The 71,372-nt window shown below is 40.6% G+C and overlaps 2 protein-coding genes across 8 annotated transcripts; one reads left to right on the forward strand and one right to left on the reverse strand.

Moving 5' to 3' along the window:
* Positions 1 to 1,068: 1,068 nt before the first annotated feature.
* On the reverse strand, positions 1,069 to 3,644 carry TBCC (tubulin folding cofactor C). Its single transcript, XM_059469421.1, has one exon. It carries the CDS (start codon positions 3,642 to 3,644, stop codon positions 2,610 to 2,612), a length of 1,035 nt encoding a protein of 344 aa, XP_059325404.1. The 3' UTR covers positions 1,069 to 2,609.
* Positions 3,645 to 3,808: 164 nt separating this feature from the next.
* On the forward strand, positions 3,809 to 49,662 carry BICRAL (BICRA like chromatin remodeling complex associated protein). Of its 7 annotated transcripts, XM_059469445.1 has the most exons (14): positions 13,481 to 13,551; positions 21,014 to 21,109; positions 28,629 to 28,677; positions 31,488 to 31,536; positions 31,618 to 31,686; positions 35,694 to 37,397; positions 39,162 to 39,261; positions 40,501 to 40,598; positions 42,418 to 42,479; positions 42,589 to 42,734; positions 42,887 to 42,981; positions 44,177 to 44,279; positions 45,076 to 45,533; positions 49,406 to 49,662. In XM_059469445.1, exons 3-14 carry the CDS (start codon positions 28,634 to 28,636, stop codon positions 49,415 to 49,417), a joined length of 2,940 nt encoding a protein of 979 aa, XP_059325428.1. In that variant the 5' UTR covers positions 13,481 to 13,551; positions 21,014 to 21,109; positions 28,629 to 28,633; the 3' UTR covers positions 49,418 to 49,662. The 7 variants fall into 7 exon arrangements, with proteins under 7 accessions (XP_059325426.1, XP_059325427.1, XP_059325424.1 ...); XM_059469440.1 differs by lacking the exon at positions 49,406 to 49,662 and having other exon boundaries at positions 45,076 to 46,856; XM_059469443.1 differs by lacking the exons at positions 13,481 to 13,551; positions 21,014 to 21,109; positions 49,406 to 49,662 and adding an exon at positions 3,809 to 3,822 and having other exon boundaries at positions 45,076 to 46,856.
* The last annotated feature ends 21,710 nt before the right edge of the window (positions 49,663 to 71,372 follow it).

Raw genomic sequence — 71,372 nt, forward strand, 5'->3', positions numbered from 1 at the left:
CAGCTGATTAGAAATACTTAGGAGTTTGCCTTCTCTTCCTTAGAGACCCAAAAAAGTTGCAATTTCTATACTGAATAGCCCACGAGCATGCTAGTAAACCTTTACTAGTGCTTAAATTCTCATACAGCATTAACAGACTGTTGTTTCAAAACAGTCTTGAATTTCTGTTATGATTCTACATCAGGGAAGTACAATTCAAAAAAAGTGTTTGGAAACATGTGCAACTCTGTGTGTGTGTGTGTGTGTGTGTGTGTGTATTTGTGTATATATATATGAGATTGTATGTTTAGAACTATAAATCACATTTAGGTAATTGCCTGACCAAATTTTTCTGGACTTACTGTTGTCAGATTGGATCTTGTTTCACACCATGCCTGAGCAAGAGCCAGTTATGTGTTTTGTATTACAAAGGTAATGCCAAATCTTTAGGGTAATTGTCTGGCACCAAGTTCCTCGAAACTATTACCTGCCAACTGTGGTTTGACCAAAGTCAAGTGTTTGGAGGAAGGAAAACAGTAGGAGCTAGGATGTCAATAACTGGTTTGTGAAAAACATCCCCAAGGAAGTAATTTCAGAGAGAAACTGAAGTTCAAGCTTCCATGTTTTGACTCCTGTTGTTTATTCAGGCAGAACTGCATGCCATGGGCCAGGAGCTGGAACAGGACATGGCACTTCCATGGGAGGAAGGCTGGGAAGCCTCAGTGCACCCCTGGTACTGCCTGGGGTCTCTTTCCCTGGATCTGCCAGGATCCATCACCACAGGAAGGAGGTGTCAATGTTCAGAGCTCAGGGCAAGCAGAACAAAGGCATTACTGTAATTCTTGCAGGCTGAACATTTTGCAATCTCAAGGCTAGAGGATGCTAACAGGATTGATCTGGAGAACAATTAACTACAAAATCAGATTCTGTACCAAGAGGGATATGTTAAAATAACTTGACAGCCACAACTGATCACATCCCTCTAACAAAGGATATAAATGATTACATTGAAGTAAGACTGAGGGTGTATTCTTTAAATCATGTTATGATGCTGTCAGTGCAAAGAAGGCTCACTAGTAAAGGAACAACTAAAATAATTCAAAACAAGTATATTTGAAATGCAAAATCCAATTCAGTCAAAAAATATACATTAACAGAAGTAAACAAAACTGAAAATTGTCAGGAATATAAAAAAAAATCCCTTTTGCCCTCCCCCTTTAAATTAAATATGCTGAAAACAACTTATAGAAAAACATTTTCTGCTCAAGACCAGACAAGCACCTAAGTGCAGTTTCAGGTACTTCTCCTGTGAGTGATGCAGTTTTTGATAGTTCAGCTAGGATTTAGTGTCTGTCAGAGGCACATAGATGATGGCTGCACAGCATAAAGAATTTTAAGTTTTACAATAAAGCTTTATGCTAAGGCAAGATAAACAATTATTTATTGAAAAATGTCACAAGTTAAGGAGGGGTTTCAGAAACCTAAAACTGCTATGTATACTTATATATGGACAGTGGTCACTTCAGCACCACTAACAGGGCACTGTAAAGACATTGCATTCCAGTGCTGCTACTTTATTACTATGTAGCAGGAGTGAAGAGACTTAAATTATTCTGCACTTTATGCAACATGCAAATCTGGAATTGGAATATAGCACCTCTTCTTTCTGTTTTGCTGACTCTCTCTGCCAGCACTGCACACATGCAGCAGCAGAGTGCTGCAAATCAGGATCACAGCACACAAAGCCTGTTGTCTGGAAAATTAATGGGACATCCCTGGACATCTCTGCCCTGAAGCTTCAGCTTGCAGAGGAACAGTTAACCCAGCTTCTGTGATGTTCATCAGCACTTGCTGGATGCCTCCAGCTGCTTACAGAAGCAGCATCCTTTCACATGGCATTTACAGATCGTGAACCTTTAGTATTTATACAGACTCCATAGGTTTCTGAATTTTAAGTAATCAGTATATTAGGAGAGCATTAGATATTTATTGGAACACCTTTTTCCTTTAGACTTCTCTCACTTGAAAAGCCTAAAGCCAACTAAGAGATTTAAACCAGTTCAACAGAAGCTGGCTCATCGTTGTACCATAGCCTAGGATGCATCTCAGTCTGCTGCACTGTGCAGTTACAAACTCTCCCTTTAAATGAACCTTTTTCACCCCATTACCTCACAGCAGTAGTGACCTGCACTCCCCCAAGAGACACTGTGCTGCCATCAGAACATGAGAGCCACACAACATGGGAAATTTGGTATTTGATCTTTTCATTCTAGTACAGTTTGCACTACTTGCAGCTATTTCAGAGTCTGCATAGGTGAATGAAAGCAGCACAACAGCTCTAACAGAGCCTCATTGTGGTTTGTGTATCAGTGGCCTTTGTCACACCTTAATAAGTTTTAACTCACAATGAGGTACCTCAGAAATTGGCAAATCCCACAGTGATACATACAGATTACAGCAGCAACTTGTGCAAGAACAGTAAACTCTATTTGACTGGTATGCTTCAACTAAGAAATCCAGCCATACATTGTAATTCGAAATTTGAATACAGAATGGGATAATTTAATGGCATATCGGGGATTAAGTCCCACAGTTTGTGGATCAGTGCGTTTACACGAGGATCTCCGCAGTCAGTCCCAGCTAGTGATTCTCTCCTGCTCGGGGATCAGGCTCCAGTTGGGCGAGGGCCTGTCAGTCGCCAGCCAGTCAAAGTCATCCACCAGGTTCCAGTTGTTACTGTTTCTGTCCAGCCCAGACGACTCGAAATCTCGCTCGATCCCGGGGTAGCTCCAGGAGTAGGGGGCGAAGGAGACCTCGGAGCAGGCCTCGATCACGGCGCGGCTGGTCACCTGCACGTAGACGCGGCAGTCGCGTGTGCGGTGGGTGCGGAGCTGCTGGCAGGCCAGCGCCAGCAGGCAGTCGCTGCAGCCGTCCACCAGCACGGAGGTGGACACGGGCCCGCAGAGCACGGTGCAGCCGCTGCAGTCGCGCACCCGCAGCGTGTTGGGGTTGCCGCGGAGCCGCACCCGGCAGCCGCGCAGCTCCGCCAGCAGCACGTCCCGCTGCAGCAGCTCCGCGGGGCCGAGCTCCAGCTCCGCGTCCTGGGCGCCGCTGAACCCGCACAGCGGCGGCCCGCCCGACTCGCCCTCGGCGATGCCGGGGCCGAGCTCGGGCGCGGCGGGGTCCGGCGGGGCGGGCTCGGCGGGGCGCGGGGCGCTGCCCGGGGCCGCTTCCTTCTTGAGGGCGCGGAAGGCGAATTTCTTCTTGGGCTGCAGCTGCTGCCGCCGCGCCGCCAAGTCCCCTTGCAGCCGCGCCACGGTCTCCTGCCCCTGCCGCACCTCGTAGGGCGCCAGGAACCGCACGCTGCCCGTCAGCAGCTTCTGCAGCGCCTGCAGGCGGGCGGCCGCCTCCTCCAGCGTCCCCGCCGCCAGCAGCGCCTCCACGGCCTCCCGCTCCCGGGCGAAGGCGGCCAGGAAGAACTCGCTCTGCTCCTCCTTCACTACCTGCGCCTCCTTCTTTTGCCGCTGCCGCTCCACGCCCTGCTGCCGCTCCGCTTCCCGCCGCTGCAGCCGCTCCGGCAGCACCACGGCGGAGGCGGCCGAGCCCGCGGCCACCTCGGGCTGCGAGGGAGCCGCCACGGCCGCTGCCTCTGCCGGCGCCGCCATCTTGCCGCTCGCCTCCCCTGCGGTCACCAAGCGGCGCGCGGATTGGCTGCCCACAGCCCTGGCTGCGTCGCCGCCGCCGATTGGCGGCCCGGGAGGCGCGCGGCGGGGGAGGGCGGGAGGGCCGGAGGGAGGGGTCCCCCGCGGTCTTAAAGGGGCCGCCGCCTCTCCGCGAGATGGGGTGAGTGCTGGCGGCAGGTGCCGCGCGGGGCGGGTTATCCCGCTTCCCAAATTAGCTCGGGATATAAATGAGCCCCCGCCCCGCTCCCCCGCTGTGCCCGCGCGGAGCTGCCCGCTTCTCCCCGCTGCTGTGCTTACACCCACACCTCCCCTCCCGGGCCGCGCCCGTCGCCGCCGGCCCTGGGCACGGGGGCTCCCGCGAGCGGCGGGGCCGGGCGGGCTCGGGAAGGGGCGGCTCGGCTCGGCTGGGCTCGGTGCGGGCTCGGGCGGGAGGCGGAGGGGCCGCAGCCCAGAGCTCCACCTGCCCTCCCGGGCGGGCTCGGGGCCGCCCCGAGGCGCCCCGCGCTGCCCCGTGCTCTCCGGAGGCGCCGGGCGGTCGCGGCCCCGTGCCCGGGTGGGGGCCCCCGGCTGCCTCACACGGCCGGCGCTTCCGGGAGGCTCCGTGCTCTAGTAAACCTTCCCTGCTGCCTCCCTCTCCCCAGTGAAGTGGCCGAGGAAAAGGCTGCTGAGCCTTGCAGGTAACTGCAAAGGTGCTGCCAGGTGGATCGAGTTCTTCCTCGCTGCTAATTTGGTTTCTGGAGTGTTTTGTTCCAGAAGAGAGCTCGGTTCTTGAGGGAAAAGTGGGAGCAGTGCCAGTGGATTACTGTGCCCCTGAGGGAGGGCTGTATGAGCAATCCACAGAGGCCTATATGGAAACATGGGAAGGAAGGCTTTTATAATTAGGAGATGTGTATTAAAGTAAATTTGCAGCAGGAACCAGAAATTAAGTACACTATCTGTAAAGTAAAAAAGTGACCATTGTTTTGCTGTATTCGTTTGAGCTTTTTTGGATTTTAATTTGTGCAAAGAAAGTTAACACTAAGCACTCTTTTAGTAATATGGAAAAAACTCTAACTCCTGTCTATTTCTACAAATACCATCTTCTTCCCCTTGTCATTCTGAAGTCACTTGTAACAAATTGACAGGACCTAAGACTGTCCATTGAAACAAAAAGGTGGTAAACCCAAAGCAGATAATCTGACTTTTCTGTCTTCTGTTTGGCAATAGCATGAGTTTTTTACCTTATGTTCCTGTTTGGAAGTATAGATTGTTATGTCCCTTAAGGTTAGCATTTAAAAGTACCCTTTAGCTTCAAAGTAGCTGTTGTTTTCTGAGAATGTGGTTTAATTTCTGTGTTAGATATGATATAATGTTGTTAGAATGTATGGAGTACCTGAACCTTACATGCAATAATGTCAGTCCAGTTTGGATGACAGAGGAAAGGCAGTGAAATGCCTTTAGTCCTTGCAAAAGACTCACACTAAAATAGAGAATGTTCTTTCCCTAACAGCGTTAGCATATAAACTGAGGGGATTGTCCGGGACCCTTACGTAACAGTAGCACTTTGGAGCAGGCTGGATGGGCAGTGGGATAGGTGAAGTGTTGGATGCATTACAGCTCTTAATGCAGCATTACGTCTGTTGCACTACTGCAGTGTTCAGAATTTTAGTTTTGAAGAATTAGATTGAGTCTTAAAAAGTAAAACCTCTTATGCTGTAGAATAGCACTGTGCTCAGACATGAAAAAGGAAGGGTTTTGAAATATTCTCACTTGATATTTTTTCCTAGCAATGTGTTTAAATGATACATTTAGTAGTATCATTAGGTATTTTTTTTCCTAATAAATAGTAAATCCACTCCTTTAGTTATTCCAGCAATGTTCCATTAGGCAGGAATATGCTGCAATTAATTTTCCATAAGAAAAAAATAATCCTTATTTCCATGTTGTTGAAAGATGTGAATGTTTCATTTTAGCTAGGAGGCTCTGTTTGCCTTATGCTCCCTTGAGTCTAGCTAATACAGGTGGTAACAGTGATGGAAGTGCTTATCCTGTACGTGAGGGTATTGACAGAAAAAGGTTTTTGCTGTTTTTCATATGCACAAATATTCGTTAATGCAGATGTGAGCCTGTGGATGAACTGCACTGGGTAAAAGAACTTCATGTTGGAATGATTGCAAGCAAACCTTAGCGTGCACAGCACAGAATAAATGTTAAGTATTTTATGCTGTACTAATTACTCCTTATTGAATCTGGGCACTTAGGATGCTAGGTATTCTGAATTGTTTTTTCTATAGGCGATTGGAGGTTTAAATTAATGAGGACCAAATACCCTTGTGAATATGAGTGTCTGGGAGAGACTGGAAACTTTTCACCTTGCTAACGTGCACAATTGCTATTTTGGTCAAAAAGCAAAAGTATACCCAGAGACAAGAAGGTAAAATGTATGACCATAATGAAAAATTCTTCCAACTGTTTGATGTTCCAAAATTACTTTCCACATTTTCCACACTTACAATTTGAGGTTTTGTATAATTTATATTGGCATGTGCTTTCTTTTTTTTTTTTTTTTTTTTTTTTTTTTTTTTTTTTTTTTGGTGGTCATACAACGACTGACAATTTTCCTCCTGACTTTGCTGGCAGCAACTTCTATGTTTTGAGGCTGCTGTGTGTGCCAGACAGTAACCACCTGAATAAAATGTAAGCTTTCTAGCTCAGGCTTGCAGTCACTTGGGTAAGCTGTAACAAGTAGTTTGGCTGTTTGAGGATATGAGAAAAACTAAGGTACATAATTCTCTGTGTTATATTTTTTCCTATTTTTTCCCTCTTGCCTGTGCTTTTGTTCCTTTCTGGTTTGAAGGTAGATAGTAGTCATTTCAGTAAGGCCTTGTGCCATTGTTTGAACTCTACAGTTTCCATTATTTTATGTGGAGGTGCAGGTTGCACTTGTTTACTTTGATCTAGTGCTGTGAAAGTCTGGAAATACGAGCTCCGTGTGTGCTTCCAGGTTTAAATCTGTGTCCCATGGTTATCAGTCATGAATGCTATCTGCCTGAAATATTTCCTACTGATTTGTTATAGCTCAACAGCATTACCTCATAGCCTTTTAAGTGAGATGTATTGTGTAGTTCAGCTGAAGGTTCAAGATCCTGTCTCGTTCCATCATTATTTTAAGAAGAGTGGGGAATAAAGGGGAGATCCACAGAGGCAACTGTGTGCTCAGCCTCATAATAATGGATTCTTACACCTGAGGTTCCTGTGCTTGTAAAAGTCAGGGACCTCATAGATGTGGCGTGATCTCAAGGTGTAGATTTGCAGTCTCTCAAGCAGAGGAAGGAAGGAAGGAAGTAGAGTTATTCCTTCTCATCAGTATGTATTCCCAACACTGACAATTTTTATTCCAAAGGGTGTTATGCATGTGTGTTGCACCATCACACAAAAATGCTGTGCGTGTTTTCAAGAAAAGCAGCAGCCTCTGTGCCTTGCATGGAGCCCTTATCTGCTAGATGTGATCTGTGTCTGCTAGATTGAGTTTCTGCAGCAGAGATTAGCAGAGCAGCGTAATTACTTCTGGCTACAAAGTAGGTACTTCAGTGCCTTGTGCAACCAGCGTTTCCACTGATGGTTTTAGTAAGGGCTCTTTGAACTCCTCTGGCTCTGTGATCAGGCATTAAAGATGTAAGCCATATTATGATTCATTTAAGATACTGTAGGCTGCACATTTGTCACGGTGCAATGGGGCTTCATTAAAAGTGAATGTTGAGTTACTGTATCTCGGTTCATTTGGAAAAAAGAAATTCTTTGAACGTTACGTTTGGCATACTGATTGATTTTTTTTTTTTTTTTTTAAAGCTTTTGTTTGCACTAAAATGTTGTGCTTTATATATATCTGGCCATATGGAAAGCCAGGACAATGTAAAATACATGTGTTTTTAAATCACTTATTGAGTGTTAAAGCTAAAACTATGAGACTTACTTGGTGCAACTTAATTGCTGTGAGTAATGCCAAAGCTTTGAATGTAATCCTTGGGAATGCTTAAGATACTAATTATATTCCAACCAGTCAAGGTGCACTTGTTTTGAAACTAGTCTGAGCTGGTCCCTTCTGAGAACATGGTGTTTCCAATGCCAAAGGTGGAGAAACAGATTTCAACAAAAATGAGTTATCCTTCAAAACCAGGGACAGGCTTCAAAGCATAGCACTTTATGACAAAAGGTACTTTCAGATTAACAAAGCAAGGCCCAAATATGCTAAACACAAGACCTCAAGAGCAGGAAGTGACTTAGGTTTGGTCCAGGTCTAGCTGCTGACTGCTATATAGAATCCTAGCTTGCTAATTGACTGTAGGTAAATTCTGGAGACTGGGTATGTAAGCTACAGTTACTGCTTTATGGACTCTCCCTTTGAGGCAATTATTCTATTAGTTATGGAGTTTCTGAGAGTTTTTTCATTGCCTTGCTTTACATTTCAGATACTTTTACAGTTATTTTTTAAAATGGATTTCAGAAAACTGTGGTTATTGGACTAGCCAGTTCAATGGATCACCTAGGTTCAATAGCATATCAAAGTTTTCTATTTTAGAATTGTGAATCTTACTTGGAAACATATTCCATTTATCTTTGAGTGATTTAAATAGAATTAACTCCAAGTCATATCCAAGTTTTCCTATTAGCTCTCCTGCAGTATATTCCCTAGTGGATAAAACTATACTTGTATTCTTTTTGCCATTTATTCATCTTAGGAAAAAGTCTGTCAGCTATAATTTTGAATGAGGGCTTCCTCCTCCTATTATTAGCATTTGTTCTCCAGTCTAAATCTGAGAATAAATTCCATTCGTACTGATACCCATTCTAGTCATAATATAAAGATTTCTTTTACAGCAATCTTCATTCATATCCAATTCTTACCCAGTTGATTTCATAGCAGGAACTCAAAAATGTCCAAGTAAAACTATTCTGTCTCAAAAGTTCTGACTTAGGTTATTCATAATGTCCCTTCTGTTTGTCCATTTTGTCTTGTCCTTATACAAGTGTGGCTTAGCAGGTCTGTGTTTCTTTCAAGAACACAAACGGCTTTGGTATAATTTACTATTCCACTGTGTTTCTGTATCCCTATTTCATGTTTTAGGCCTCCTTTTTTTTTGCTTAAATTCCTCCCATTTTTGTTTGGTTTTATTTTTTTTAAAACAACCTCCACAATACCACAATTGTATTAGGAATGCTTCTCTTGTTAGTTTCATTAACAGGCTGCTGTTTATAATTGGTACTATGTTTAAAAAAAAAACCAAACCTACACCCAAATCCTTGTGTCCAACTATTCATTAATATACTCATCTGTATTTCTGTATCCTTACTTCGTTGATTTTTTTCCATTAATTTGTGCTAGCCACATTAACTATGAATGTGATAGAAGGTTGTCCCAATTTCTGCTATCATTTTTAGTTTAAATTCTTCCATCAGTTTTGGCAGTGTTAGTTGGGCAAGATTACTTCTCCATTATTTCTGTAATAAAGCTCTGTCTCCAGAGGTGAGGGTATTTTTATTTTTTTCTGATACATTTCAGTGGCTGAATATCTTAAGATTATTCTAACTTGGAAGTGAGAGCTATTAATCTTTCGAACTTAATTCTCCATTTTAGGGTACTTTAGGCTGAAGAATATGAGACTATATTTAAATAACCTAGAGAATGATATAGTAATTCTTGATCTGTTCCAGTAATAATTTTGAATTGCAATTTGTTTAAATGGAACCTCCAGTCACCATGTTTTCTTTGGCTTTACTTAATTGTTGCTGTGTGTCAGATCCCCATCTCAGAGAAGCACAGTTCTCCAAAATCTGCTTTTTAGATTCATCATAGACCAGCCCTGTTGGCCTTCACACACTCTCCAGTCACAGAAACCTGTCTGTCTTCTGGTATTGGTGGAAATCTCTTGTTCTGAGGTTCACTCTTCATTACCCCCTCTCACTGCCTATGTCCTTACCAGTCACCCCTTAAGATACCTTTGGTTAAGTAGTCCTGCCTTTGGTGTGATGATTGATACTGGAGTCATGCAGCTTTACAAATTACATCATGCAATTATGACCCAGGTTTTGCAAGTACTGTTTTGGATAAGGAAGGCATGGTATCAAGCTGAACATTGTAATGTCTAGGTAACTTTTATGGGTGAGTCATCAAAATAGTGGTGGTAATTGTTCAGAATTTGGTGGATATTGAACTGAATTTTTTGTGTGGTATGTTAGGTTTATGTTCCAAGTTAAAGTCCTTGTCTGTTTTCATGCTGCTGTATTTGGGTGCCCTACTTTTCAAGTGACCTCTACCTCTCTATTGCCTGTGCCCTTTAATGATGACCTATTTGTTTCTGTGCCTTCAAGCTTAGCTATTTTTTAAAATTTAAATAATTAATTAAGCCATGTGTAGATAAGTAAAAGGTGTGACTGGTGATGAGCTGACGTAAGAAACACATTAATGAATGGAAAGAAAAAGCATGGGAGGAAGAAGTGTCATCAATAGAGCTGAAGGATTCAGGCTGAGGAAGCAAGGCTGCAGTGAAGCAAATGGCATTCTTTTCCTTGCAATATATCTCTGAAAGGATGCAGTGAGTTGAGGTTACAACCATCTATTAATGCAAAAACCTTGAAATGCCTGTGGAATTAATTCCTTTAATGCACTAGTTTAGTCCTTACATTCTTCATTATGAATCTATTGCTGCCTTACCTTCTTTTGGGGTACTAATTTATGATTGAAGAAGAATTGGAGTGCATGTGATGCAGACCTGAAAAAATGGTCTGAATATTAGCAAAGTGACTTGATGTAGGAGAAACCTGGAGACAGAAAGAATAAGGATGTTTTGTACCCCCTTATTTTCTCCCTCTCAATATCTAGGCATAGTTTTCAGTTCTTCACAGTCTGTCATTTCAGGGCAATGTATTGGATCACTCCAAATGTCATTTGGTGTCTTTGCACACCTATGAGAGTGGTGTTTGTTAAACAGCATGGTCACAGTTTGACAGCTGGTGTCAAAATACAGCCAAGTAGTTTGTTGTGTGATGAGTGCACGTGACGTTCCCAGTCGCTGTTTTTACACCAACGTCTCTCAGTCTTCCAAAGATTTCTCTTCTTCCTTTTGACACTGGTCTTTCCTCTCTTGTGCTTATTTCCCCTTGCTCCTTATAAAGCTGCTACAGGAAAGAAAATGTATTAATGTGATGGTGGAAGCTAAAGAAGGGCAGCAACTGATTGTGCATTGTACATAGGACTCTGGTTGAAGATGACAGCTCTGAGCAGGTGACCTTGAGGTCGAAGAATGTTGACATACAAGGGTCTTTTGTATTCAGGCAGTAAGGCAGTGAGAAGAGGGGCAACCTCTCAGGGCAGTGACACCCAGTTCTGAAACACCACGTGATGCTCTTAAAACAGCATGAGTACCTGCCAGGAAAAAGCAGTAGTTCTTTACAAACATGGTCTGAGAAATTCTGTAGTACACCTGAAAGTGGTAACATTACAGCTTCAGACCTCTGCATTCAGACCTCTTAGTACTGAAGGTAACATTAAGTGTGTACTTCAGTATGACCTATAAAGTTACATCCAACCCTTGATTTTTTTTTGGTAACCATTTCTACCTGTGAACAAATATAGCAAATGTGTGTAGATATGGAGAAATCTAGTTACTGCAGGGTGCTTCATTGTATAGATGATGCTAGTTCTCCTTCCCTTTTTGTACTGTACCTGCTTAGTAATGCTCTTGTCAATGCTGCCTTGAAACATCCTTTAGGGAAAGTAAGTTATAGTACCATCATGGAAAACTTATGTAGGATTCCTTGTGTTTCTTATGGTAACAGAATCCATTCAAAATCACTTGCCTTCCTTTCTCCAGTTCCTTCTTTGTATCGTATTGCCTGCTTCCTATTTGTGGTTTCTGTAGGACTGGGAGAGTAATAATAATAACAACATACTGATCAGATGCTCGGCCTTGTAACCTCTGAAACAAAGTTCCTTCCTGTTAACCAAATAAGAATGCTAGTGGTGTTCCTCCATACAAGTTCTCACTTGGGCAATATTCTCTAAAGCCAGTGAAGCTGAGCAGGTTTGAATTCAGGGCAGTTTGGCCTTGAAGCATTTACTCAAGTTAGGAACCTTGAAATGTTGGCCTTTTGGATTTTCTAATGCTGGTGTCAGGAGTATGGGCTTACAGCTCCTGCAGAGCTCTCTGGCACGTGGTGTTTGTGTCCGTGCAGTGGCTGTTGGGGTCCTTGCTGCAGTCATGAAAGTGCAGTTGATAATCTGGCCGATGGCCAAGGCACAGCCACGGGCAGGTTCGGTCTGGGCTGCACAAAGGATCTGCTGGACTCCTGCTGAGGTTTCTTTGCTTGGGCCCGACCCTTCCACTTTGGGAGTGATCTGAAACTTCACCTCACTTTTCTACTGGGGGTGTGCATGTAAACAAGGATTGTAGGCGAGTCTTGGCTTTGGCAAAAGTTTGGAATTGGCTGAATAATTAAAAAAATAATATAACCAGATTCTAATTGGAAAACAATGCTGAGGTGCTGAGATTTTTTTTTAAGATAAGCAGTCTGGCCAAGTTCTTTAAAAAGGTTCACTTAGTACACTGCCCTTAACCATTTTGATATAGTTGCTCAAAAAACCTAAAGCATTGTGAGAGGGTTTTTTTGAGCTGTGTGAAGCTAATAAAGAAGGATGTGTTACTAAATAAAGTCTTCAAATCCTTGTCTCTAAGGAGTTTTAACAAAGTTACTTAGGAATAAAATAGTAAAGTCCTTGGGAATTACCATAACTAGCAGAAAAAGGGTCTTAAAGATATTTTTTGTTGTTGTTTTTAAAAGCATTACCGTACATATATCTGCATGCTAAAAATCTCCTTTCAATCAAAATGGTTTTTTTAATAAACCAGGCTTCTCTGAATTATCTGCAAAATTAATTAAATTTTTAGAATTAAATTGTTCTCAATCAGTGAATGAAGTGAATGGTGGAAATTGGAAGTTTTCTATAACAAAAAAGCTTTGAACAAAGTTATTAATGCTTTTAGCTGAAGTAAACTGTAGAACAGCATTAATAAACTCTCAGTGCTATAACCTTTGACTTCAAATTAACAATTTTAGGTTACCCAAAACTTTTTAAAGTAGTTGAAGTTCTTGAATTTTGTTTCCAGCAAGGCTGATAAGAACATATCTAAAAATACTTAAAGTAGTATAGCTTGCCAGGGGATCAAATCTTGTATTTTTCAAGGTGACCCTGCATTTATTTTTCCGGGGAGCCCCCTGCACTTGCATTTATTTTTCTGGGGACCCCCTCCCACCCACCAAACTTATAGTGATTTACAGCTTTAATATGAAGGAAATCAGCCAAATTGTTAACATTAAGGTTAATTTTAATAGGATAAAAACTTTGTTTTACTTCCCTGTAACCCCAAACAAACCCCAACTTTTAACCTAAAGCCAGCAGCCTAGGCTAGGTCTCCAGACCTACGGGTTTCTGAAAAACACAACCCCCCAAAAAAAGGAGCCGAAGTTTTTAAAGGGCCTGGCTTTAAACGCGGAGCGAGGATCGCGCCGGGGCTGGGGACTCATCATGCCAGGGCGGCGGTGCGTGTGCCCGGGCGCCGGTCTGCGGCGTTGTGTCCCGGCGGAGCTGCGCGGCCGTGCCGTGCCGTGCCGTGCCGGGCCCGGCGGTGCGGTGCCGGTGGCGGCGGCGGTGCGGGCGCGGAGCGGAGCCGAGCGGAGCCGCGCTCTCCTCCCGCTTGCTTTCTCTTTCCCCCTCTCTCGCTCGCTCCCTCTCCCGCTCGCTCTCCCCCCTCCCTCCCTCGCTCTCTCGCTCTCCCTCTCTCTCTCCTACACTGCCAGCCCCTGATGTGATGGCGAAGAAACCCCGTTGACAAGGCACTGCTTTTTCATGACGGTGAGTTTCCCTTTGAGTGTATTATAATTTTGTGATAAAAATTTCAAGGAAAAAAAAAACACACAACCTCCTTCCTCCCTTCCTTCGGGGAGGGAAAAGAGAGGGGGGAAATCTATCTCCAGACAGACAGAAAAGAAAGAGGAGCAAATTAACAACCAGGAGTTGCCAAAACCAGGATATTAGGTTTCAGCCCAGAGAGCTATTGGCTCTGGGGCTATGTATATAAATATATATCTAGAGAGAGAGCGAGCGAGAGGGGAGACGAGGAGGAAGAAGAGAGATATTTTGTGGGTGGCTGTTGTTTGGGCAGATGTGGATTCACATGGAAATGAACTATATATATTAATTTTTTTTTTTTCCGCGAGGATGGTGGTGGTGGCTGCTGAGGGCACTTAAAAAAAAAAGTTGTTTCTTAAAATAAAGGCGCGGGGGGGGGGGGTTGAAGGGAGAGATAAGGTTTCAGGTCCAGGCTGATAGCTGCAGAGAGGGGAGAGGTTTGGGGTGGGTTTTTTTTTTTTTTTTTCCTTGCTGATGCCATGCAAATTCAGGAGAGGAGGGAAGAAAAATCTCTTTTAATGACTCATTGATTGAGCCGGTTTAAAATTAGTTGTTGTTGTTGTCTTTTTTTTTTTCCGCCCCCTTGATGGCCATCAAGAGAGGGATGGAAAGAGGAGAGGAGGGAGAGAGAGTGTGTGTGTATGTGTGAGTGTGAGAGAGTGAGAGGGAGAGAGGGGGATAGAGAGAGTGTGTGAGGGAGAAAGAAAAATAATCTTTTCAAATCTCCTCCCTCTTTTTTTTCCCCCCTCGTTTCTTTGCTTTTCTCTAAAGCTCTGTGGTCTGTGAAACAGTCTTTTCTTCCTCCTCGTCGGGAAAATGGAGACACTTCGTCTCTCTCCTGGCTGTGCAGCTGGGAAGGATTTTTCTTTTCTTTTTTCCTTTTTCGCTCATGGCTTGATTTTTTTCTTTCCCCCTTCCACTCGCCACCACCCTAATCTTGTCTTTTCTTTGAGCTTGTGTCTCAGAGTTGTACCTGCTGGGGATTTATTTTTCACTAATTTCCTCGTTTTCGGTGTCGCCACTAGATTTGATTTGATTTGTTTGGTTTTTTATTTGCAATTTCCTCCGAATCGCTCCGTGCCTCCTGCTTTTAACCGAGGAATGGAAACGGTGCCGCTTTTTGTGGGTGCGCGAAATGCTCGGGCGGTAGGTTTGGGCTAATGCGATTTTTTTTTTTCGCCTTTTCGGGATCGAGTTTTTCGATGTGCCTTTTATTTTATTTATTTAATTTTTTATTTTTCTTTCGGAGACAGAAAATATTTAATTGTAACGCCTCTTTAAAACACAATAAAGCGTCTCTTTCTGGAGTGACCCCCTTTGGCTTCGCTGTAGAGTGGATGTAAACCCGATCCTTTGTGCTGCTGGGATTATTTTGCGCAAAATAAGCAATATTTTGTAAATAGATTTTTTTACTTGTGGCTTAGAGAGAGTAGTAGGTTGTGAAGGGGGTTTTCTAAAATGGTCACTGTTCACATTTATTGAGTCATGGGCGGTATTCAAGTTTGTAAATTATATTTTGTTTTTTGGTATTTATTACAAAATTCAGTTATAGATGATGGCAGAAAATAGGTATAGAGACGTTAAAAGCCGGGCAAAATCGAACGACGCGTAGAGGGCACGCATGTATTTCCTTAGAGCTGTTGCTAATCACTGTGGAGGCCTCTGCCTTTCGCCATTCCGTGCTCGCCGCTCCTCTCCTTCCCCGGGCTCGGCAGCACGGGGTGGCCGAGGACTGCCGGGCAGAGAGGAGAGCGGCTCCGGCGGCGGCCCCGGCCGTGCCCGGGCTCGGCGGGCAGGCAGCCCCGGCTGCGCGGGGGAGCGGGAAGATGGCGCTGCCTGGCTCCCTGCCAGCGTTTGTTGCGCAGTTTCACCCGCTCTCCTCCCCCACGGGCGCCATTTTAAGGTCCTTTCTGCTGTCGCCGCGCCGTGTGGGGCGGTGCCGTCGCGCCCAGCTCGGGCCATATTTCTGTGTCTTGTCTGGGAAGCATTTCTGCTTTGGGCTTTGGGAGCCGAGATCTCCCCGAAATCCTCAAAGCTTTGCTTCCCTCCCGCACCCCCTCACTCCTTTCCTAATCCTTGGTCACCGTCTTGAGGAGCGGTTTAACAGCCTTGGCTCGCCCGGGCCCGTGCGCGCAGCTTCGATCCCGCCAAGAGTCCTTACAAGCTTGTTTTCTTTACCTCTGAAATACGCGTTTCTTGTCATTCAACGTATAGGAATTAATAAAAGATTTGAAAGAACATTTTTTTCTGAACGATGGCCGAAAAATAGAACATGACATTAAAAAGGAAATCCACCTTTAAAAAATGGTCCGGTGTAGTCCATAGGGCGAGGTATTCCTCATTGAAGAGGTTTCGGTAGTGCTTGTAAAAAAAAAAAAAAAAAGGTAATTTTTTTGGTGGGTAGGTTGCTTGTTTTGTTGCTGTTACAACTGTTATTGTTGCTGTTACGTAGTAGTATCTTGATGTAGGGAGGGGACTACGATATTTTCAAGTTTTTATTGCTCCTTTATGTCTAAGGGGAAGCTGCTTTTTCAAAATTACTTAATTTGACAGCTCCACCTTAATATATTTTTAAAGTTTTGTTTTGGTGCTGTTTTCAGGACGAGCACTTCAAATACCTTTTTTTTTCAAAATCACCTTTTTTTAAACATTTCTGTATGATTGCTCAGATCTCATGAGACTTCAGCTTAATACCAACATCACCTGTAGCTGGGAAGAGGAAGGTGTGCTGCCAAGCCAGCTTATGCTGTGCCTGCTAAGGAGTGTGGAATGCTTGTGTAATTCTTGGATTTCTGTTTTTTCTCACATCAGAGGTCAGCTTCCCCATTCTCATTGCTCATTCCTGATAGAAGTGGGAGATTTTTTAAAATTCAGAAATAATCTTAAGATGTTTTTAATTATTTAAATGTTTAAATTTTTTTGCCTGTTGAAGGGTTTTAAACAACATTTCTGTGAAATGCATTTACTGCTTGGAATATACAAAAAAATTGTCTGGATATAAACTGTCTTTTTAAAAGACTTTCCTGGGGACTTGTTGGCATTTTAGCTTTGAATAAAACACCAACTATGAAACTTATTTACAGAGATTTTGAATGTAGAATACAGTATTTGTTCACATATTTCAGAACTCTTATATCATTAAATTGACTGCTTCTTGGCGTGATTATTTTCATTAACAGGAATCTTGGGATCAAGGTGGTGAATTATTTTTTTAATGGTGGCATATCTATAAATAATAAAATTTCTCTCTTATGCCTTGAATGTCTGGGAGACTGTGTGTGATTTTCTTCATTAATTTGTGAAAATAGTGAAGAAATGGCAGAAGCAGGATAAAAATGACCACTTTATATTCTCTCAGGGCCTAGTACTTGCCAAATGACTATATGTAATCTGCACAGCTGCCTGCTTGCATTAAAGCACACCATATTCTCATCTTGCATAGAGATCTTGGTTGGTTACTACTTAAATATTCCAGATCTGTTATTTTTAGATGTGTTTTTGTCTCTCTGAGCTTAAAAGTTTGTGGCTGTTGTTGCAAGCAGCACTTTGCTTTGGGTGTCACTTGTTTGCACTGCTGGAGGAATGCAGAGCTCGCTCACCATGTTGATACAGTAGCCTGGTAGTGCTTCCGTTGATACCCCTTGGCTTACTCACTGGTGTGTGCTCACCTGGGTCTTCAGGTGTGTGCTTGTTTTGGGCATACTTGGAGTGCTTGCTTTGTGTGCAATACCTGTATCCTGGGGTTGAGAATGCTCTCACTAAATGTGTGGGCTCAGCTACAGAGATGGTTGTACTGTAGCTAAGTATTTACATCACTTTATGAATGTGCATCTTTCCTGCCCCAGCTCCCTCACATGTCCTTTCCCAGTACAGTTGATGTATTTATTTTAGTTCTACTGAGAGGAAAGGCCCAAAGTTGTGCTAGTATGAGCTGCATATCCAGTTTGCTCCAAGGTCCCTTTCTGTGTGCATGGAGTTTTCCAGCAGAGGGAAGCCCATGGCTGGAGCTGAAGAGCTCTAGGGTGCCTGGCTGTGGTGCCGGCTGCCTTTGCAGAGTTTTGCTGGTACACTTCACATGGTTTCCAGAGAAGTTGTAGCTGTATAGCTGCAGTTGGGTTTCACACTGAGGCTCTAATGGTCAATGATCGTGCCTCCTCATGCTGTATTAGGCTCGTGGTAAATCTAATGGCTGCTGCTTTTTAGGGGAGATGTAGCAGCCAGCGTCAGTGTGTCATTGCTGGCTGAGTACTGGCTGCAGAGCAGGCATAAGAGCCTCTTTGATAATGTAGTCACTGTTCAGAGAGTTGGCAGAATTCCTTGCAGTGCTTCTGCTGGAATAAGCTGCATCTGTACTTGAAAGGTTTTTTTTATTGCCATATAGACATGGGGATTGTCTACAAAAACAAGTGTGTTTTCCTTTCTTATGGTAGAGGAAAAGCAGTGACAATAATAAACTGTTCTAACATTCATTGTGACCTGCCACTGTTTTAATGTGAAAGAGTGAGCACTTTTGGGAGGGCCCTTGTTAACGCCACCATGAATGCATAAGCACGAATCTGAACTGAAGTTTTTTTCAGGTCATCACATAGTTAAATGAATATGTGTATTTTTTTCAAGTGTTAATTTGTTCCTGATTTCATAGTTGGAAAAAAACCCCAACTACTCTGTAATCTTTTGCTTTATTTGAGGTTTTAGACAAAATAAAGATTACCATCATTAACTAGCACAGAGACTATCAAGTTTTTTTTATTATTATTATTCTTTTATTTTCTTGCACTAGTTGAAAAATGTTCTAGGGCTAAGGGAATCCTTACCAAAAGAAATAGAAAGAAAGCAGGCAAAATCAGTGTAAAAACCTAACACAGTAACCTTACTCTCATTGAAGGTATTGAGAAGGGGTGGTGAAATGGAAAGGGAAGGTCTGGAGAGGAGGATTTAACTTCATTGCAAGAGACTGATTGATTATTTTTGTAAAGTCTGATCTTATGCCTTGTCTCAGGTGGAACTTGTTTTACTGTGAACTTGATCCAAGCGTGGAATTTCAAGACCTGGTGTTGGAGCTAGAATTTATTGAGATAAGTCAACTACAGAAGTTCTCTTGGCCCCACGGAAATAGGTGGCGAAATTTCTGTTGGCAGTTGGCAGTCAGCGAGGCATTGGCTTCAAGAAGGACAGCGTGGAGGATTTTCAGCTTGGATTTGGGGCGTTGATAAGGACTGCACTGCTGAAGTAGTTACACATCTGTCAATTAATCCTATTCACTTCTCAGTAGTTTCCCCAAACATAATAACTGAAAGGAGTATAAATGGCTGTTCAGCTAATTATTGGCAGTTGGTAGCAGATACTAACTAGCTCATCTGAACCATACTTGTGCAAAGTTTGGTTTTTAAACTAATATGGACTAGAGTGGCAATGAAAAGGTATATTAATTGGGCATTGGTTTATAAATGAACTGAGAAATATTCATTCATAAAGAAGTTACGGGCCTGCAGGATATTTTTTCAACATCTCTGGAAACTATCTCTCACAATAAGAAGTATGAAACTTGAGTATTCTCAAGTAGAAACAAGGTAAAAACCATCTGAGGGACTGACTGAACATTTCTTGGAGTATTGTTTTGCACAAAGAACATATGCTAGCAGTCTGCACTATAGCCTACAGTAGTTTGTAGAAATGCTTAAGGGCACCTCATATCTTCTGGGCAGGTGAATGTTTCCTTCCTAAGGAACTGCTGAGATCCTGCCTCCTGTGTGTCTTGTAGGATAAAACTGGGACCTTTCAGAATGTTTTATGAATATTGAAATTCCTGAGGAATCGTGTATGTGGTGGAGCAGCTTGGAGGACAGAGCCCAAAACAGGCCATAGGGTAGTGATGAGCATAGTCACTGCTGGAGGAAAGTCTGAGCCCAGCCTTTAGCCTGGGAGATCCCATGGGATAAGGCAGCAGCCTGACCTTCAGGCTGAGGTTACTCTGGATTTTCTCTATGTGATTTAAAAATAAATCTTATTTCCTGATAAAAGTCTTGTTAAGGTTTTGATATTGCCAAGAGCAGCTGTGGATGCAGTAGAAAAAAAATTGTATTGAATAAATCAGAAATGGTGTGCTGAACATGTGTATCTCAGGGAAATGACTGGAGACAGCCACACAGGGTGTTCACTTGTGTACCTGGAGTGTTGCCTGTAGCTGGATTAGCCATTACTATCATACATACTGTTAATTGAAATGCACATTTCCTTTCTTTCCCCTAACATACTAAAATGTCACTGTAGTTCTTGGAAGTTTGCTAAGTTACCACATTTGGCAAACTCAAGTCAGTATTTTTTAATGGTGTACTAAAGGGGAATGTAGGAGTTGGATGAACAGCCTATTGTAGGTTGTCTGTGGCTTTTATTTACCCTTCTGTGTGTGGAGCTGGATGTGTAAGCACCTCTGCCAGATCTTAAAAACCATGAAGAGGCATAATGTTGTGCCTAGCAATTTCTGAGAGGAAGCACTTTTGTGTTTCTTTTCTTGTTGCTGTTTTTCTGATTCCTGAATTGTTTCTATTTTTTAGAGTAGTTTTTCTTAGAAAGGTTTTTCATCATTCTTTTGAATATTTAAAATTACCAACTTCTTCTCATACTTTGTTGCATACAGATGTCTGAAATGCTGATGATTAAATCAGTTCTACAGCTAATTTCAAGCGTTGCAAATTTATCTTAGAAGTACTATTCAGATTTAGATTCTTGGAATGAAAACTTATTTTTTAATATTAAGAAGGTAATGCTTGCATAATACACTGTATTACTGGATTAGAATTCCAGATTTCTTAGTTTTTTAGCTGTATTTTAGAGCACAGTTCCTGGTAGATTTTGCAACAGTGTAGTAACTTTTGATTACTTTGGAAAATAAATGTTTATAAGGATTAATTCCATATTGTAGGATATAAGTACAGCATACTTAGTTTATGAGTGAATAGTAAATCTTTGTGTTTCACAAAGTGCATTTTAAAAGGAATATTTTTCCTTAGTCCTGTTGTCTTGAAATGACCATGTTTGGATAATTATGAGGTTTTAATTTGCAATTTATTTTTCGATATTTACTTCTTTTCCATTGATTACTTTTCATTGTTCTGCAGCACATAATTTTTTTACAGTAATGGGAGGGGGAAGTGGAAATACCTCTTAATACCAATTTTTGTATTCCGTCCATGTAAAAGTCAATTTCTTGAAAACAGAGGGCTTGACATGGTAAGCAGCTCTTAAGTTGATTATAAGATGGAGTTTTGGTTACTTACAAGAATCTGAAATTTGCTTTGCAAGATACTAGATTGCTCAAAAGTAGTATTGATGTGAAATTTAAGAATAAACGATATGATGATAAGGATTTGAGTTTATACTTTTTTCTTACACTTCTGTGTTGCAGAGAATGCAAATGAGGTCTGGTTGTTCCTGTCTAGGAGTTTCCTTCACTGAATCCGAGGCTGCCTGTTGGATAGGAACCTGAGGGAGAACTGACAGGGTAAGGCAGGCAGTGGTAACAGCACCTTGGCAATCTGAAGTGATACATTACCCAGGGGATGATGAAACAGCTTGGGGTTTTTCCCTGTAGTTCAGAAGCACACAGAGCAAAATATTAGCACTGTGGAAATTAATGAGAGTTTTGCTGGAAATTTGTGTGAGGGAAGGACTTCGTTTCTGGGTGTTTGGTCTCTGCAGTCAGTGTGGAGTCGCTTAATGCTGCTGCAATCCTTTTATGTAATTTAGCAAGAGATGGATTGGGTTAAATAGAGTTATCTTACTCCGTGCTCAGAAAGGTTGTGAGGGATGAAAACGCCACGAATTTGATGTAGCACACTCAATTCACAGCAGTACCATTCTCTGCAGTGACTGTTGCAGTAACTGATTTGTTCTGGTTTTGTTCTTGTGCTGATTGTTTTTCCAGTGGCAATGCATTTCTTCAGGTATTCAATACTTGTGTTGGGATTGTACATTAAAATTCTGAATGGAGAATGATATAGAGCAACAGAACAATTTAAAAGATCTTTTAGGACAGGTTCATTATAAAGCACAAGAGAGATCTTGTCAGAATTCCTGCTGACAGGATGTGTACAAAGGCATACTGAAGTTGTGAGGATCAGTGGGTGTATGTCATAACTCCAGCAGTAATTGCTTCAGGTGCTGGGGATGTTCCTGTGTGCAGTTTGATTATCTCCCATTATAAAGGTTTAGCTACAGCAGTCATTGCCTTGCTCTAAAGCATCGATTTCCAAAGGTCACTGTTCACTCCAAGGAGTCATGCTGCCAATCAGGAATTGATCTCATGTATTTGCACAAAACTCTTGAGTCTAGATTTTTCCAACAGTTCTGCAGATAGATTTATTTATGTGTGCCTTATCAAGGTTTGATGTGGATTGTATCACACTTTTTGAAAATTATTGTTCTAGATGTTGCTCTTCTAAGCTATCCATTAGCTTGGGCTTTTTACAGCAAGTGAGAATAAGTTTATTGCTTTGTATCTGAAACAATCTGTTAAGGCTGTATGAAATGATAAGTGACTTTGAGAAAGAAGAATAATTCTATTGTTGCAAGCTGGAATATAACTTGAGTAAATTTAAAATCCAGTATTTGCAGCTCTTAGAATATGGCTAGTATCTGAAGAGTGTGTGAATAGTTGGACTGCTTCTGGGCAAATCTGGTTTTAATGGCACTGCAGGTTGTAGTCCCTGCATGTGTTATATGATACTGTGGATTGTGTAGCATGTTGGTTAAAAATTTAAGATAGTTACCTGGGGGTTACCTGGCCCTGCCCCCTGCTGTAAGCAGAAGAAGCTTCACAGTTAGAACAGGTTGGTCAGGGCCATTTGTGTTTTGAAAATTTCCAAAGAGGATGATTCCAACCCCTTGCTTGAACATTCTTGCTTGTGAATGTTTTTCCTTGCATCTGGTTGGGGTTGTGTTCCATGTTTTGGCTCTTGCTTTGTGCCTTGCTGTGTGCTGATGAGAGGCAACCTGCTTGGCTCATCTTAGTTTCCCTTTTAGCAGGCTGCAGGTAGCACCTGGGTTTGCCTTCTGTTGTCCAGGCCTAAGAAAAGCAGTTCCTTCATGTGAGCACATGATTTTACTTGCACTCTGTTGGACTCCTTCACATTGTTTTGTATTCTTAAGAGCAGTGTCTGTGTGTGAAAGCCCAGCAGATTTCAGCTGGGAGCTCAGAGTGCTGCTGGAAAGGGAATAATCGCTCCCCTGGCCCACTGCTTGCGCTGCGGTGATGTGTGTATTCAGTGTGTGCTCCAGCCCCACATGTGCTTTAAGCTGACTGAAGCACTGCTGCCTTCCCCTGCGTTTAACTCTCCACCTGCCTCATTCCCTCCTGTGCTGGCACTAGTGCTGCTGTAGCCCTGTGGCAAGCCAGAACCAATCAAGGAGCTCATCCTAAGTTGAAACAGATCAATGTATTTTATCAGATCAGTTTTTCTTCCAGCTGACTCTTCAAAGCCTTGAGCTGACCCAGGGAAGGTGGATGAGAGGAGGGCAGGACTGCTCTATTCATCTTCTATTGCTCTTTGCTCTGTAGTAGGTCAGAGTGTTGAAATGAAGGCAGAGGCTTTAAGGCCAAGTACTAAGAGTCTCCCAGAGGACTGGCTTGCATAGCTGGGATTTCCTTGTCAGTTTTATTACTTTCAACTTCTCTTATGTTCCGTTCAGGAACGTGTGATAAAGGGCACTGCGGTTATTTCCCAGAAGGGATAGGCAGGGCTTCTTGCACAAGTACATGTTATCCAAGTTGAAATATATCTTGTATTCACCAGTGTGGTAGAAGTATGAAATAAAATGGTAGGGGCTTTGCTAATAAGCTACAGGGAATATCTGTGCTGGGTTGTGACTAATTAGTGAGGATTGCCCTTTGTAAATTAGTTGGATGCACCCGCAGGGCTGAATTTGGCCTACTTCTTATAAGCAGATTTTTTTTTGTGCCTTTTTTTAGGACACTGTAGTATTGATAATTAGATATTTCCTAGGCTGCATTGTAACAGTGCTCCAGCAGTTTGTGTGACTCTTCCCAAAGTGTATTTTCCACAGCTTTCTCTAGTGTGGGCTCTTGGCAGGGCCCTGGATGCATTGATGGGTCCCAGTGGCCCAGCCAAGCCTCACCGAGAGCCTCCACTGGCTGAAGTCTCCAGAGACTGATTCGAATATAGAAGTGAATCAATGTTTAAGGGTCTAGGGCAATGGTCTCCAGATGTTTGTGATTGCACACTCCTATTGGCAAGATTTTTGAGCATGTGTCCCCAATATATTTATATTAATTTGCATACACAAGTATGTTTGTGTATATTACAACTTCATATACCAGTGAAGTTTTAATAATTTCTTCTTGCACCCCACTGGATTTTCTTGCACACATCCTGCTTTGAAGACCACTGGTTCAGGCTTCATAACTCTTTAATTTCACTCATTGTAGAAAATTTTATTTTCAAATTCTCATGGCTTAATATGGTTTGTACCCACTTCATACATCACTCATTGCTGTGGCCCACTGTATGTTAACAAACAGTGAGGAGGACACAAAACTAGAAAAGATAGTTGGCAAAAAAAGTGACAAACTTTTCTGTCATTTGTGCCATAGGAAAGGTTTTAGGAAAATTCCTCAGGACAGCCTTGCTTTTGTTAACACACTTCTAAATGATCATCTGTGTCAAGGTCACATGGTGCTCAAATTCCACTTTTCAAAGTAGACTCAATGACTACTTTTGGGTGAATTTGTTTTTGGGCATGCAAGTACTCTGTCTGATTGTTTGCTGCTGCCTCTGTTGCTCTCCTGCAATTAACAGGGCACTAATCGTTTGGTAATCCTTGTTGAAAATAGGCATTAGTTAAAAAGATTTAAACCTGCAGTGTCCTGGTTTTGGCTGGAGCAAAGTTATTTTCTTCCTAGTGGCTGGAACAGTGCTGTGTTTTGGCTTTAGGTTGAGAATAACACACTGATGTTTTAGTTGTTGCAAAGCAGTGCTTGCACTAAGCCAAGGCCTTTTCAGCTTCTCATGCTGCCCTGCCTGTGTGGGGGCTGATTTGTGTTTGTAATAATAAATCCTGTGACCAGGACTGGAGGGGCCCTGCCTCCACCTGGGTGAAGGAAGGGGACTACCAGGTTTGACTACCAGGTTTATTGGACTGGATTTGGCACATGGAAGCCACAGGACATACAGGACTCATTTTCACAGCAAACTCATGGACTCCTAGGCATAAAAGTTGGATATATCTTCTTCCCTATCATGCATCAGCCTCTGGGAAAATCCAACAACACAATGGACTGTTCAAGGCCACTCTGAGAGCAAGGGGTACGGGGACATACAGACATTGGGATAGGGGATCTGCTAAAAGGGCTGGCCCTGCCCAATCAAAACTTTAACATCCTGTAGAAGTAGATAAAGTTCCTATAGTGCACACAGAAAATGGTGTTGTGCAAGGCAGTCTGGGTTTTTCCTGTCTCAGGTAAAGGTAGACCCATCCATGGGATTGGATTTGCTCAAGCACCTGGGTGCACTTAGTGGGTAATGCAGAGGGATGAAGTCTGGTGTGTACTCAAGGGGATTTGATTTTGGGGTAGAACAACCAATGAGGATGTTAAGTGCTGTATAATGCTGTATTTCATCACTGGTTGCCTTATGCCATGGCAATGGTATTGCTGTAAGATTCATGAAGAATGAGTGCTGATGAAACTGAGCAAAGTGCAGCAGCAATGATGGAACCAGACAAGCACAGCAGTGATGAACCAGATTTCAGCATGTAATCATCCCAACAGCATTTACCATCTCTGTCACTTTGAAGGAATGATATGACAGATGGAGCCCAAAGTCCTGGACTAAATGAACTCAGTGGACATCTTAGAGGGGTGGCCCATAGATTATGGGCCTGTATGCCTGCATATATGGCAAAAGGCAGGAAAGGTGGTTGTGATTTTGTGGGATGCATTGGAAAGTGTGGGACCGGGACATGATGACCTTGGAATAGAATAAGGGGTGGATATTGTCTTGGTTTTGACTGGGGTAGAGTTACTTTTCTTTCTAGTAGCTGTGTTTTGGATTTAGGATGAGAATAAAGTTGATAACACACTGATGTTTTAGTTGTTGCTGAGCAGTGTTTGCACCAAGTCAGGGACTTCTCAGCTTCTCACAGCACCCCACCAGTGAGGAGATTGGAGGTGTGAAAGAAGCTGGGAGGAAAATAGTCAGCAGATCAGACCCCAGCTGACCAAAGGGATGTCCCACACCATATGGCATCATGTGGAACAATAAAACTTTATTATCTGGGATAAACTTGTAGGAGTTTGCAGTATGTTGGGTAGATTTTTCTTGTATCACATTTAGCTAGTAAAGCCAAGTGTATGTTCAGTAGTGGGTGTAATAGTGAAGATTATGTATTGCTGTTAGGATTTTCTGACACCAGTGTGTACATGCATTTTATTTTCCTTCTGATCATTCTATGCAAATTTTGAAGAATTCAGTGAATTTAACAAGTTTATCTTAATTTGTGTCAGTTGTTTTAATACCTCCAGAGTATTAATTGAAGAAAGCTCTGTGGTATCACTTCAGCTAATAGTGAACCCTTATTATGATAAAATCATGGATAATATTTGGTTATGTAAAGGAAAGACATTTTATGATGTTTAAATAATGCTGTCAGTATTTCCACAGACACATGGGTTGGGATATACAAAAGTAGGTTTGCAGTGTGAAAACAAGGGTAATTTTGTATAAATTTTTGCTTTTGGTTAGCTAGGAGACTTTGGAACCTTGTTCTTGAGACATGGGTATGCTTTCAGCAGTTAAAGGAAATAACAGCTTTCTGTAAGTAGTACTATCACTACAGTTAAAACAGAATGCTAATTGCTTATTAATTTATTCTTAGTAGTACACATTTATATTTAAATTTCCTGACATCATACTATGTCATGCCATTTGCTTAGCATTGAATTGCAATATCAGTGCTCAAGCTGGTGGCTCTATGCAAGAGTAAGCAGCTGGGTTGCTGAATCATGGGAGAAATTGCTTTTCTTAATAGTCACCTCCTGAATGCTGATTTTTGTCAACATTGAGGTAGTTCTCTTTAATATACTTTGTTTTTCTGTCCTCCCTGAGAGATGATACTGAATAATCCTCACACTGACATGCACTCCATTTCTGCTTCACCATCACTGTAAGCTAAAGCACAGAGACAGACAAAATCCAGGCTCTGCAGTATAGAGGACACAGTACCTCTGCTAGTGTGCAATATAAGCTATTTTCAGAACCAGTAGAGTATAGAAAACCTTCAGGAAAGAGGTTACAGAATCACAGGACAGCCAAGGTGGGAATGAATATGTGGAGATCACGTTATCCCCTGTCCTGCTCAGAGCAGACTCAACCAGAGCAGGCTGCTCAGGGTCAGAGCACGCAGGTCAAGGCTGTGGTCCAGCTGTGCCCTGGGTATCTCCAAGGATGGAGACTCCATTACCTTGCTGAAAAACTTGTGCCAGTATTTGGCTACCCTCAGAGTTTTAAAAAAGTTTTTTCTTTTGTCTACATGGACTTTTTGGTTTATTTTGTTTTGATTTGTGCCCTTTGCCTCTTGTTCATTGCCTGGGTATCACTGAGAAATATTTGTCTCTGTATTCTTAACACTCCCCCACCAGGTATTTATGTACAAGATAAGGATTCCCCCATGGTTTTCTGTTCCTCAGGCAGAACAGTCCTGGTGCTCTCAGTCTCTTGTATAGCAGGTGCTTCAGTCCCGTCAGTGTTTAATCATTATGGAGATCAGGATGAGGAATGACTCATGTGGATCTGGTCAGGGACAGTAAGTTTCTATTTGTCAAGAAATAAGAGAGAGAGCAGAACGAATTAAAGCCAAAACTGTGTTATAACATTTGAGTGATAAGTATGACAGCACAACTTTAAAGGGAATTTGAGAAAGAAACAAGCATGGAATGCAATGATCAACTTGATGTGAGTAGAAAATATGCTAAATATGAGATTGGATAACTTCAAGGAAGCTGGGGTACCAAGAAGTTTTGGTAACAATAACATCAGTTGGTATTTGAACTGGTGGATTAGATGGGATCCTCACAGTTATGGGCAAGAGGGATGATAGTCTGGGATGAATAGGAGAGCCCAGAATATGCAAACAGAAGCTTTGAAGGAGCAGCAGTTGGAGGGGAGAGTGAGTGTGAGACTTTGTGGTGCAGCAGTCCCTGATGGAGTGGGCAGTGTGTGAGGAGTTGGTGGTTGTGACACTGTGAGGCTTAAAGTGCTCTGCATTTGGTAGTTGCCCTCAGGTTGGGCAGGGCGCATGAATTCCCTCCCTACCCATTGCTAAAGGGGCTGTCAGAACTCTGTACTGTTAAACTCAAGTTTAAGTGCTCTCCTGAATATTGCTGAGGAGAAACTGGAAGTGGCCACACTGACACTTAGCTTTTGCTAAGAAAGGTCTGTTAGAAAACAGTGTTTGTTTTAATGCTTAGTCATGTTTTGGCTATGGTTTTGATTCTAGACTGTAGCAGCATCCTTGTGACATTGACCTAAGTTTGTTTACCTTTTTGGCTGCTCAAATTAGTGGCTACAGCCACTAATTTGTAACAGTTTTTGTAGGCTCTGTAGTGCTTAGTTATTCCCTCTCTGGGATTAGCTGGGAATAAATTCCTATAGAAGCATTTTAATTGGAGTCTTAGATTGCATTCAGTGTTGATATTTTTACTTCTTTAAGTTGTAGAAGTTATTTTTAATCAGTTTGGTTAATCATTTGTCTTTCTCTGATTTCAAATTCTAAAAACTCCCTGGATGGTAAAACATTGCATTTTGTAAATCTTTGCATGTAACTGAATTTGATTTTGATATAAATCAGCAGACATCTGTAGTACTTAAAAACTTTGTCAATAGTAGACAACTGTCAACTTCTTAAATTGTTTAATAAAAATACTAAGATATTCCAAATTGGTTTTGTTGTTGAAAACAAACTTTTGTGTGATACATATCAAATATCCACCTTCTCCTTTATTCTAGTTGTCATGGATGATGATGATGATGAATCCTGTCTCCTTGATCTTATTGGGTAAGTTTTCCACAAGAGTTGTTGCACAAAAGTTGGGAATCATAATTTTGCAAAATCATCTTCTAGAAGGTGATTCTGTCTTGGTATTGTCTAAAGATGAGGTGACTTGCAGTGAAATGAGCTGACATGCTTCATGTCTTCCACGTGGAGATGTGTGGAGTGCAAAGCCTTTAATGCCAGTGGATACAAGCTGACAGTCCACTTGCTGACATTCTTCTCAGGAGAGGCTAAGGAATGTGTGTTCTTGGAGAATGGATTCTCTTCTCAGGTAGTGCTAATACCAGATCAGTGTTGATGCATGTTACTGCTACTGCAAACTTCATAGCAAATAACTTTTTTTAAACACATCCTCAAAGATGTCAATATTTTTGAGTCATGGGACTAGATAATTTTTTAATACTAGGCTTGTATTTTAAGTGAAGAGTAAAATTATTTTTTCCTGAATTTGGAATACTTAAATATTTCATTTCTACTAGCAATACACATTGGCATCTAAATGTTAGGAAAAAAGAATAGCTCTCTGTACTGTTTCCTCTTCACAACAAAGAATTTACCAGCATTTTGGTCAAAGATGGTTGATTTTAATAGAATCAGGGACTTTGAATGGACATATGTGTTGTTGGTGGGTTTTTTGTAGCCCCCTCCCCTTATTTCCATAACAGATTTATATGGAGTTATGTAGTTCTATGTGGCAATCTCCAAAAGTAATTGGGATAGCTGAAGCTTGAACAAGTTTTGTGTGGATTGTATATGTGACAAGTTGCCTTCCTTTGGCTATCATTTGTGTCAGTATTCAGGAACAGATAATATGCTATAAATGCATATAAAACACAAGAAGAGAATTGAACTTTTCATGCCCAATACTTTGTTCAAACTCTGCTAGAAATTAGACCAATATCAATCCCATAGCTCCTGCTAAAAGATCATTCCCAGTTCACATGAGAATTTTTTACTAAGTGTAGGAAATAATTAGGCTTTTTACCTTTCTTACACACCTGAAAACTTCCAGTGAAACCAGTGAGAGCTGTAACTTCAGAAAGACCAAAACAGCCTCAGAGTGGCTGCTGTAGTTTGAGGGTTGCTCTGGATGCAGTAGCAGAAGCAGTTCCTGTGAAGGCTCAGTTACATTCTGTGGGGTAACTGTTGTGAGAGGTTACTGATTGTGGCCATGTGAAAACACTTCCTGCTTGGAACATGAGCATAAAGATGATCATGGGACAATTAAGTGCTCTGTCATGAGCTTGAATCATGAGGATCCTGCTACAAGATCACAGGTGGTCCAGAAAATGAAGTGCTCTCTATACAGATGAGTGTTTGTGTGAAAATTACAGTGTTCTTGTTGCTCCTGGCAGCAATTATTGTCTTAAGCATCTAGAAGAATAGAAAACTTTTTTTTTTAAACTGATCTGTGATTTGGTAAGTGCCATTTAAAATTCCTTCCGTACTAAAGACAATATTTAAGGTTATGAAGTGTTCTTAATTTTTAATTGCATTTTGCACGATTGGAGGACAGTGAGGGTGATTAGTATTAATGGCCTGGTTATTTTACTGATAAAACTCATGAGCATAATACAACCCTATATGAGATCATAAGTTCTGTGCTCCTTAATTTTTGAAATTCTGTGAAATCTACTATGAAAATGACATTTGTTTCAAAATATATGTAACCACTTCAATATTGTAAGCATAATAGTACAATAAAGTTCCTGCCAAGTACTGTCATGTCTTTTGTAAACCCATGAACACAGGTTTTTTTTTTTCAGAAAAAAAAGGGAGTAGAGGTGTGTTTGTCCTTCTAGGAGAGTAGTTGTGAGCTTGAAAGATCTTTGACTTTATGCATCTTTATTTTCTAGGACCATCAAGCAAGAAGGAGACATTTTTAGTTACTGCTTTTTTACATGATAATCGCCTGCTTCTAAAAAATGTTTCATTATTACTTGTTAATCAATGAACATGTTTTAAAAATCAGAGAAACCCATGTCAATTTACTCCTTATGCTAAGGGAAATGCTGTATAATTATTGCATTATAATAATCCCATGTAACACGGCCTTGTATTCTTTTCACTTGTTCTATGCATACAGCTAAATTAATGTATTTGTATTTGTTTGAATTTCTGACACTCATTCTATCCAACTACATTTTTAATAGGAGTTTTGTTTAGTGGTAGTGCTAAGTTAATTAAATACACTGAAATTCATAATATTTAGTCAATTATTTCTATGGTTGGTTTCACTTGGAAAAGGTGCCACTTTTTCTTCATGAGGGGACTGTTACTCTGGCAATCATAAATTTTTATTAACTTGTGTCAAAGGTGACAGAAAACCCATCAAAGAATCAGATTTGTAAATACCCTACTAGATGCTAGCTAAACAAGGCATTACAGTTTAGCTGTAGAAGAGGTGGTACCTGTTTTAGTTCTCACATTATTTGGTGGTAGTGTATTCCTTAGTTTTTGTACTGTGTGCTGTCATAAAATACCATGTTTTTTAAGAGAATATGAGTATCACCCTCATAAAGGGAAATATAGTAGAGTGCAGCTAAAATTTTGTGATCAACATAGTTCATTTGCTTGAAATGCCTTGTTACAATGGCAGCAGAAATGATCAGCATCTGGAGGTTGTGCTGATACAGAAACACAGAGCCCCAGATGACACAAACTTTCAGCTTTGCATTGGGTTCAATGAAAGATGTGTTTTTACTAGAACCCTGATTTACATGAGTACAGTATGTGGCTTAATTAAATTAGCCTCATTAGTAAAAAGGACTTCCAAAAAGTGTTAAATGTCTTTATTTTTTTCCCCCCTTCAGGGACCCACAAGCGCTGAATTATTTTCTACATGGACCTAGTAGTAAATCTGTAAGTACATTGCTGTGTATTAGACATAGATAAACTTAATTGACTGTATTAGTTCTAAACATTATTTTTGTCTTTTACCAGAGCAATGAAGACTTGACTAATGCAGAATATTCTGTAGCCAACTCAAATTCAATTTTCGCCAACTCCAATGTAAGTGCTCAGGAGATAAATGACATTAGTATTGAGATTGCATGCTTTGTATGGCTTTGCTTGGCTTCATAAAACTGAATGAAGCAGATGTGGGTTTCAGCTTTTTCATGTGAAAGCTCTGAATACTGACATAGAACCTATCTTGTGCTGTTAATATTTTAAGTATTGCAGTGGAGAATTAATTGAAAAATACTGCACTGTTGGGATGTGTTTTGTAAATATGTAAAGCAACTTGCTGAGCAGTGAAAATGCTCTCTGGTGTAATTCTTCAGTAAACTGCATTTGTGGCTTTAGTGAATGTAGGAGTAGTAGTGCTCAAAGATAGACCTTGAAAGTTAGTCATTCATATGCTCTCTGTGTATGTTAGAATCCCTTTTGTTTCTTAGTTTATGCAGATTCTGAGCTGACAGGTTTTCTTTAAATTAATGAGTGAGTTGGTTTTTGTTTTTTTTTTTTTGCTTTTTGTATTTTTTTTTTTTTAGACTCAGGAGGTAACTTTGGATGTGTCCTTCCTGTAACTTCAGTGTTAGGGAAGTTGCTTTAAATTCATTAGGTGTTGCAAGAGGTCTTCAGTGTTCCTTCTTGCCAGGAATGTTGTGCAGCCCTGGACCACGTTTCACACAATGAGGTCGTGGAATCCCAATCCTTGGTGATAAATTCAAGGCTCTAGTGTGGGTGGGAGTCATGCTTTGATTGAACATTGGACTGGAGGACTTAAGAGATCCCTTCAGATTCACATTTCTTTGGTTTCATTTGTGTGTTTTTAAAAACAACTGAATTGTTAATCCCACAATTAAGTTATTTGAATACATAGAATAGGATTTTCTTGGTAATTCCTCTTTCTGTGGTACTGTTACCTTATCTGTTTACCTCATTTTCATAACAGATACATGGATACACTTGTAGACTTAAATAATTGGCATGCAGAAATTCTGAAAACTATTAATCTGTGTGTGGAGAAGTAGTGACTTTCCTGTAGGCACAGGGGTGTAAGACAAGCTGGTTGAGATAATGGTGAGGGAGTAGGGTACCAAGAGGAACAGGGCATGCCCAATTTTCAGCTGATGGGGAACAGTGGCTTTCACTTGGTACCAGGCTGTGGCCATTAGCAGACTGTCTGTATGTAGCACTGGCAGAGGTGGGGTTTCTTACTTATCCTAAGAAAAAAACTGGTTTGGGGGAAAAAGGGTGACATGACATGCATTTGTCATAGCCTAGACTTCCTAGTTGTTCCTTGTAGGCATCCTTCTGATGAGCATGACTAGGTGGGCAGGAGTCAGGTGTTTCAGGTGTATTTTCAGAAAGTGAGTTTCCTTGAGTAATTTTGAGGGGCAGTGGGAGATTCTGGACAAGGTGGGAGTAGCAGTTGGAAGCAGTAAAATACTTGGTGAAAGCTAAGAGCTTTCTGGTGTGTGAAATTTGGGGTAAGTAATCTAGAAGGCAGGTGATCAGAGGAGTGGGGATTTCTAGTACATGTTCCTTGGATGACATACTGCAGTTTGATGTTCAGCATGCTCTGTCCTCATCCTTTTATATCTCACAAGGAGCACCAATGCCATCTTGTCTTCCCTCCTCCCTCCTGTGAGAGCCCTGTGCTGATGTAGGTGAAGAATGACTTGATTACAAATACAGATTCTTACAGTTCATTGGGAAGGACCAAGTGTTACCATAAACAGATGGTTTCATAGTCCATGCTTATAAAATGGGACACCTGAAAAGTTGAACGGTTCTGAGGCTTTTGCCATTAAAGTTTTTGCAGATACTGAAAGTTCTGTCTTTGTATATATTCAGAATTGCTGCCATGAAGTAGGATTGACTGTCTTGCTGCCTGTCTCAGCCTTTCAGTGGCAGAGTTTACAAATTCAGTGTCGAGGTTCAGTGCCTCAGTGGGTAAGCAGGCTCAGCCAACACCTAACACAAGCAAAATGAAGTTCCTGCTGACTGAAGGAAAAGAAAGCACTCTTCCCACTCCCTTTCACTGGCCCCCATGCCCCATCCCAACCTTCCCTGAGTTGAGTCTGTACCACCTCTGCTGATTCCAGGTCGGTTTCCTGTGGCTGTTGTCATGAGAGGCTTTCCCTGCCGTTGCCCTGTTACCTGGCTTGTACTGGGTGGCTGCTTCCATTCTCCTGTTACAGTAAAATAGGACAGCATAAGAGAGCAGAATATTCATGGAGCCAGTGAGAATAAGCTCTTCTTCTTGGGAAGCACATTTGTGAAGCTGCAGAGGCTTTGGTTTCTTCTTGAAATTAGCGTGGCATTCTGCATGGCTCTTCTCAATCTGGACAGTAATGATTCAGATGTTAACTTGGAAGGTTACAGTTTTTGCATATAAAATTATTTTCTAATGTTAAATAGTCCTGGGAGCAGGGAATGAAACTTGGCATTCTCTGTTCCAGTGGGAGAGTTTTAAGCTATTAATCATATTATTAGTGTTATTATTGGTAGTAGTAATAGTTGTATTGTTTGTACTAACTGGAATAGCATTACTGGGACTGTTTAGGTTACACAGTTGTAAAACATTTCAGTTTGGTCATTTACTTGGGGACAACTTAGAGATGCAATAGGGAATCCCTCTGAACCTGAGAGTAAGAGTCCTAATTATGGCCTAATTAGTGATTCCTTTTTACTCTGCCCAGTGGTAGCTAGGTACAGTTGAGAACATGATTTGTAGCTTTAGGTGTTCCTGAGGTTCAGACACTGAGACATTTGAACAGTGGTTTAATTCCTCTATTAACATAAATGTTTAAAGCTTGCTGTAGTTAAATAGTTGTAACTTGACAATATTTTATCTAATCTTAAGAAAAATCTTGTAATATTTTAAAACATGACTGAAGTTTCAGAAAATACACTGGTTTTTTTTTTGAGAAACAGATTGGGGTAAAATTCTGAATAAGTATGCTTGGGGAACTGAAGTTAGGGTGGGGACATCATTGCATGTGATAATTACGGCTTGCAGTATCTTCACACAGTTTACATGAGGTGGAAACAAGCGTCTATGACCTTCAAGGAGTGAAGGCTCAGAGTATGAGTGTAACTGATAATTGCACACCCACAGTTTCCATTTATCCTGACCTACAAAGAAACTGGTTGTTCCTTCTGAATAGCTGAGATGTGATCATGCAATTTAGAAAGTTGTACTTTGCCTAACTTAAAACTATCATGAGTATTATTATGCATTTAAATTTGTCATTCCATCTTCAGAAACATGATGCTTTTGTTATCTAGAGTTTCTGGACAGAACTTTGTTTTAGGAAAATCTTGACAGTAGGCCAGAGTAAATAGGTTTTGATTTTCCTTATCACGGTATTAATGGATGTGGATTTGACTGATTTTTTTTGTTAAAGGTGCCATTTAATATTTGTGGTAGTTCCAATGTTTATAGTTCTCAGTAATCTTTTTATGAGCATAAACCACAGTCTGTAACACTTTTTTTTTTACTCCCTTGTTTCTAAAATTTTTTTAAACAAGGAATTTGCATAATGCCTTAACATTATGAAATGGTCACTGGTTTGCACCAAGTGATTATAGAAATGCTGATAGGATTTTGGAGGCGAATCTTGTTTGGTAGAAGTCGGTGGAAGAAAAGCTTTCTTCTGCCTTTTCTCTGCTTCTACTGTTGCTACTGAAGCCTTGCCCTAAACCGAATTAGAGTGGAGGTGTTTTCCCTCCTCGTTTCTTTTATCCTTTTGTCAGTAGAGTGCTCAGCTTGAGGAAGGGAAAATGGCACTTAGAGAGCGTTTCATGTCCTCTTGAAACAGTGCAGCTGCAGAGCTAAGTGCTGTGTATTGAGAGATTTGAGAAGGGAAAGGAGAGAAGCCTCTCCAGCAGTCTGAGGGTGTGAGTGGGGTATCCATGATCTGTTTGTGCTGGCTCACTGTATGGGATCAACATCATCCTGTATAATGCTGTGTAAAAAGTTTGCTTGCATGAAAAAATAACTAATGAGGAAACAAGGCAAATACTGGAGTTTCTGAAAGTGATTTACTTCTTGTTTTGCATTTCAGAACACTGATCCTAAGTCGTCTGTAAAAGGTGTAAGTGGTCAGCTTGGAGAGGGGCCTAGTGATGGACTGCAGCTGTCCAGTAGCCTTCAGTTTCTTGAAGATGAACTTGTGTCTTCTCCTTTACCTGATCTTACTGAGGATCAGCCTTTTGATATTCTTCAGAAGTCCTTGCAGGAGGCCAATATTACTGAACAGACTTTGGCGGAAGAGGCATATTTGGATGCCAGTGTAGGTTCTAGCCAACAGTTTGCACAAGCTCAGCTTCATCCTTCTTCATCAGCATCCTTTACTCAGGCTTCTAATGTTTCTAATTACTCAGGTCAGACATTGCAACCTATAGGAGTTACTCAAGTGGTACAGCAACCTGTTGGAGCATCTTTTGCAAGCAATACAGTTGGTGTGCAACATGGCTTTATGCAACACGTCGGAATTAGTGTTCCCGGCCAGCATTTGTCTAATAGCAGCCAGATTAGTGGTTCTGGGCAGATACAGCTGATTGGTTCATTTAGTAATCAACCTTCCATGATGACCATCAATAACCTCGATGGATCTCAGATAATACTGAAAGGCAATGGTCAGCAAACACCTGCAAACATGAGCAGTGGCCTCTTGGTCCATAGACAAACTCCAAATGGGAACTCGCTGTTCAGTAACTCAAATTCAAGTCCCGTAGCACAACCTGTAACTGTTCCATTTAACAGCACAAATTTTCAGACTTCATTGCCTGTCCATAATATCATCATTCAAAGGGGTTTGGCACCAAACTCTAACAAAGTTCCTATTAATATCCAACCAAAGCCTATTCAGATGGGTCAGCAGACTGCTTACAATGTGAATAACTTGGGAATACAGCAACATCATGTACAGCAAGGGATTCCATTTGCTTCTGCAAACTCACCTCAAAGTTCAGTAGTTGGTCCTCATATGTCTGTTAATATTGTTAATCAACAACAAAATACAAGAAAATCAGTTACACCTCAGACAGTTAGCAATGCTGGAGGTAGTATTGTTATCCATTCTCCTATGGGACAGCCTCACGCACCTCAAAACCAGTTTCTCATACCTACAAGTTTGTCTGTTAATTCTAATTCAGTTCATCATGTCCAGGCCATAAATGGACAACTTCTTCAGACTCAGCCTTCCCAGCTGGTTCCCGGCCAAGTGTCTGCTGAGCACGTAATGCTCAACAGGAACTCTACAAACATGCTAAGAGCCAACCAATCGTATTCAGGACAGATGCTGAATAATCAGAACACAGCTGTTCAGCTTGTTTCTGGCCAGACATTCACAGCTCCTGGAAACCAAGTTATAGTAAATCATGGAACTTCCCAAATTGTTGGTGGACAAGTGCCACTGCAGCAGGCGTCGCCAACGGTGTTGCATTTGTCACCCAGCCAAGCGAACGTTTCCCAAGGCAGGTCGAGTTTCACCACCATGTCACCTGGGCAGTCCACAGCCTCAAGTATGCCAGCTTCTGGTCGATTTGCTGCTGCCAGTTCTTCTGGTTCCGTGCTCCCCAGCCTGGGAGCATCCGTTCAGTCTGTCGCGTCGGGAGGGAACTTCACGGGGGATCAGCTGGGCCAGAACAGAGCTCAGGTTGCCGTCAGCGCGTCGCATCGTCTTCCAGCATCCTCCTCCAAGTCTGTCAGCACCTTCAGTCACACGTCTGTGGGAGTAACACAGCAACAGTTTGCCTTTGGTCAGGTAGGAAAGCTGCCTGAGAATGTAGCCAAAGAAAAGCTTCTAAGCTGTGCTAAAATTGGCTAATACACAGAATGGTAATTTTGCTAGTTTGTATTGTTACAAATACTGTGGAGCTGCTAAAAGTTACTGTAACCCAGAATTGTCATTTCACATGGTATTTTCTAAATCAGTGAACAACTCTGCCACTTTGATTAATCCCAAAGATTTTGTTGGTGATTTATAGTATTATTTTCAGAAGTGCTTGGCATTAATTTGTCTGCTCCTGTTTAAAGGAGTGGGCATTGTAAGTTTATACAATTGCAGGCTCTCCTGTAAACCTTACCATAGGCTAGATGTAAAGGCTCAGGTTCATTCTTAGCACTTAAAAATCTTTTGACCTCCCTAAAACCTATGCATTTTCAAAGTCTGACTTAATGAAATTAGAGATGAAAAGGCTTCTTGGGCTTTCTTTTGTTATTTATCATATTGGTGCTTTTGTTATGTGTTTCTGCAGAAGTTGGAAGCTTTCAAATTTGATGCAAAGACAGGAAATGCTTCTTAGAATCCTTAAAAATAAATACCTTTTAAAGCAGTTTGTAAAAGTATAACATTAAAAATAATCCTCTAAGAAGTCAAGCTAGTACGTAAAAAAAAAATTCAGAATTCACTTTTAAGGTTTGATGTTGTTTATTTTGTCCAGTAGATACACTTGCAGTATATATTCAACTCAGATTTTTCTGTTTTCATAAGCAAACTTATAAGCAGTCAAAAGTTTAAAAGGAAAAAAATTCATAAAGTTACAGAGCTAATTTTAACTCAGTGACTTTTCACACAATTATCAACAAGCTATTCAATTTCTGTCACTTTTTAAACTTTTTTTTTAATTGGTAATTTTGAAATACTGGTCAATCTCTCAGAATGCATTTGCACTGATTAGATCTTTCTCTTTTCTCTTTTACTTAGATCTTTCTTTTTCCAAAGGCCTGATGGATTTTTTTTAACCAAACCCAAATCTGCAGTGAAACAATGTCTTAGAAAATAATGTGCATTATTTAAAAAATCAGTTATGAACATGTTGTAGAAACACATTTGTAATCTTTGCCAAGATTCTGGTTCAGGTTGTAACATTTTATTTGCAGATGAGTAACTTGAGGCCTGTCTGATTTCTCTTCTTGTGTCTGCATCTTCCTATTTGCAGGTCATGTGCTGGGTCAGTGAGTTTCAGCAGTTATAGAAGCAGATTATTTCTTATTGCTATAAAAGATCATTTTGTTCTTGTGCTGGAATTCAGAGCTGTAATTGGGAACTTTTAGAGAACAAATGGCACTATTTGCCAGAATCTTTTTAGTTTATTTGTACTTTTAAACATTGTACTTTATATACTAAACCATGTATCACTCACTTGCTAAGCAGTGGAGGGTTTGTTCCACTGTGAGTTTTTTTTTGGTTGGAGAAGCAACTTCATCATGTTGCAGTTTTGGAACTGTGAGAAGCTGTGTTTTCTGAGGGCCACTTGTAGTGGGAAATGAGTGATCTTGTAGAATGCAACTGGTATGTATTTGTGCTGTTAGTGTAATTTCTGTTCCCCTCTGATTTACTTTATAAAGTTCTTGAACTTGGAGGGATTGAGATGTGTGAAATTTCACCACTGATGAGTTTGAAGTTAAAAAAGTATACATGGAGATGAAATTTAGGTGCCTTTTCCTTGTTTTTCTTAAAGCTTTCAGTAAATATTTCACTGTGATTTTTAAAAAAATTGTTCTTTATTTTATGTATGTGCCACAGAAAAAGGCTGTGAACCAGACATCACCAGTTTCTGCATCAAAGACACAGGACAATTTGAGGCAGCCTCAGCTAACAAATCTTCTGAGCAACACACTATCAGGTCAACTAAGGTCTTTTTAACATAATTTCTTAATTTTCTGCAGCAACCGAGACTCATTCTACTTCAGTGTGTCAGACTTACATAGATGCCTCATGCTTATAGAGTTCTAAAGGTTGTTAGAATTTTATTTTTAGAAGAATTGAAGCTATATTTTTCAGTATTGAATGTGTGCTTTAATTTTTCTCAACCATGGCACTTCATTTTGTAGAGAGAAGAGTTGAATCTCCGCAATTAGCAATTATTTCTCTCCTCTATAAAATCCAAAATTATACCTTCTTTCATTTTTCTTTTTTTTTTTCAGCTTAGGAAAATAGAAATATTCAATTTTCAAAATAGGCATCTGCTAGAATTCCATGCAAGTTCTAGAATGTTGAATGTGGTGGCTGCTTCAGTTACAGAGATAGGTATTAAAAGGTTATGTGCAGGCTGTCATCACTCACTTTATTCTTGAATGGGTCCCTTTCAGTTAGAATAGTTCATGCATTGTTCATGGCAAAACAGCAGCTTTTCAAGCAGCACCATGCTACTGAAAGAACAAAACCAGTACAATCAAGGCAAGCAGAAAAATGCAGTAACTTTCCTGTTCTCTGTGTACATAAGTAACCTTTTGAATAAGGTCCTATACTCTGCCTTGCTTTTTTTTCCCCCCCCTTGTGTACTGTTATGTATAAGCTGTCCAGGCAATTCTGTACAATCTGCACAGTATGCTGGGTGTCTTTGGGGAAATAAAACTCAATAAACTCTTACTTGTTTTGGTTGTAAGGTAGCACGACTGATAAGATGCTGTTTGGATTATGAAGCAAGGCAATTGGAGGAAGTCTGCCTAACTAAAAAAATCTAGGGGAAGAAATGTGCTTGTTGTCCTGCAAGAGTACTTCCAGGAGCTCTAGAAAAATTTGGGTAATCACTTGAGGGAGGATTGGTATTGAAAAGTTTGCTAAAATTTACTGTATGATTTTAGGTAAATTGTTGGGACACTAAACTTACAGCACTTGAATTTCTTCTTATGTTGCAGTACCATGGTGTGATTTATATCTGAGGATTTTTATTGTTTTCAGGCAAAATATCAATCCTGTTTAATTTTTATGAGCTGGTTTCTCCACAGGATAGTTGCACTAGTGCTTTTAAGCATAAGATAGAGCTTTCCTAGAAACTCAGGTGAAATGATCAGGATAGGGATACAAAATTATTCCCCTCTTGCTTAGGATGACAAGAATCTTTTCAACTTTTTTTTTATAGGACAGGACTCTGGAGGAAAAATCATACAACAATCTCTAGGAACAGCACAGCCACAAGAAAAAGTGATAGGATCATCATCAGTTCAGCAGAGTATACAGGTAAGAACACCTCTATTTATATGTTTCCCTGTCTTCCTGTTTTTTTCTGGGATAGAGCTAATTTTCATCTTAGTAGGTGGTACAGTGCTGAGTTTTGGATTTGGCTGTGGATAACGTTGGTAACACACCAGTGTTTTAGTTATTGGGCAGTGCTTACTCTGCAAGTCACAGCCTTTCCAGTGCCCCATGCTGTGCCAGGGCACACAGGACAGCTGGCCCAAACTGCCAGAGGAGTGTCCCATTCTCTGGAACATCCCGTGGTGTTCTGGGTGGAAATGTACGAACTAATTGCCTGTGAGCCCCTGATGGCTGCTCAGGAATGGGGTGGGCATTGTTCAGAGGGTGCTGGGCAATTGATTTGGGCATCACTTGTTTCTCCTGGATTTAATTCCCCCTTTTGCTCTTTTTCATTACAACTTTGTAATAACTATCATTATTATATTGTTTTATTTTGTTTCTGTTTTTAAACTGTTCTTTTCAGCCCATGAGGTTTACTTTTTCCTGATTCTCTTCTCCACTGGGGTGAGGGGAGGTAATGAGTAAACAAACAAGAATCATTGTAGGTTTATTTGTAGAGTATATGAACTCCTTCAAACTTGACAAATTCTACCTTGGCATAGTAAATGTTGATTATTTTGCAAATTGATACACTGAATGCTGCTTTGAGATTTAGTTCATTAAGTGGAGTCTGACTGTACTGTTCCCTGAAGATAATTTTGTATGACATAGCAATTCTTCATTGAGTTGGCCAATAGTTCGACATACTCTTCTCATTATTTCTTACAAACTCAGCTGTTCTCTGGCTGATTGGGAGACAGTGGTTTGTGAGAAGCAGCACAACAGTTCCACGTGGTCTTTGTCTGTTTTATTCCTTACTGCAGTCTTCTTCTTTTACCATCAAAAGTTCTCCCACATAATGCAAGTATGTACAAAACACTGTCCAAAATGACTTTTTTTTGGAGAGGATCTGACTTAAAATTTTTGTTAGTAAATGTATTTGTCAATGCAGTAGGACAGGAATGTTTTTCTATGTCTTATTGATGTACAGGTAGAACAGAAGGTACAATAGTGCTCAGTTAGGAGGTCAGCCTGGATGTGTAATAGTTGGTCAGATGTTCATTCTGCTTGGTGGTGATTACTTTTTGTGATCTGAAGTTGGAGGCTTTTTGAGGCAAATATTCTTCCAGTGTCTCTGCCATGAATCTTTACCCCCTCAGAGAGCCTCTGGTCTTAGGAGAGTGTTCCCAGGAAAATCTTGATTTCATTAAATGTCTAAGCAAAGGAAAAAATGACTTGGATTGCTACCTGATGGGCATATCTGTAGCATTGACACTGAAATAGAATTCCTAGAATGACTTTTACAATCCCCCCATCCACTGTGGCTTTTGAGAATTGAAGTGCCCAACCTTAGCCTGCTTTCCTCATAGATACTCTAATCCATTAATGTCAGGCAAGATGACATCTTCTGAGAAATGCAGAGAGGGTTTGTATGAGCAGATTTGTTTGTAAAAGTTTTTAGTTGTATCTTTCCTTCTTTGTACCTGCTAACTTTGATCTTCTCTTTCTTAGTGAAGTATGTGTAATGCAAAACAGTGGAATTTGTCTACAAACAGCATTTCAGACCTTTGGTTTATGTCACTTCCCTATTTTGTGGGTACACAGTGCCCTGTGAAAACAGGAGATAGTTGAAAGTGTTTATACTTATGTGGTGGTTACAGTTAGTATTGGTGATGGTACCTAATTGACAGAAACAACTCCTGAAACTTAGGTTTTGCAAATGAGGGGCTGTATTGTAATTTGTCTTTTATTTTGAACGTAGGTCGATGGTCATTTAGTTGGACAGAAAAGGCCTGCTGCTAAACAGTTAACTAAAGGAGCTTTGTAAGTCACTATTTCGTTTTAATTTTGTTGCAGAAACCTTAATTTTTACTTTTGTCAGTGTAAAAATTCTGTACAGTACGTTAAGTATATACCATTAATTTTTTTCTAGTATTCTGCAGCAATTACAGAAGGATCAGGTACATGCTGTGACACCAGATAAAAGTCGGTTCAGATCATTAAATGATGCAGTTCAGAGACTCCTTTCTTACCATGTGTGCCAGGGATCGCTGCCAACAGAAGAAGATTTAAGAAAAGGTAATTTTCTTTTTCAAATTTGGCAGTAAGTTTGTAATCAGTTTGTATTGAGAGAATTCTTAATGTAAATTCGAGCAATAAGAAAAGGATTATTTTAAAATTTGTACAGGTTATTGAAGAACAGTGTTTGAAAGTGTACTTTGTCTTTCTAGTGGACAGTGAATTTGAATCTGTTGCTACACAACTTCTGAAGAGGACACAGGCTATGCTGAACAAATACAGATGTTTGCTTATAGAAGATGCAATGGTAAGGTGTAGAACCCAGGTACACTTTGTTTAAGGGATGGGATTAAATTTGTTGAAACAAAGTCTACAGAACAGGTGCATGAACTTCTGTTCTCTGCTTCTGCTTTGCTCTTACACTGAACAGGCTGTGATAGTCAGGAGGGTGATTTCTGTGTGTTTCTGTGGATGATGGAACCTGAAGTAGTGTTGATGTTGTCCATTCCGAGGCCTCCAGCCATATTATAATTAGAGCCAAATCATATTACAGTTTAGGAAATCATTGTCCTTAAAAGCTAGGTGGAACTTCATCAGAAGTGCTTCTGATTAAAGTGCTTTCACAATCCCAGGTATGAGGCAAAATAAAACGGACAAAGTTAAGGAATGTGTTTTACAAGGATCAGGAAATGCCATTGTGACCTCAGATATGCTAGTTTTCATACCTGGAAAAGTTTTGAATTTGAGTGTAATAGGCATTTAGATATTTAGAGACAGGGATACATAATACAACTGTTAGAATTAATATGATTCTACAACTAGCAGTTGCATTGTAATAGATCCTAACCATTAAATATTTGCAAGTATTTGCAGATGCAAAGAGAGGATGGAGGTTGAGATTTGTTCTTTTAGCATCTGGTATGTTGTATGGCAAATCCCATTTAGTAATTTTGAAAAGTTTGTTTCACATAGCATTCAGGTTTGAAACTAGTTGTCTGTGTTATGGCCTAGTGCAGTGACCATTTTCTGTGATGGATGAATCAAAGTGGCTTGAAGGCATTGTCAGTAAAATGTAGCTCTGACCAGCTAGTTACAAGGATAGGAGAGAAGTGCAGGGAAGATGACAGGATGGTCCCAGTTCAAGATTTTTGCTGGTTGATCCCCTAAAAGAGAAGGATACTGTATGAATTTTAAAAATTGTGGTATACAATAGTAAGCATACTCAGTCCTTAAAAAGTACAACTCATACAACTGGAATAGCAATTCTCTTTTTTAAAGTCTTTCCCAAATAAAATTTGCAGTACAATGTGAGTAATACTTCATGACTGAGTTTCAGTAGTGGTTGGGTCAGAGACAGGATTGTTGAATTGTGAATGTTCTTTGCAAATACATAGTAAAGGAAGTTTCTTTTCTCTGAAATTTAACTAAGCTGTCGATGTTTTGATTTGATACCAACATATGAGTCACTCTAGAGATGGGTTGTGTTTTCCCTTTTCCTCCAGCGGATAAATCCCTCTGCAGAAATGGTTATGATTGATAGGATGTTTAACCAGGAGGAAAGAGCATCTCTGACCCGGGAAAAGCGTCTTGCACTTGTGGATCCTGGTAAGCAATGCTTAACTTCAAAATAAAGTGTGGAGTGTTTAAAAATAGTTGTGGCCACAGTGAGGCAGTGATTGCTGTGGATTCCAGTTAGTGAAATACTGAATTAGCATTTGCAAGATAACCTTTTATAACTCCAGAATTGAACAATCCAGAGACATTGTAGGGTTGAAGCAGTTATTTGTGGGGGAAAAAAAAGAGTTATCTGTTTGGCAGAGAAATGTTCAAGTTTCTTTTGACAACAGTCATGACTTCTATAGTTCCTCCATCCTAGCAGGGAAGAATCTGAGTTTACTTGCAGCCAGAAAGACCAGCACTGTTTGAAGCATGAACACTCTTGTTCATCTTAATGAAGTGTTTCTCTTGGAGTGCCATGGCCATTTAAATGGCACTGTTTTTAACTGGGATGTTGTTAAACATAGCACCTGGAAGCACGTTAATTGTGTATGATTACAGTTACGATTTGTTTAAAGGTTCTGCATGATCTGCATATTTTAAAAGATATTCACAGGTTGTGTTGTAGAAAGTATTAATCTTCAGAGACCATATTTGCATATTTAGAATGCTGGGAAGTGCCCTTAATCTGGTTTTACAGCGCACATGCGTGAGCAGTGTGCTGATTAATTTAGTGCTAATCTCCTGCACTGTATGCAGCAGAACGCATAAGCATATGAACATCTCTTAAAGACCCAGATCTGTAAGCTGTGGATGTTATTTGAATTTCAGTACACAGAAACTGTGTTGTCAGTTATTTGGATGTGCAGCTGATTTTAGTAAAATGTTGCTACTTAATTTTCAGATGGTTATCAGGCCGATTTTTGTTGTTCTGCCAAACAATTTGAGAAAGCAGCCGAAGAAGCTCAGTCCAGCAAAAGTGACCATCAGTCTAGCAAAACATTACCTTCTCGAAGTCAAACCACCAAAACCCAAGCCAGAGACCGACCAAAATCCAGCTCAGCAGACTCCACAAATCACAGTAAACTTCCTATAGTGCCTAACAACATTCTGACACCACAAGAAGGAAAAGCTTCTACTAAAAAATCCGAGAGCCTCACTAAAGCTTTAAAGTTTGAAAAAGCTAATTGTTCTTCTGAGAGCCAATATGTGGCCCTTTCTGAAGAAAGGATGAGTGGGAAAGATCTTGCCAAGTCCACTGAGAATTCTTCGAGTTCTGAAGACTTGTCAAAAATAGTGTCAAGAGGCAGTCATGGAACACACAATAAAATATCAAGGAATGCAGTTCAATCTTTCTCCAAGGTAACGTGTAATAATTCACTTCAAGACAAAACTCTGAGGAGCTCTCCAAAGAATGAGGTTTTGCATCCTGCTAACAGGAAAAGCTCTGATGAACCCCAGGAAGACTTACTGCTCAGTAAGAGTTTAGAAACTACATTTAAAAACATCTTGGAACTTAAAAAAGCTGGGAGGCAGCCACAAAATGAGGCAGCAAGTAGTGGCTCCGTTGAATTAGAGTTCCCTAATTTTTCACCTATCGCTTCACAAGAGAACTGCCTGGAAAAATTTATTCCAGACCACAGTGAAAGTGTTGTAGAAACTGACTCTATTTTAGAAGCAGCTGTAAATAGTATCTTAGAGTGTTAATAGTTACAGTACCATGGACAAGTTATGTTTCTCTTAGCAGAAGCAAATGTGAATGACACCACAAGTACAGCCTGACATGCATTTAAGGTTAACCTTTCTAAACTAGATTCTGTTCTGTGTTTGAGAGCAATACTCATTGTGGTTACAGTGAGATATCCAAGTAAAGTTAATCCTTGTTAGAATGCAGTCTGTTAGGGCCTTACTGTTTCAAGTATTATTATGATAGTGCTTTTGATTATTGAGCAGTACTGCAACGTAACAGGGTTGCAGGTTGTTAGGCCCTACATAATACGGTAATATACTGACAATCACAGTCATTTGAAAGGATATATTTATTAAGAAAATGTTTTTAAAGAGTGATGGAAGCAACAATTCTCCCCTACCCTTCTCTTCACAAATCATCAAAATTTTAGTTTTTCTGGAAAACCCACTGTACCTCTATTCAGAAGTGATTATTTGCTTTGTTAATGAATCTGTATTCTAGGATTCTTAAGTTGGAAGGAAATCATCAGTGTGTTTACGAGGCTTCATAATTTAAACTTTAAGTGCTTTTCTATTGCTTTCTGAGCAGAAACTAGTACTTGATATATTTGTAGTGGGTAACTTTAGTCTGTGGGATGATATTATATGATCTTAGTCACAGTGGCATGATATGAAGTAATAAATGCTTGACTAAGGATGGTAGAACGGAAGCCAGTAAATAGCAAAGTGTACAGGATGAGGCCATGATAGAGCCATGAATTTATATATATAATACATATATATGTTATCTCTTGAGGAAAAGATTTTGCATTTTATAATTGGATGTAGTCAGCCTTGAGTCTTTCTGAAGTGGTATAAATGTTTTTTTTTTATTTGTTGGTTTGGTTTTTTTTTAGACCAAGTGTCAAAAGCACTTTGATTTGAAAACTGTATTTGTAGCTTATATTTTAAGAGGATGTTAGCCTTACTCTGAGTAAATTTAAAGGCCAGTGTTTATTTTTGATTCTTTTTGCTTTTTGCTGTCAGAGAATGTTAAATCATCCACCGTAGCAGTCATTATTATCAAGATATGTACAGACCAAAGTTGATCAGCAATCCCATTGTTTAAACATATCAAAAAAATATGTAATTATTAATTCATATTGTAAAGCCAAGTGAAACCATTGCATGGTTTGCATTTGGCTTGCTGTCATGTTGTTAAGATAGAATCTTATTATTTTATTTATTTATTTTAATCTATGACTTTTTTTTGCTGCCCATGCTGCTTTGTTCTAGTTTACTTTGGTCATGAGTGCTTCTGTGCGCATAAGCGCGCTGACGTTGGTCACGTGTGTGTAGTACATATGTCTGCTCAGGAGGATACAGCTTTTGTGGTTTCTAAGGTATGCTCATGTGCTCCCCCAGAACTTCTCCACCATTTCTCAGAAACATTACCAGCCCTTTTCCACACTTGCTGATTTTGATTTTCACGGTGTAAGAGGCTCATTGTGACAAGCTGTGGTTGTCTGTCAGATTGCCAGGAGAGAAACCAAAAGGTTTTGCTGGTGTGTAACTCAGTCCATCTGAACGACACGGAAGGAAGCAGAATTAGATCCTTGGGATAGTAGAACATTACAGTCAGCTCAGTACTGAGCTGCAGTCCACTGTCTGACCACTGAAGGAAACCAAATCTAGAAAGCAATGAGAGAGAGATGAACTTCCTTAAAATTCATTTCCCCTTCAACATGAATGGAAGTACTGGTTTTATATGTTACTAATTGCCATTTAAAAAAAATGTGCCAATTTTAAAGTACATGTTTGTAAAAACCCAACATTCCCAAGTGTTGTATGTAATATTAATAAGTATTGCCAGTTTTAAATTTTTGGTTGGGTGTCCACAGAGTAGACTCTCAGGCAGTTAGTTGTTTTCTTATTGGCAAAACTGACAAGATAGTCTTCACCTATTGCCTTTTTAGATTTAATAATATTCTCATGGCTGTGTATTCTGATGCATATTTTATCATTTTGGAAGTGTAATTAATTTATCATTCTGAACTATTTAGGAAGGAGAGCAGTAAGTTACACAGCTGTATGCTAACTAGTTAAATTTTTCTTTTGAGGAAAAAAAAAGTGAAGTTGCACATTCATCAGTCCCCTTGCTTGTTGTGCCACCTCGAAATGGGTATGGGGTTTCCAGCCTCTCTACAGCAAATACATAACTGGTTGTGTGTCTTCTATTGGGTCTCATTGGGAAGGGGGGACAATGGCATATAAAAAAGGACAAATTGCAAAAAGTAATCGTGATTGATTTGGTCAGACACATTTCTCTGAACTGCTGATGAGAGGAACCCCTTGAACAATCCTAGTAAGATTGATCTTAGATTGTTAATGTTCTGTTGTTCACTCCTTTGAATTCAATTCTAAAGGAATTCTGGTACGTGGTGAAGCAGTAAATGAAATAATTGTATTTTTGTGGTGCTTAAAAAAAGTTTATTAATCATATGGGCTCAAGTCCAGCAAAGTATTGTGAATATGCATGACTTTAAACATGTTTTCATTATTTTGCTGGATCAGCATTGTGATTTCAATGTTATTTAATACTGCCTAATATTAAAACAAATTTTAAACTGGCAATTAAGAAAACTATGTTCATTTTGAAGATTTTGGTATAATTTATCTGTTAGAGTAGGGAGGCCTTACAGACTGACTTCACTTAAAGAGGATGTGTCACTTATTGTCAGCGTGGTATGGACTTTATTTGCTTAAATACCTTCATTTGTAAAGTATGTCTCACTTGAAATTGCTTTGTATACATTTTGTAAAAATATTTATAAAATGTTTTGTAAAAAAAAAAAGTATAACAAATTGCAGTTTATTTTGTTATGTTGGATAAATACTGTTAAAAGACACAAGTCAGTAAATATATTGTTAATCCATGGATAGGAAATGTTTAGTTGGAGATTACAAATTGAAACAACCATTGCAATACAGCCAAAGATTTGGGAAAAAATGTCTATCTGTGATTGTCTTGATTTAACCAAGTTGAATATTCACATTTCCAAAAGATGATTTGTGTCAGTTTTAAGTCTTGCTCCTCTTCTTTTCATGATGCAGCTCTGTTGTAATATACTTAGTAGGCCAACTTTCCATGCTCCTTATGCATCTTTCTGAACATACACACTGCTAGGATTTGGTTCATGTGGCATTATAACTACATTCACTAATGTTAATCTCCAAATTACAAGAGAGCAAATGGTCCTCCCTTACTGGTATTAGGAGTCTTGCCACAGCAAGGTTCTTGCTTGCTCTCCTTCTCTGGTGTATTTTCACAAGGTAGAGGCATCATCTTCCTGGTGCCTCAGGGAGATGGAAGATGAGAAGGCTTTTGGATGAAGTGGTCACTGCATCCACACTGCAGGTTTGACTCATGTCAGCTGCATTTGGTTATAGATGCCTGTGTTTGGGTGTTTTGTGAGACAATGCTGCAATTGCAGGTGCTACAGGGAATCTTCCTACTTTTATTAGAGGGGTGATGAACCTTTTTTTACTGTGATTGAATTTTTCAGAGAGTATGCTGAGACTGATCTAGTAAAGCTCTCATGCCTGGAACTTCCTCACTTTGTTTTTGGAGGCTGTGGAAGTGGAGCATTGGTGAAGTGGTGAAGGGCAGTGCCTCTCATCTTGGAGTAGGGCCTGCACTGTTGAAAGGTAGAGATCTTCATGGTTAGTATTTGTTATTTTGTCAGTGAGACAAAATAAATATGCCCTTTGAATGCTTCCCACATGGATTCAGACAGCAACAAAATTAATAAAACCAGTTATATGCTATTTTAATATCTTTTTGAGTTAGGATGGCTAAGCATCTTGGGCTTGGCTTTTTTTTTTGTTTTGTTTTGTTTTTGTCATTTCCCTGTGGAATCACCGGGCAAACCTTTTGTATTGCTCAACATTTTATGTGAAATCTACTGTGCAGGTATCTTCACCTGAGAATATCTTTCTTATAAGAATTTATGGTGTATTTTTTTTATTGCTTTTCAATAATATTTTTATACCTGGGCTTGTTATGTTTATTCCAACTTATGGGGCAGAATTTCTGAAAATTTTTGTGTGTGTGTTAATGCATAGCTGATTTAAGAAAGTCAAAACACTGTTCATTTTGAGGATCTGAATGAAGAAAAAAAAAGCCAGGAGCAGATTGGCACAAGGAAAGGTAAGTGTAAACAATTTTAAAACTTAGAGGAATTCCTCCCTTCTTTTTTTAATAAGCCTTTGAATTTTTCCTTTCAAATCATACACACGTTTCCTTGAAGGTTTCACAACAATGCATTTGTCAAGACAGCTTCAAGAAATGGGAGAAATTGTCTTTGTGACCAGAGGTCAGCTCTCTTTTGGCTGAAGAAAATCACTGGAGAAAAGAAGGTCTGTTGAAGATCTGCTCATGGCAGCTCTGGTGCACAGATGCAATGCATGCACAGATTTCATATGAGTAGTGGTGGGTGTACTGAGTTATTTGTGATTGATGGGGTGGCATTTGTGAGTGCTGCTAATCTTGCAACTGGTCATCATATTGGACATGGAAAAAAGTGTGCATAATAATGAGTTGCAATGGTAAACAACAAGTAAGCTTGAGGGAGCCTCCTGTGCTAGGGGAGAAAACCTGCAAAGGACACAGAGTGTCCAGCTGAACCAATATTTTTGGTGTAAAGAACAAACCTTTAAAGTTGCCCTGCTGTGTGCTGAGGATAAACCCCATTTTATTTTTTTATACAGTTTATATCTTACCTCGTGTTCTATAAATGAAGGAGTTAGCTGCATCAAAATTTTAAGGCTCTTTGTATTTTTCACACACACACACACACACACACGTATATGTATATATGTGTATATATATATGGAGGGTGGAGATTGACCTCTTCTCCCAGGCAGCTAGTGACAGAACAAAGCCTCAAATCTCTGCCAGGCTGGATATAACAGGAATTTCTTCACTGAAAGGGTTGTCCATCACTGGAATGGCCTGCCCAGGGAGTAGAGTAACCATCACTGGAAACCTGCTATAGCTCATGTCACAGCGAGGCATTGCTGTGTGTATCTGGGGCTGACAAATGGCCAACAGCATAAAAATGCATGGATTTAATGTTATTGAGGTTGAACAATTTCATGTTGCTTTCATGGCAAAATGAATCAGGAATTTTGGAAGCCTCTGTTAGCAGGGGCAAATAGAGTGTCTGCTGTGCCTGTGGAAGGTGCTCTGCTGAGTGCTCAGGAACAGGGACTTGGAAACCTTTGTGTCCCCAGAAGGAAATTCATGTGAGACTGAAGGAGATGAGGCTCCAGAGTTTGGAAGAGATGAGTAGGAAGGTGAGTAGGTGTGTGCAGGGTGAATGTTTTGGGGATCTGAGATTTAAATTACTTAAACTTGATTTTAATAACACAGGATGTATTGTAGATACAGGAAATTTTACAGTACTGTATCTCTTTATATATTAGATAACATAATAATATTAAACACACTGTTCTTTTTGCCTTTGCACCTGGGTGAAGAATGGATTTAGTGAATATTTTACTCAGATGAGGATTTGTGTGTCTTAACAGTTGCGAGGACACAGTTTGAAAGCCATTTGTGAAAGAGCATATCTGATATGCAAGATTTGATGTTAATTTGACCAAGAACATTACTGAAAACTGAGTCAGTTCCAAAGTATTGTGGAATGGGGGAGGTATTTTCATGCTACTGAATGAGTGTCATTGACAATGTAAGTCTTTATTAAAGAGGTAAGGAAGGTATGGAATCTATTTGCTACTATACTGGGGTTTTTTTCTGAGGTTAAATGTGATTAATTTTGAATTTTTAGTGAAAACAACATACAACATATCTGTGGTAATTAGAATTCTCTTTATGACAATGCATTATGTTACTCTCCTCTATTGAGAAGGGCAGTTTTAGTCCTGTGACAACCAGTCTGAGGGTCAAGTCTCACTTCCCTGGAAGCTGAGAACTGCTTTTTTTAAAGTGAAATATTAACACATATGATTTTGTTAAAGCTTAAAGGGAGATACCACCCCACTCTGATTTTGTTTTGTTTTATCCTTTGGCAATCACATTTTAATCACCTAAGTAAAAAATCATTCCTGGATAGTTCTAGTCTTAAGTCACTTTGACCTGTTTCTTCAGCAGTGTTCCATCAGAGGCTGCATGGTTTGTTTCAGAGGAATTTTGATAAAGCAGAATCCTACAAAAAATTGTCATCTTTTACATGCTCTCCCATTTTCCATAGATTTTCTGTTACTTTTGGAGGAATTAAGGTTTATGTCTTCAATTTGTAAACTTCTAGCTAGGAGACCCCCTCTGCTATTTGCGTGCAGATGTGTTTAGCATTTACCCCAGTCAGAGTGAAGGTATTTTCTTCCTTACCTGGCTGGGTGGTAGAAATAAATTCCAGGGCAAGATTATTGTTGGCAGGGAAAACTGGATTTATTTAATTTTTTTTTTTTATTTGCCATGCTTTTTCAGACTTGAAGGTGTTAGTAGTTTTATGGCTCTGAATTCATTGAAAGAATTTGAGACTGAAGATGGGATTAAACCATGCCACAAATGGTGTGACCAGGAGCCTTAGAACCTTATACTCAAATACAGAGCTGTTTGTTTGTACTGCAATCCAAAAGCAAGATTTACCTTGAAATCCAGTGGTGTTGTGTGTATGGAGAGGAAGAGGAGAAGGAGCAGATGTAAATTGTTACAGGTCTGTTGATTTTAAGAACAGAAAAAAGAGTATTTTCACTTGCTTCCTTTGTCCCCTCAGTTACTTAAGAAGATTGCAGGAGCTTTGAAATGAGAAGCAGGGTGGAAAGCAGAATATGCAGCTCTATTTGTCCATTCCAGAGGTAGCTCAGTAACATCAGGTTCTGTGCAAATAAACAGTAGATTTCAATTATCTGCTGCTAATTATCACCCAAATCCGATTTGCACTCTCTTCAAAGGGACTCATATCTTTCCATTTAGTTATTTGTTTCAGTGCAATGAGTGAGTTTAATTCAAACCAAACGTGGGTCAATTTCCTACTGGAAAAAAAAATTTGCAAGGAATGTATTTATCCACAGTCATATCAGTTTAATTTTAGTTTAATGTATGTGGTGATTCACAGCCTCAGTGGGGAGGTGAATTTGTGTCAATCTGTGAATTGGCTTTGCTTGCTTGGCAAGTTTGTAAAGGGCTTGGTCAGCTGTAGAAGGTCTTCAATAATTGCACCAAAAGGGGTGGTTCTGGTGGGCTCTGAGTAATGAGAGGAAGTTTTAATGTTACACAGATGTAACCAAGACTCATTGTGAAGACTTGCCCCCCCAGATATTATTTCTCTTACACAGCATCGAGCCAGTTGGTCTTTCACACAGACTTTTTTTGTGCTGCAGTAATCATCCTTTTAATCTTTATAGACAGACTGTATTTATTCCTCTGTCTGTAGTGGTGCAGCCAACAGTCTCTGAGGGCGTTGAAACAATCCTCCTCCCTTCATCAAAAGCACCTACTGAAAACTATAAGCCTAGGGAAGAAATGAGGCAATTTAAGACATGTCTGATGGAGTGATTGACTAAGGAGATCAAGCAGTGCTGTGGAAATCCTGAAGTACTGTCATGTGGACACTGTGCTGGGAAACATGCTCCAGGTGACCCTGCATGAGCAGGAGCCTTAGACAAGTTGACCTCCAGTCATCCTATTAATTCTTAACAACTCTATGCTAATAATATTCAGTTAACATTGTGGAGAAAGGTTATTTAAGTGTGCAGTACTGGCTACAGTTTTCAATTGAACTTTATGGGATCACACAAGTGATGGTACTTGAAATCCAGTATTGTATGTATGGAGAGGAAGAGGAGACGGAGCAGATGTAAATTGTTAAAGGTCTATTGATTTTAAGAACAGAAAAAATAGTATTTTCACTTGCTTCCTTTGTCCCCTCATTTACTTAACAAGATTGCAGGAGCTTTGACAATGTTCTATAAGAGGTTTAAAAATGAGAAGCAGGGTGGAAAGCAGAATATGCAGCTCTATTTGTCCATTCCAGAGGTAGCTCAGTAACTTCTGGTTCTGTGCAAATAAACAAATGATGGTATGTATTGAAAAATGCATTAATTTTTGCTTTTTATGACTTAGAAAGAGAATTTACTGTGAGAAAGATGTTCAAAGATTGTTACCAGTCAAATGGTTAGTATTTTACAGAAAATAACAACTGTCAGAAAAGTAGGCATCATCTTCAGCAGAGCTGTCTTGTGACTGAACATTCACCAAACACCAGCAGCTACAGATGCTCTGCTGGGGAGTCTCCTACATGCTGTAGCTCTAACTCCAGGCAGTCATTCAGAAAATGTTCACTGCATGCAGTGAATGCTCTTCATTTTAACATGTCTTGTCTCTTTTCACTGTTAAAAATATTCTATGTCCATCCTCATCCACAATCTGTTTTGCCTGGTCTGTTACCCACTGCTGCAGTAGCTGCCAGCTCCCTCCTCCAGTCTCAATCTCTCCCTTCAGCTCATGGTGACAGCAGAGCTGGCAGCTGCTCTCTGAGCACAGATGGCAAACTTAGCCAGTCCTTGTGCAGACACTTGAGCCTCTGCTGCTTCTGTCCTTTGGAATGTGTCCCTTGTGATAAAAACACGATTACTTATTTAGTGCCTTTGTGGTGTGGTGGATGCAGCCAGGGGGCAATGTGCCATGCAGCTGGCTGGGCAGGGAGCAGCCACAGCAGGGAAAAGGGTAAATCCAGCTGGGAGCTGCTGCCCGTGAAGGTGGCAGTGAAAGTGTTGCTGGCCCTGGTAATTGGTAACAGCCATTTACAGGGGCAGAGGCTTTGGGGACATGTACTTGCTAAAATTTGTATTTGGGATTGTGCACTCCTGTTTCCTCTCTTGCATGCGGGAATGGAAGGACCCTCCGGGACAGAGCCCTCACAAACCAGGGACATGCAGCACTGGCTGGGTGTGGATGTCAGAGCTGCCCTGGCAGCACTGAGCCTAGCACAGGGCTCTGACCTCTTTTGCCCTCAGGTGAGTGGGTTTAGGCTGAAATCACTGGGATCTCTGGATAAAGAGCTTTTGGGAGTGTGGGGTTTGATTTGTTTTGTTGAGGTTTTTCAACTTTCCTTTTTTTCCCCTCAGGAGAAGGAAGAAGGAATGGAGGGCTGGTAAACACTAAAATCTGCGTTAAAGCTGAAATTTGCCCTGCAGAGCATTTTTATTCTACATTTTGACTACCTTTCAGAAAGAATAGTATGTATAGATTCTGTAGGCAGACAGACACAATAGCACAGCAAAGTGTGAATTTCTTCCAGCTGTCTTAATGGAGCGTTGATTTTAAAACCTAATTTCACTGCTGCTTGCAATGCAATTAGCACACAGTGAATACATTGGGTTAGTTCAGATGTGTGGTCCTGTACTTTGTGTTGGGGTGGGTGTCATTGTGGATACTTCAATCAAAACATCTCTGTTAGGTAAGTGAGCAAAGAGCGAACAAAATTTGAGGAAATGAAAGCAAGGATATACCAGGAAAACTGGTGATATTTAAATTCTATCAAAATATATTTGAAGGAAGTGTTAATTACTCTTACACAAAAAAAAAGCCCAGCCCAAAAGCCCCATCTACCCCCCTAAGCCCCGCCCCCAAAACAACCTAAACAAACAAACAAAAACCCAGCAAAAGTAGAATTGAGATAAGGGAAATTTTAAATCCACAAAAACAGTTTTTTAAGGTATCAAGTAAAGTAGAACCTGACAAATGGGCTGATCAGGAGAAGATTAATCTGATACTGTCATGTAAACTTGACATAAAGGAGAATAAGACAGCTGATGAAACAAAGATAAGCACCAATGAAATAAACCCACTTTTATTAAGAATGTATCAGTTCCAAAATAGAAGTAACAGAGTTGTTGTCTTGTGTAGTAACAATAATATTTACTGGTACAAACTTTTGAGTACAGTGAGATGAAGAAACTCACCCTGACTGAAGAGATTGTCCCCACTTTCTAATGATGGAGCGATTCATAAATGTTATAACTTTCCAAGTAGCTTAAGATCTGACTATTTCTTCTCAGTAGTGATCGCTAAGTTGCTTCTCTAAAACTCTTGTTTATTTAATGATGTTTTTCACTAATGGAAAAAGGGAAGATTTTAACCACTTATGATAGATCAGATGGAACAGGAAACTCTTTCCAAAAATTCTAGAACACTCTGGGCCCGGGAAAGATTTTTTAAAAAATATTGTGTATTTAATCAAATTTTGGAGTCTGTGGTTTGCAGATCATTCTCACGATTCTCCACGAGGTGGAGGAAGCGGCTTGTGCTTGGGGCTGCGGGGCGGCGCAGGGCTCCGGCTGCGCTCCTCTCCCAGCACCACAGCCCCGCTCCAGGAGGGAGCACCCAGGGAAGGGCTCGGAAGCGTTCCTTGCTCGCTTCCTCCTCTAAAAACCATAACGGGGACTTCAGAGTCGTGATTCACCAGGAGGTCTTGAAGGGCTGCACAGGAATGTGCTGAGTTGGAAGGGACTCACAAGATCGGTGAAATCCAACTCGTGGTCCTGCACAGGGCATCCCCAAGGATGTGCCTGAGAGCCCTGTCCGAGCGTGGAGCATGCCGAGTGTGACGGGAGAAGCTGGTGCCACAGCTGTGTGCTGCCTGTCCGCGGTCACACAGCCAGGGCTGGTGGGTAACCCAGCTTCTCTGAGATTTGCTGTGCTGCTTGTCTGTGGTCATACAGCCAGGGCTGGTGGGTAACCCAGCTTCTCTGAGATTTGGTGGATAAAACAGCTTCTCTGAGATTTGCTGTGCTGCCTGTTCGTGGTCATTCAGCCAGGGCTCGTGGATGAACCAGCTTCTCTGAGATTTGCTGTGCTGCTTGTCTGTGGTCATACAGCCAGGGCTGGTGGGTAAATCTGGTTCTCTGAGATTTGCTGTGCTGCCTGCTCTTGGTCATTCTGCCAGCCAGGGCTGGTGGATAAACCAGCTTCTCTGAGATTTGCTGTGCTGCAGTGTGCTCAGTGCTGCAGGGCTGCTTCACTGAAAAACTGCTCTTCTTTATGGATAAAGTACAAGTAGAGAAAATAACAGCTGATGTCTGTAATTAAAAATGCTGTAACTTATACTAGATTACTGCTAAAGGCTCTGATTTGTAAGCAGTGTTTCAGGTTTTCTGTTGACTGTGGTGAGATTTAGAAAGACTTATCTTGCACAGTTATCCAGGGTCCTGTGTTTTCAGTCTTTGCAGCTCCTAAACATCAAACTCCATTCAATTTGTAATTTTCTTTCCCTGTCTAAAGCCCTCACCCAACCGATTTTTATTTTTGCCTGTGATGAAGCATGTCAAGCCCAAAATAGAAAATACTAGTTTTAAAATTTGATTCAGTGCATTTCTGTTGAAAACAAAATACCTGTTAATACTCTTATGTGAATGACACAATAATGCCTGTGTTTTACCTGATCGTCTTATGGCAGATCACTTGACTTACTTTTCAAGGCATTAAAATGTGTTTGCAGCCATGCTAAGGTTGTTTCAGCATTGCAGGCCTAACTCAGTTGTATCCAGATAAAAAATCACTGGAAAGGGGTGTTATCAAGGTGATGTGCCATTAGTGATCACAAGAGCAGAACTGCAGACTGAGATGGTGAATTGCTTGGAAAGAAGGCTGGAAAGGGGTGCTGAGGAGCCATTTCATCCTTCATACCTGATCCCCCGAGCCTGTCCTTTTCTTGGCAGAGGCCTGTTGAAGGTTGCTCTTGTGAGCTTGCACAAAAGCTCCTTTTGCTTCCTTTTGGCCCAAACATTTTCTACCACCTGCTTGCCTCTGTGTTCCCACAAGCATTGTGTTGCCATAGATGAAGCATCTGAAAGCTGCAGTGTGAGGTTAAAAAGAACTGGGATGTGAGGAAGGTGTGGACTTCATAAATAATGTTGTATCAGGGGAAATATCCATGAAGATGTTATTAAATGTGAGAAGGAATGTATTCCATTATGTCCCAAAGCTTTTCTTTTCCAGAGGGAAGGGCAAATTGTTGGTTGGTTGAATTGATGCTTGGTTTTTCTTTTTTTAAATTTCTTTTCTTTTTCCTTTACTGGTATTATTTGGGCCACTTCCTTAAAGGAAATACAGAATTTATTTTTTTTCTTTTGGCCAAAATACATGAGGACTTCTTCCTGCATAGCCTTGCCAGTTAGAGCCATAATTTCTTCTTGCTTCTGACTGATGCACCTATGATAGTAACTCATCTAGCTCACAGGCAGGACTTGGAAATTTCTAACAAATTTGGATATATGATCTGTACTTCAGGCGAAGTTTGGTCCCTCTTCCTTCATATATGTTACTTTATGACAAGCTAAATAATGTTAACAAACTTCTGAAAAAGGTTTATAGGATCAAGCTTTGCCAGCTTCTGTGACAGCTAAAAGAATGTGTTTTGTTACTGAGGACTTGATTTAGTGGCAATCTGTTAGTGTGGTAAAGCAGTCAGATGACCAGGCCCCAATTCCTCTTGAGAGGCTTAAAATTCAGGTGACCATACTTATGATTAGTAGAATCTTAGCTACAATAGAAATTATTCTGCTTTGGTGAGGTGGAAATTTAATGGCTATATGCTTTCTCTGGGTGGAGGGGTAGGTGTATGGGAACACCTTTTTGACTTGAAGAAAACCCACATTTATTCTGAAGGATGTAAACTTGGCCAGAGATAGCTGATCTCTGGAGCTGTTCTAAATTATGAGAGCTATCTGTCCCCAAAGAGGCAAAACTTATCTCCTGAGTCCTTGAAAGCGTGTTGGCTTTGCTGTTTTATTTTTGACACAGGACTCAAGTTGGGCAATACCTCTATGGGAAGCAGGGTGGGACAGCAGACTCCTTAAAGCTTCACTCTTAAGCTGAAGTTTTCTCTCTGAGTGATGAGGAGAGGGACTGCCTTATGTTCTCTAGCAGCAGCAGATTCAGAGCAAAACCCAGCCAGGAGCTGCAGAGAAAGCTCTGTGGCTTCCTTACTGGGTTGGGCTGGAGCAAGGACCAGCCCAAGGGGCTCTCCCTGGTGAGGGATGGCACCTTGCTGGTCCATGCTCAGGGCTGGAAACAACAATCCAGGAGGGGCCCTTGCTGCTTCCTGAAATGGCCCAGCATCCTGCTCAGCCTGGGGTGCTGCTCTTGCTCCCTTGCTGGTGGGCCTGCCAGGGAGAGGGGCTCCCTTCCCTGCCCACTCATGGCCATCCCTCCATCCCTGTCTCCTGTTGTCATGGAGAATTGCTCTAAAAGGAGGCAATAACAATCTCTAGCAATCAAATTTTACTGTCACAGGTCTTACCTCCAGCAGATACAAGTGAGTGTGCAATGTCTCTTCCTTTTGGAATGAAGGCTTTAGTAGCTCAAACTGGGACCAGTTTCCTGACACAGGGAGATCTCTGTCTTGAGAATTGCAGGGTTTTTTCTGTGGAATTCATTAATCTGATAACTGTTTTCCTTTATCATAAAATTTATATGATTTCCAATATTTTAAAAATCTTTATCGTCCTCCTTCTATTTGGTGGTAGCTCAGGCCGACTGGGAAAAAAACCAATCTATAAAACATGCGGTGAAGTGAAAAATACACCAAAATTTCACTTCAATGCTCTGGCCAAATCTATCTTATGGGAGTTGCTACTCTAGCCTGCTCTGTTCTGGAGAGACATTTTTCTCTTCTTCACTGTGCTGCAAAACTGTGCTTCCTCTTAGGTTGAGGCCAAGCACATCCTGAGAAAAAACTGCTTGGTTTGCCAAACATGCAGCTGATGACACGTATATTTATGCTCCCTGGCAAACTAAGTTAAACAAACAGGGACTAAGTTGGGCAGACATTATAGGAGGTAATACTTCATTATAACTCAGCTATGAGCTGCTTATTCTTCTTCCCAATTATGGCATCCCCATGCATGGCTTTCCCAAGAGGAGGAGAAGTATTCTGGGGAAAAACAAATTCCAGCATATAAAACCTTGGAAGAGCAGTAACTGTACAGGAAGGGACGGTAGCTGGAGTGAGGGGTCTGAGCAAATGTCATTTTGTCTCTTTTTGTTCAGAGCATGGTTGTTTCTACCTCAGCTACAAAACTTAAATTAATTCCTGAAAACTCACTTGCTCAGTTCACAGTGTGCCTGAATTCAAGCCGTGTTTCAGTAACATCAGGTTCTGTGCAAATAAACAGTAGGTTTCAATTGTCTGCTGCTAATTATCACCTAAATTTGATTTGCACGCTCTTCAAAGGGACTCATATCTTTCCATTTAGTTATTTGTTTCAGCGCGATGAATCTTTAATTCAAACCAAACGTGGGTCAATTTCCACTGGAAAAAAAAAATGCCAGGAATGTGTTTATCCGTGGTCATATCAGTGTCTCTCTTTAGTTTAATATATGTGGTGATTCATGGCCTCCATGGGGAGGTGGATTTGTGTCAATCTGTGAATTGGCTTTGCCTGTTTGGCAAGTTTGTAAAGTCAGTTGTAGAAGGTCTTAAATAATTGTTCCTAATGGGATGGTTCTGGTGGGCTTTAGAATAAGGAGTGCAAGCCCTGAAGTTACACAGGCACAGAAAAACTTGTTAGGCTTCAATTCCCATCCTACCTATAAAAAGAGGTCTGTGTGAGGATGAAGTGGAGAGATGGGGTAATGGGATCTAGACTCTCTCCTACTGCTTTGAATCTCAACTTAAAAACGTGTGTGTCATACTTTACACAGGCTCCTTGGTTGTCTCTGTGACCCTCTGGCTTGTACACCACCACAGAATTTCAGTCACAGAACTGAAGGATTGCTGGACATTTTTCTTTTTAGAATAAACAGAAAGCACTAAATGCAAGCAAGAGGGCTACAGCAACAAGAAAATTTCATTGTAATAAATACCACATGTGATCACGATTTACGAAGTAGACAATAAAGAGTAATTTAAAAAGAGAAATCCTTCTATTCTCTTTCATGTGGCTGAAGGCAGCATAATTTTTGGCTGTCTTTACTGGAGATTTACTCAAAGATTTAACACCCCCTTCTGTTTTTCTTCTCCTGGAAGCTCAGAGGAGGACACTTTATTAACTTGCTATTCTTTAGATTCACATCTGACCTCTGATTTCTTTTAACATGGAGATAGTTGGTAAGAGTGCTGAATTTTTTTAAATTTAAAGAATATTTTCAAGATATTTCAGTAGTATGATGTTGTGTTTCCAACAGTTTTTAAATTTTTTTTTTCTCGTGACTGGAGTAAATAGTAGTATTTTTGAGAAGTCCATGAATACTGAAAGCACCTTCTCAAATTCTGTATGTTGTCTTTTGCTACTTTAAAGATAGGTTATCTAACACTTCTGCAAAAGAAAAACCTGTTTTGATTTGGTGCTCAAACAGTCTGAAGTGGTGACCTAATATAAAAATATTTGCTGTTGGAGTGGAGGAAAGATTTCAACTTCACAGCAGTATTTCTTACTTCTCCCTGTTCTGGGCTTCTGTCAGTCCCAGTTAAAAATCAGGGTCAGTCTGAAGTGGAGCTGTAATTACAAAATTAACATCCACGTGCATTTTTACTGTGACTGTGTCTGTAAGGTACATCTCAACAGGGTTTGATACAGGGAGTTCTTTGTTAAATGGAAACTTTTCTGGTTGGATTGGTGTTTCTGGATTCCAGGGCTGTGTGACTGGTTAGTCTCTGTAGTGTTTTTATGGTTTATTTTCAGTCCTGCCAAATCCAATCCAAATAGCTGTATGTTTTCTTCCTATGATGGAGGTAGAGTATGTCCTAGTACAATTGGTGCAGCATACAAGACACATTACAATTTACAGGATAGAGGATTTTTATTTACATTGTCTCAAACATTTGTTGACAAAGATGAGGGGTCCTATGGTTTAGGAAACCCCAAAGTAAAAATAAACTCCGGAACAAGTTCTTTCCTGTGACAATACAAGTGGAAAAAGTCTTAAGGACATTCAGATTCATAGATGTATTTATTATAAATTCTGTGTGTGTTTCGTAAGGTTTGGTTTCTTGTTTCCCAATATCTGAGTGAATTCTGCCTTGGTAATGAACAGCAACATGAGAAAATCTTTGCTTTTCTATATTCATAGGGTCTTCAGGTTATTATTTGTCTCAGAGTGAAGTTCTAAATAAATTATTACCTCTGTGCAGAGATTTTGAGAGTGGATAGTCGTGAGCTTTTTAAAGTTCTTCAGCACTCTGACTATAATTTTCATAGAGCTGGAGCTCACTTTAGTAGAATCTGAGCATTCACCTTTTTAAGGATGGTCTGTCTGCAGATTTTCTGCCTGGAATAATGTTCATACCACATGAAGCATGATACCTTTGCTAAAATATCATTGAATGATGCTATTTTGTGGCAGTTTCTCTGTCCCTATCCTCAGGCCTGCAAAGCCTCCGAGTTGAGACTCTGGAAACTTGTGAATATGATTGATACGGTTTGAAATTACCAGTTCTAAATTAACATGTTGGCTTTTTATTTTGCCTTGCACAGTCCCATTTCACAGTTCTCCTTGTCCAGAATTTCTCTTCGGATTGAAAATTCAGAGAGAACAAGGGCTTGAAGATGGGCTCCAACACATATTGCTTTCCAGGCAAGGGAAAAATCATGGGAGAACCCCCAAATAATGTATTTTTCTTGCATTCAGATAATTTCATTGGTGTGTCTAGCTCTAAGTACAACCATTTCTGTGGGAACAGTTCAGAACTTTAATTAATTTTTCTGCTTTCAAGAGGAGGAGAGTGACCTGAAGTCCTCTTCTAGCCAAGTAGTGTAGAGTAAATGACTTTTAAATATATATTTTTGAAGATATGGTTACTTTAAAATTCTTTTGCTTCAGCAACAAGTTGGTTTGCTGTTTATTTAAAGGTATCAGAATCTTTCAATTTCCCTTAATACTTGCTGTTCATGATATTGTGGAGAAAGAGTGAGTGAAAGATTAGGGAGTGGGAAAGATTCTTTCTGTCAGTGTGTCTCCCTAGATGGCTTCTGTGACCCCTTTCTCTCAGAAAGCTTTTTAACTGAAGTGCTCTTTTGATGTCCACTTTTCAGCCAGCTTTGTTACTCGGCCCAGGAGCCTTGTGTTGTTGACTCATCACTTATGAGGAAGATAATTAACTGCAAATACCCTGATGCATCCTTGATAATTCTGCACAGAGCCTGGGTCTATAAGGTGCTGTGCCAGTTCAATCATAGAGGAAATTGTTATAGATCTTCAGACTGGGCAAGAAACTAAAATAGCTCTTTGCTTTGCGTGTCTAGTAATTTTATTTAATTGACTTATTTGCTCCAGAATAATTTGCACCCCTGCTTCATGTTATTGCTATTAAATTGGTGACAGAGAAAATCTGTGCTTTTGTCCCCAGTCTTGTGCTGGATATTTGTAGCTAGACTATCTGAAATACAAATTGCCATTATGTGTGTAGGAATCTACTCAGCAGTATTTGTTTATTTCTGGTTTTGGTCCTGCAAGTCTGTTAGAACCAAGGGAAGTATTTAGATTTTCCTCCAGTCCTAAAGTACTTTGAATTGTTCGTGTAATTAGTCAGAAAGCAAGTGACAAAATAAAGAATGTGCAGAAAATCAGCTCAGCTATACAGGACTTTAAATAGATTAAAAAAAAAAAAAAAAAACCCAAAAAGCTGCTTGGTACAGCTCAGTCCTGAACTGAGAATGTGAAGAAATTAACTGACTAAACCTTCAGTGGGGCATGGCTGAAACGAGCTCTTGGAGAACAGAGACAGACATTTTATCCACCAAAATTTCCCAAGTATATCCTAGTTAATCTTCACACCTGAGGAGTTTTGGGGCTGCTGTGGCCCCCCATGCTGCTTTCACACATAGGTAACTTCATTAACTTTGCCAGGGTGAGGTCAGGAAATTCTCAAAGCACAGACCAAGTCGATAATCAATCTTTTATAAGGGCCCCAAGATTAGTGGTGTCCAGGGCATAAAAACACTCTGAGAAAAGTCTTTGACAAAATATCCATGTCTTTACTCCCCTTATGCTACTATTAAGAAAAATGGGTCTTTTATGTCCAGTGGAGAACCTTGTCCCAGCTCTCCATGCCTCTGACACCTTGGTGCTGGATTATGTTATCGCCCTGCACTCCATATGGAGCCATGTGCTGAGATCCTGGGAACTGGAGCTGGTGCACAGTGTGGAGCTCCATGCCAGGAACACCTGAGACCAGCCTTGCTTGTTGTTAATAAGTTCCTGGGAAGAGTTCATGGTGTTAGTTGGAAGCTATAAAGCCCCAAATGGTTACCCAGGAGGCTGCTTCCCTTCCTGCAGCACAGCACTCGTACCTGGAATCAGCCAGAGACACCCGAGCTGCGCTTTGGAATTCACGTCCCACATCCACCCTCCTGGGCTGGGGTCTGTCCAAACTTAGTGTGCGCCGCAAGCTCAGCCTGTTGTGCCTGATCACCTGGTAGGGGATGGTGTGAGGTCCTGGGGATTTGCTTCCTCCTGGTGGTGGTGTAATTTTACCTGCTGGTGAGTACTTCGTTCTCTTTTTTTTTGTTTCCCTTTGTTCTGCCAAAAACCCCAGTATATTGCTTTTTGAAATGAAACCAGAGCTACACTCTATACCTGCAACCCCATGGCCGGAACCAAGGCGTTGCCAGGTGCCTTTCAATTAATTACATTTCTGTTCCATCAAAATCAGTGGGTGTATGCAACCTATCCCTGCTATGGTAGGATTTATTCTCCTAAGCAAAACATTTGAGGTCAGATATGAATCTATAAAGAAATTCTATATCAAGATGGGTGAGATAAGGAAACCCTGATTACAGGGCTTCTCTTTAAGGCTGAGAACAGTGATGAGCCATTATGGAGCAGAAATATCAGCTGGAGAATGCAAAGCAAAGACAACAGTGTAAGGAGAGGCAAAATCCGTGTTGGTGTTTGTTATGGCATCGGCTTTACTCTGAGCTGGTGAAACCAGGTGCAGAAGAGGGGAAGCTGCAAGGGGTGGGATGTGCTTGACCTTGATTTCTGATGGAGAGAGGCAGGATGTGCAGTTGTTTCAGCTCTGCAGTACAGAAAACACCATGTGCAAGCTCAGCTGACTCTTCCTCAGTGCAGATTGTATGAGGTGCCATGACACGGTCTCAGAGAGTGCATTAAGGGAATTAAAATGGGAAACCAAACCTGGGATATCTGGGTATCTGAGTGATTTTGCATAGCTGTGCTATGCCCTCTGAGAAAGGGCCTGTAACAAGATTTTTGTGTCTGTAATAATGTAGCTCATGGACAGGAAGAAATTATGACAATTTTTTTTGTTTAGCTGTATAAATGATAGTACAAATAATAATATATAATTGTTCTAAGTGGAGAATCCAATTACTTAATGAGAGAAAGATCTGTTGCTTTTCCATTTCACCAGGAACTGTCAGGAGAGGGAGGATAAAGTGTTAGAAAGCTGAGAGTATATATAAATCCAGAGGCTGCAGTGTTTTATTCACCAGTGGCTCATCCCTAATATTGCTTGGCTATAGACCAAAGTTCCTATCTGACAAGACAGGATGTAAAACTCTAATTCATCCACCAAACAGCACAGGCCAGATTTTTCTGGTTTTGTGTGTAAACAGTTTGTCCCTGGATTTATATTCCCATTTGTTTACACAGACCCCAAATTTAGGTGTAGCACTATGTGGTTATCCACAGGTGAGAGGTGCTGTATCCCCAGTGAACCCTGTGGGCCTCCCACCCACAGACCCCTGGAAGCACCAGATCCCAGTGCAGCCCGTTCCTTCATAGAGAAAATATTCTAGCTGCTTGATCAGCCCAAACTTCACCTTTTTCTGCTTTCAGCCTCCCAGCTATGGGGATATAGCTCTTTCAGGCAGCCTGGAAGCCTGCCTCTCCTTAAAGCCCTAAATATTTGCACAGTGAACAAGCCCCACACGTCTGTCATGGCAAAAGGCTTTTCTTCAGCTGTTGAGCCATCCCGATGCAATTGTAATTTTTCTAAACTGTTCATTCATTGCCAGTAAAGAACTTTTTTTTTTTTTTTTTCCCTTGGAAAATGCCATGTCCCAGCTCTAGTAAGTTTATTTGTAAGTCTGATTGACATATGATGGGGCGAAGCTAGACTGACAGTGAGAGTTTCATTGATGTGAAATTTTACACCATATCTGGACATAGTATATACTTGGTTTATGATCCAGCTGGGCATGCTTGTTAGTTATTGTTGAGGTCAATCAAAGTGTAATTGTAACATAGGGAAAGACGGTCCCAGGGCTGCAAAGGTTTGCTTCCAACAGCTGCTATTCATTATTCATTAAACTCTACCTTCTGTTTTTTTTAAATTAATAACCCTTGGCTTTCTAACAAGGTATCAGACATGCAGAATATAGATTTAAAAATCAAAGATGCACTGGTTTCATCCCCAAACAAGAGAGAGCACAAAGCACTTTAGCTAGCAATAGCAGTTGGCAGCAGAACATAGTGTTTCTGTTTGTGGAAAAGCAGATGTGAGTTAATTAACCTGAAATTTTTGGGCACTGTATGCTGTGTGTGAGAGAACTGACTGGTGCACAATAAACCCCAAACTTATGGAAGTCAGGGGGAACACTCAAAACTTCAGTTAAACAAAATTTCATAAAAATTAGGGCAAAGTATATTGCAGGTCTGCAGTGAGGGAATATCAGATGAAACAGGGTTCATTCAAATTGGCACTTGCACCTCCTTTAAGGCAGTGATTTTACAGCATCCACTCACCAGTTTGTTTGAAGTGTAGCCCAAGCTTTAGCTCAGGACGATGGCCAAAGCAGGCACAAGATGTTTCTGTCCCATGAATCCCATTCCTGTGTCCCTGTGAATGCTGTCTGACTGAGATGGCACATGGAAAAGTGTCAGAACTTTGGAGCATGACTGGGGACAGGGTCATTCCCAGCCAGGTCCCGGCACATTTTTTGCAATTTTTTGCATTTTATCATTTTGTCATCACAGAGGGCTAATACACTGTGGCAAAAATTATGTGCAAGACACTGCTCTGAGTCTGAGTGTCTCAGTGCAGGCCATCTGTGGGAAATATGATTACCTATGGTGCATGATCACAAGGCCAGTGACTATGGTAGTGTATCATAAGGTTAATTGACATTGGTCTAAGAGTGTTAACACAGCCATCTTCCCACTCTCTGAATCAGGTCTTTGTTGTCCTTTCTTTTCCTGTGTAAATTCCACTACTTATTCATCTGGGGTGCTCTAAACCATCACTAAATGTCACATTTATGACACATTTCTAAACAAACATTGGGATATCCATTGCACATGAGCATGCTTCCTCAGCTCTGCTGGCCTTGTTGGGCAGCTTATCTACTGTTCTCCCTAAGTCTGACCTTTCATGTTCAGTTACTTTAAAGACACTAGAAAACCAACTATCAACTCAATTTCCTTGTAGCTTGGGGGTAAGGTTAAAATATCATGTAGCTACCGTATGTTTGACATTATACAGCAACAACTGATAAGAAAATATTTTCTTTTTAAATACACAGTACATCTTGCAAGAGTACATAATGGGTGTTCTCGTTCTTAGTCTTTGTCCTGGAGAAGGCCTGATGTTGTTAAATATAAAAAGTTGCCACTGGTATTTACCTTGCTGAATCTGCTCACATCAATTGGTTCTGCCTACCTCATATTTCAAAGGGGAATGATGGGGAAAGGTCATATGGATTGCCCTCCTCTTCACTTCTCAGCTTAAGGGTGTCCTGGTTGTAATTAAGGAACAATTTCTTTTGTGGTGGTAGTCAAGAAATTTTTCTTTCACTTCCCTCTTTCTCATTTTTTCACATCATGTTTGGAAAGGCATGTGAAAGCCAGAGAACAGACAAGTGCAGTTGGAAGATTTGTCATTCCAGAGGTAATTTGGTTTTTCCCAAAAAAATAAATCTGAAACAGCTTCTGTGTATTTGTATTCAAATTCAAGTCCATAGACTATCAGCAGTGAGTTTGGGGGTGACAGGCTGAAGGCAAAGGTTTTGATTGCAAGGCCATCTGGCATTGTTATGAGGAAAGTTCTTGAATTCCTAAAAGAAACCAAAACCACATTGCTCAGTAGGTGCTGACTCCAATGAAATTGAACCATCTTAGTGCAGGTTTGCTGTCTGACTTGTTGGAGAGACTGTGGGAAAATCAGCTATTTCTATACTGATGAAGTGACTGTGGCTGAGAATTGTGATTTTACGGGAAAAATGTGAAATGGAATGTTTGGCATGTTGAAGCAAAATGTTTTAAAATTGTAACTATTTTTTTAGCTTCCTGCAAGATTCATGCAAGATATACCTTTATGGAAGGCCAGAAAGAGGTAATCAATATTGTGTTGCTTCAGTCTGGTCTTACAGAGAGAGAGACTGAAGAAAGACAAAATCCATTTACTGTCACAGAATGGTCTGAAAGTGAGCAATACAGAGAAATACTGTTCTGCAGAATATGGAGAGTTTTACTGAGGTTGATTTCCTGAAGTCTGGGTTTTTGGATTTCTGTGAAACTTGATTTGTTTGCCTGCTTTTCTTAAAGTTCATGTGCTGTGTTAGCTTATAGGCCTCACTGCTTGGATGGAACCGAAGGGATTAGAGGTGGGATGTAAGGGCTTTTCAATCCAGGTCAGATTGGATTTAGCACTGACTGAAAATGACACCAGTTGTTCAGTGTTCTGGATCAAATGTACAGTGGCCAGATCCACAGCAGGCTGGGTCATCTGAGGTCATAGTGCAGTGAAAGTTGAGAAAACATAGCCCCAGCTGAAGCAGGGCATTTTCAGCCTGCTAAGCAGGGCAGGGCAGCAGTGACTGTTCCCACATCAGGTTTCATTCCTGTGTATTTCCCCTTCCTTTTTGAGGCTGAACACTTTATTCCTAGATGCCACATGTAATGCATTTACAAGCTAGGAAAGCATGCATCAGGCCAGGCATAAATCTGATATGTTTTTTTTTTTTTTAGTTCTACCTTTTCCTTTGCTCAGCAGAGAAAGGAACAGGAATGGGAAAGAAAAAGGAACTGGTTTCTGCTTTGGCACTGAGGACCTGCCTGCACAGCAATCTGGTGAAAGGCAAATGCTGTTTGTCTGGGTCTCCTTTGACCCAAGTTGGGTTATTTGTGTCATGCCTGTGGAAGAAGGTTCAAGCTGGAATGCACTGAGTGACAGCAAACAGCCCAAAATCAAAAGAATGGGGATTTAAATTTTGTTACCTGCCTTTGACATAGCAAGTCAGGTGTTGTTGCTGTGGTATCTAAGAACTACAATTAATTAATGGAGCCCCGGTTCAAGGCCTTAGTTTTGTATGGGTGAAGCAGCTCAGCCATGCAAAAATTAGACTTCTAAGGTTTATAAATTTGACAAAGTGTGGGACCCTCTCTGTAACCAAGATCTCCTGCCAGTGGACAGTGAGCTCCAGTGACTTTGCAGCTGCAGACATGCTGAGCTGCATTGGTAGACTGTTTCATGTTTCAGGCAGAAAAGATGTAAATCTTCATCCTCTCTGTGATAAATTGTGTGTTAATGAAGACAGACCTTGCTTTGATATGCAACCAGGTTAAAAGAAGAATTCTTCTGATGAGGCAAATCCAGAGATAGTGAAAGCAGCAAATTAGGATCCAGGAGTACTTATGGATTATGAAGAGGAATTTTTGTGTGGACAATGTCACGTTCTGTGCAGCTGTACTCACATATTTTTAAGATTTGAGCTAAGATGTAAAGGGTGCCTTCACAAGCTACTAGTACAGATGATTACTGAAAAATTTGGTGCTGTGTTTTGGGCATAAGATGTGTTTCACTGTGAGCACACCACCTCTGTTCCATAAAACACAGCTTGTCTCTGTATGTGTAAATGGCCTTTCTTTATTCTGCAAAAAGGGTCTGCAAACGAGTAACTAAATGGGAGAAGGGACAGTTCACCCAAAATGCTGTCTGGAGGGTTTGCTTTGAAGATCTCCCGTATCTCACATGCAGTGTGTCAGGAAATGAGCCCTCAAATTGGTTGATAGAGGTATGTCCTTGGTTTGACTCACTGCTGCATTATTCCAGTTTTATATTGATCTATCACCATGGGAGTGACCTCTGAGCTTTTTATCTCTGTGTCTCATCAAGGCATTTATTAAGCATCCAGTCTCCTTATAAACTGAGTGCCTTTGGTCCTGTGCATAAACCAGGAAACACTAGCAAGGACTCTTCAGGACTGAATCATTCAGAGCTTGGTGGAATACAGAAAATCTGATACCTGCAGGTTGGTCACATATGTCCTAGCACAAAGCATGCTGAAGTTACTGGGGACTTACTACAGACTGAAAGGTCACTTTCAATAATGATTATTCCCTTTTTACAGCTCACCTTCTGTCATAATCAAGCAGCACATTTTGGTGTTGCTTGTATTTCTCCCACTGATATTGCGTGTTTTAAGGAAGGAAACAGCTCTGGTCTCATTCTTTGTTCTGTCAGGAGCTGAATATCAGGCTGGTACTTGAATTCCCAGTTTCATGTGGATTATGTTACCTATCTGTGTTGTGATCCCTTTCTGTTTTCCATATGATACAGTTGGTGTAGGGTTTTTAATCATATAAATGCTATAACCTGGAAGATCCAATGCTAATTTCCTCTGGAGACTTATGAAAAGTATCAAGGGTGTGCCTGACTTGTGGTGACAGAGCTTTTCAGCATCCCCTGAGAAAGAAGGGCTTCTGGGCACACATGGCAGCCAGATATGGCTCACACTCACAGCAGTGCACACAGAGCACCAGTTATTAGCTTTCCACCCATGGATATGCTAACCAGATACTTTAATTGCACTTCTAATGTACCATCACATGGCTGGGGTCACACACTGGCTGCACCAGCTGCAGATCAGGCTGAGGTTCCATACGACCACAAACAGCAGAGATAAGGTGAAAGCCAAATACCTTTAGTCTTATGAACCCTCTGTCTCAGATATTACATCAGACATTCATGAAAGGACAGACAGAATAAATTAGTCAATGTAAAATGTATCTGAAAGACTGAGATAATCCTATAATTCCCAGTATTATCCCTAATAACATGACTGTAGAACCAGTGATGAAATGGAGCAAAGAGGTCATTGCATGTCAGGGTGCAGATAAGATCTTCTGTGGATTCTTTCCTGTAAGATCTAACCAAAGAAGCTGAAAGTAATTTGAAAAGAACTTTTTAAAGCAGTCTTCACTCTGAAGGGATTAGGAGCCCACAGATGAATATGATGTTCCTCAATCTCCCTGGAAAAAAAAAAAAAGCTTTGCAGGACAGCCTCAAATCGCTGCAAAATAAAATTAGAAATCAGAATACAATTCCCAGGCACAATGCAGCACATATTTGGTGTGATTAAGGAATGGTAAAAGGGGACTTTAAAGGGACCCTACATGGGGAGCTGATTGAAAAAGCTTTGGGAAGGGTCTTGCATCTGGGTCAGGTTTCTGAGAGAAGGAGAACAGCTTTTAGGAGTGACCTGTATCTTACTCCCAGAGTTGCAGCAGAGGTGGTGGAGGAGTGCTGTGGCTCTCAGAGAAGG

Source organism: Ammospiza nelsoni, chromosome 3 (assembly GCF_027579445.1).
Source record: "Ammospiza nelsoni isolate bAmmNel1 chromosome 3, bAmmNel1.pri, whole genome shotgun sequence".
In the NCBI taxonomy this organism is placed as follows: domain Eukaryota; kingdom Metazoa; phylum Chordata; class Aves; order Passeriformes; family Passerellidae; genus Ammospiza; species Ammospiza nelsoni.

Coding starts and splice junctions, on each gene's coding strand:
- BICRAL (XM_059469443.1), top strand. CDS start 28,634: ATGGATGATGATGATGATGAATCCTGTCTCCTTGATCTTATTGG. Junction 40,599..42,417: donor CAGTTCAGCAGAGTATACAG/GTAAGAACACCT, acceptor TTTTGAACGTAG/GTCGATGGTCATTTAGTTGG. Junction 42,480..42,588: donor CAGTTAACTAAAGGAGCTTT/GTAAGTCACTAT, acceptor ATTTTTTTCTAG/TATTCTGCAGCAATTACAGA.
- TBCC (XM_059469421.1), bottom strand. CDS start 3,644: ATGGCGGCGCCGGCAGAGGCAGCGGCCGTGGCGGCTCCCTCGCAGCCC.